This window comes from Lepidochelys kempii, chromosome 14 (genome assembly GCF_965140285.1).
Source record: "Lepidochelys kempii isolate rLepKem1 chromosome 14, rLepKem1.hap1, whole genome shotgun sequence".
Classification (NCBI taxonomy): Eukaryota; Metazoa; Chordata; order Testudines; family Cheloniidae; genus Lepidochelys; species Lepidochelys kempii.
Window position 1 is genome coordinate 11713170 of NC_136393.1, and position 72089 is coordinate 11785258.

Consider the following 72089-nt stretch of genomic DNA (forward strand, 5'->3'; position numbering starts at 1 on the left):
GACTAAATGTTCTGCAAAGTTTTCTGCAAAGTATTCTTCCAGATCTCTCCCCCTCTGCTTCAGCAGGCTCAAAACGTATTCCTAGCTCTCTCGCTCTCTGCCACCTTTTTTCTTTCCTTCACCTGCAATGCCCTAGACCTTTTTTTTTTTAAATTGTAAGCCCTCTTTCCTATTGTTCAGCACTAGCAAGACTGCAAAATCCTTACCAACTTTAGAGCATCAGCAGTAGTTTATGCCCACTGTTATTTATACTTTCTTGCTGGCTCATTAGCTGCCGGCTATTTTTCCTGCTTGCTTCTATTTATCATAATTTAAAGAGAAAATCCCCTTACTATCTCTGTCATTTTTCCCAAACACCTGCTTGATATCTCAACATCTACTTTGAACTAAGCAGTTCTTTCAAAAGCAGGCTCACTTGAGGAAATCCCCATTCCCCCACAGCCCAATCAGATTTGCTAGCAATTGCAGGAGGGAAATGTGCTCTCATTAATTAGGCAAATTTAGCACATCCCTTTTATCATACTTACTAATAGTTTCTTAGGCTAAAACCCCAGAAACCTTTTATACAACTGTACTGTTATTTAAAAAAAAAACAAACAAACAGCTGCATCAGTCATTATCAACAAATGAGTATTTTTTGGATGGACTAAAATTTACCATCTATTTTTTAAAGAAATTAAAGCATAATTAAAAGGCCTGAGTTTCTTGGGCCACATCTAGAATCATTGATACACACAGCTCCGTATATACAGGTTTCTTCCCTTTAGCACATCTTTAAAATATATCACAATCTCTGTTAGAATTGTGAAGAAATTTGCTTGTTTCTTTCATTCTTTCTCCTCAATACCTTATCTTACTGATTTTTATGGTACAGAAGGGAGTCAAATATATTCTGAATATGGGGATCACATTTTTCCTTCAGTGAAAACCTCAGTGAAATTAGGTAAAGACATAGGTCTGTATCCTGCAAACATTTAAACAAGTATGCATGGTTAGTAACTTATGACCCAATGCTGCATTACATAGTTACATAGGTTACTCCTGAGGGCATTCTGCACCAAAAAAATAAAAATTCTTCATCAAAGAATTAAAAATTCTGTGCACAATATTTTAAAATTCTGCAAGCTTTATTTGTCAATAAATAAATGCAGAGGCTCCAGCATGGCAGTGGGGAGCACAGGCCACTGGTTGTACGAAGGTGGGAGATCACCCTGCAATCTCCCTACCCCCGGAACACGACTCAGTGGTGAGGCTGCACCCAACCCTGACACATCACAAGGCTTGAGCCTACCCCAGAAACACCCTGGGGCCAGGTGCACCAGGTCTGGGGCAGGCAGGCTCAATCAGGCAGGATCCAAGTGTGGACGGGCTCAGTATGAGGGTATCCATGTGTGGGGTGAGAGGATTCTGTGTGGGACAATCTGGATGCAGGCAACCCAGCGAGGGGGTATCTAAATGCACAGAGACTCGTTTGGGGGTTCCAGGTGCAGGGGCAATGGGAGCTGTTGGAAAAAGAAGAAATGCAACACAATGGCTCTCCAAATAAGAACATCTAGGCACATAGCTGAAAGATAACAGGGAAAACTATTAGCTTCAAGCGTCCTGCCTCCAGCAAAGATGTAAATCTTGTTTTGCAGGCTGGGAGCCTGGAAATCAAAGGACACTAAACAGTTAAAAAACCCTCCCAGAAGAAGAAGTGATGGTGCAAATCAATTGTCAGGGCTGCCCAGGGGGATAAGATGACCAGAGAGAGAGGTGGGTTCTGCAGAGGGAGTCTGAAGAAATTGGGCCTGCCAGGGTAACATTGGGAGTATGGTGAATTCTAACTAGAGATGCCTGAGTACAGACTGATTTATGGTTTTCAGATCAGTTTTCTCTATGATGCTTTTGTTCAAAATAAATATTTTGCTTTAAGAAGGCTGTTTGGTTACTAGATCGCACTGACATACCTCCTGGAAGGAAACAAGCTGCAGGTACTGAAGATAAGTCAGCCCTGCTAGTCATTGCTGATCAGATGGGATTCCAGCCTAGAACCTGGCCTGAGAGAGTGGGAGAATTGTGTGATTCTACCCCGAGAGAACTGAGGGGGAATGCACCCAAGGAAACTGGGGGGATGGGACACAAGAGGTGGAAGTAGCCTGGTAACTGGGACAACTTGGATCAAAACCCCTCAGACATGCTCAGCAATAGGGAGCTGTGGATGCTCAAAACCTCTCAAAATCTGGTTGCTTTTGTCTTAATGCTTAAAATCTAGGCACCAGGAGGTAAAAACTAAAATTTTGACATATTGGGCCTGATTCTTCTCTCACATCTGTGGATGTCAGTTATAATTTGACATCAATGAATTTACACCAGTGTCGAAATTGCATGAGAGGACAATCAGATGCACTGTAACTTCATTTTACCCATCTATAAATGATGAACATGAAAAAGAAGAGGCAGAACCATATAAAATTAGATGACAGCAGATGGGAAAATATCAAAATATTGGCTTTCATAAAAACAGATTGGTAACATAAACTATAATCCTTTCCCCCCAAACTGTGATGATAATCCGCGAACCATATTGGCTTTTCAGTGTGTTTAATCCCACTGTGTAAATGACAGGGCTATCAAAATTATTTCTGTTAATCAAACAAATCTTTTGTAGAAAAAGGCCCCTTATAAAGAGCCCATTATACAATCTCAATTAAAACCACCCAAATAGTGCATGCATGCAAATGGAAGTTAAATAATGAAAGTGGATTTTGTGTAATACTCATCTTTAGTGTTTCTTTAACAATAGCCGGTCAGAATCTCAGCCACTTTCTCGCCCTCTTATGATACTCCAGTGGTGCAAAGGGCCATAAAGCTGATGTAACTGGCAAGCTGGCGAAGCAGCTGCCATGAGTGTTAAGTTCATAGCATATACACAAAGAAGTAAGATAAAAACATCAAAATCTTGCTGGAAGTTTGCAACATAACACTACTTTTATTCTTAGAATCAAAAATGATAAGACACAGTAACCAAAAGCAGACAGAAACAAAGAAGGCTGCTCCCTCAGGCAGAGAAGCACAAATCACCCCCACCTTGTTCTAGGCAGGCTCTTCCCAGATGGTCTTTGATCACACATTACCTTACAGACCCCCCTACTCTGCAAGCACGATCAGGAAGGAAAACAACACCCTTAAAGTAATAGCTTGTGTTAGGGGGCTTATTCCTTCACCCACTTACTTCCCTGGTCCTTCTCACATGAGCAGAGAGCAACAATACCTGAAGTCCATAGGTGCAAACAATTCGATGTTTATTGGGGTGAACTTCCAGCAAGCATGATTCCAGTTTCCTTCCTTAGTGTCCCCCTTCCCAGCTCTGACACCACAGAGCCTTACACCTGTGTCCCTGTTCCCATTCCTGCCCTTAGCCAAACATGATTCCAATTTCCTCACCCCCATTCCCTGTTCCCATTTCCCACACCCACCCACTTCCTGATTGACTGCAGACTATATAGTAAAACTTGAGTTCTGCTTAGCTATACCTTAACCAATCATTTTCCTGAAATTTAACTAACCAATCCTCATATATTGTAACATGATTATGTCACCAATTATATCCCACCACCTTAATTAGTTTATACCCAGCAAAATTAATTTTACGGCCGACAGAAACAATCACAGAACCAGACAGAGATTATACAGACAAACAATGGGGAAATGGGGACTACCGTGATAGAACAAACACAGAAATGAGGATTTCACATCCCAGCTATTGACAAGTGAATTCTTGCCAGACAGGATGCTATCAAATTAAGTTTCCTTTTACATTTTCTAGGCACTTCACTTTCTCTGGAGGCGATAGGCATTATCAGGACAGGATTATATTCCTAACAGCCCAATAGCACCTTCTTTCAATGTGACTAGTTTGGAATGTGAGGAGGTGACTGGTCGCTTCCCAGCTTATGGCTGCCTCTGCTGCTTAGCCAAAGGCCTTAGCCTAAGCACAGGGCCTCAGACTGTCACAGTCAGAGGAGGACCTTACACTGTCAGACAGTGATTTTGATTCTTTCTTTTATACCTCTATAACTAGCCAAGTGATAAGAATACACCTAAATTCTGAGAGTACAGGCCTTTACAGACAGGCCTGAATATCTCTATCCTAACAGCTTGCAATTCCAAACAGTCCTCAATACATCATAGGAGTATTACTGGAAGTATTGCACTCTGGCAACCTTCAGCTGGCTTAACAGTTCCTAAGAGGATGTTCCAAGATGGCACAAGTTAGAGCAGTGCTGAGGCTCCTCCTACTTCTACTGGGAATTAGTTCTTGTTGGTGGCATAAAGATGGCATACGATCAGAACAGGTGCTAGGCATAAGCAGATTAGGCAATTGCTTAGGGCCTCGAGCAGCTCAAGGGGGCCCTCTATTAATTATTAGTATGGGGGGAGGGCAAAATATTCCTGCTTAGGTCCCTCAGTGGGCTAGCATCAACACTGCACAATGACCTTAGTGCCCCGCACCTCCCACTTCCACTACACACACCTGGCACCAAAGGCAGGTTGGCCACACCCAATGATGAGGGCAACTTTGTGGCCTTTTAACTGTGCTGCCAGGGAAATCTTTTAAAAAAAAACAATCCCACTGTAAAAAGCAATCAAGGTTTGAAGTAAATACATGCCAAGAGGAAAAATATGAAAAGCATTTTTGTTCAAATTTCACCTGCACCAGAATGAAAAAAGGCTGATTGACATATCCATAAGGCCCATTCCTGCGAGGTGCTGATTTAGACTGAATCTGTGGTGAAGGGATATAAATGGAGGATTAAGTCCCTTTGAGCTTAAATAATATTGCAAACTCTCAAACAAGGCTCCACTTTGTTGAATCTCTGGGCCCAGTTCTGCTCACTAATAGCTAGGCAAAATTCTGTAGTCATTGGCTTAAATGGAGTTACTCCAGATCTGGATAAGCGTAAATACTTTTTGCTTTAGCCTTCTGCGTTTCTCCCACTGCAAAAGTCTAAGGAAAGGCAAATCACTGATAGTACCAGTGTACTTGATCCTTTTCCCAAAATCTCTGCGACAAAAACAGCTATTAAAAGGATAAGAATGGTCAGCTACAGAAAATAAACCTGCAACATGCGTTACACATAGCATTAGGAATGCCAGTGGCTGACCAGACTCTTCTCTCAGATCCTCCTGGCAACATGCAGCTGATATTTTAGACGTGCGGAGAGAGCAGATCTCTGAAAGACAGCATGACGTCAATGGGAGACTTGCACTGTCAGGAGAGCCGAATATTAACATTCACTACACGCCCACGAGGAGGAATTTGAACCGAGTTCCTTATATGTTATGGTGCAGACTGAGGTGCTGGAGGAGGAGATGGTGGGTAAGTAAGCGTAATATATGGTGCTAGGTCTTTGAAGGGGACTAACAGGCAAAACCAAAACTTTAGAGAGAGAGAGAGAGAGAGATACAGGGAGTCTGCAGGGTATGTTCCAGATTAAAGAAAACTTCAATGTATAGGTGGCAGGCACCTGTAGGCAAGCACCTGAATTTTGGAGGTTTAGTGAACATGTTCATGTCCGCAGCAAAAGCTAGGGACGAGTCTGAATAAAATCAAAGAGCACAGTTCAGTTATTTATTGATGAGCAACATCTCTGCTATGGTTTTTTATGGTATATAAACCTCTGTAAAGATGTTTGCAATGTTCAAGTAGGATTATTTTAAGATGAAATCCGTCTGCTGTTCTAAAATCTGAATTAAATGGGAATTTGGAAATCTTCATTTGAGGTGGGTGGATGGGAGATTTCCACTTCATCAGTTTAACATTCACCCAAGGATCTCTTGTGAATAAATCAAAGTGGAGTTCATCAAAAATAAGATGTCATTCCAACCACTCTTCTTGGACTGAACAGGCCAATCCTCCTCCAGGTGGGAATCAATTTAGTTCCACTGAACTCAAAAGAGCTGTGCCTATGTACACCAGCTGAGGATCCAGACCATGATTCCACTTGAGTTCACATGGATCTTCCTGCCTAATTGTCTGAGAAGCAGGCTAGTAGAATCACTCTTACAGAACTTGCTTTTATTTTATGCTTTTAAACTGTGGCTCTAGATGCAACATAATTACTTGCTAGATATTTGCTTGGGGAAGTAACACCCTAGAGCCTAAAGCACAGTGAGAACTTATCTGGCGAAACACAGCTAGTTTCCACTGATACTCTTTTTATTGTACTTCACTCAGTATATTATTTTTTTCCCCCAGCATCTCCCTCTAGGGACTTTGGAGTGACTGTCAGCTAGAAAATTTATCAATTAACCAAGGGAACTCTTCCCTTCTCTGAAACTCTCCTCAATAGCGAAGGTAGAACTAATTGACTTGCTTGGTATTGGTCCTTATACTCTAGCTATAGTAGTAAGAAAGTGCCGCAATGGTAATTAGACTGTGCATTCCTCACGAAGTCCATGCTGAATTTTACAGGGCTTGTATAAGGCTTTCATGGCTATTAAATTAATAGCCATGAAAGCCTTACAGGAATCCATGAAGTTGTAGGAATCTTAAGTCCAATAGTGGAAATGGAAAAAAGTTCACTACCAAAACTCACCAACTGAGGCCAGAATGTACCAACATCCCCACTCCTACCCTCTCCCGCAGGGCCACATGTTGTTGAGCTTGGCTAGCCACTTCCCACTGTGGGGACATTGAGGGGGGTCACTGAGTGGCCCTGTGCTCCCGTGTCCCACACAGCCTGTCTGGAATTGTCTGTCTTCTTCCCTTCAGGATTTTTTTTTTTTTTTTTAACCACAGAGAACTACCTATTATTGGGGCTCCTTTTCCTGTTCTCCTCAACACAAACAGGGAGACCTGAAGAGGAAGCAGCTCACAAAGATCTGGAGCAGGCCCAAGAAGGACAGCAGGCCTCAGTATCCTGTTCTCAGTGAGGCACTGTGTGCTGCCCACCAAAGTGAGAAGATGGGGAGGGAGGAAGCCTACCTGTAGAGAGGGAGAAAGCAAGAGAGAGGGGCTACAAGCAGAGACCTGTTAACATTGGTCAGTTGAGTGTAAGGGGCAAGACACTTCATATCAGCACATCCCATTGCAGCGTACCAGCACCAGCATTCTGGACAGATTTGCTCCAGGAACTGCAATAATATGAAGATCATATTCTGAGCAGAGACATGACAGCAGCAACCACAGATTTCAGTGTAATTGTGAGTGCATAACCATTTGAAAAATTTGACTCTATGTTTATCCTGAGCCGTAGCACTACACCAACAACTGCAAAAACAAAAACCCCACCCCCTCTGAGTTAAGGGTAACATTCACGCCTTACCTCTTCTCGCTCCACAGATGTGCTCTGCCTGACCCATATCCTCAGGGGCGCAGTGCCTAGGAGCATATATACGCTCTTGAAAGGTAGCCTCATCTCCCAGACCACCAATAGCTGATCTTCTAGCATTCAGATTATGGCTGTCGATTAATCGCAGTTAACTCACGTGATTAACTCAAAAAATTAATTGCAATTAATCACAGTTTTAATCGCACTGTCAAATAGAATACCAATTGAAATTTATTACATATTCTGGAGGTTTTTCTACATTTTCATATATGTTGTATTCTGTGTTGTAATTGAAATCAAAGTGTATATTTTTATTACAAATATTTGCACTGTAAAAACGATAAAAAGAAATAGTATTTTTCAGTTCACCTTATACAAGTACTGTAGTGCAATCTCTTTGTCATGAAAGTGCAACTTACAAATTTAGGGCTTTTTTGTTACATAACTGCACTCAAAAACAAGTTTGTCTACATTTACAGAAGATAATACTGCCCTCTTCCTACTTACAATGTCACCAGAAAGTGAGAACAGGCATTTGCATGGCACTTTTGTAGCTGGCATTGCAAGGTATTTATGTGCCAGATATGCTAAACATTCGTATGCCCCTTCATGCTTCGGCCACCATTCCAGAGGACATGCTTCCATGCCGATGACCCTCGTTAAAAAAATAAGGCATTAATTAAACGTGACTAAACTCCTTGGGGGAGAATTGTATGTCCCCTGCTCTGCTTTACTCGTATTCTGCCATATATTTCATGTTATAGCAGTCTCGGATGATGACCCACCACATGTTGTTCATTTTAACACCACTTTCACTTCAGATTTGACAAAACGCAAAGAAGGTACCAATGTGAGATGTCTAAAGATAGCTACAGCACTTGACCCAAGGTTTAAGAATCTGAAATGCCTTCGAAAATCTGAGAGGGATGAGGTGTGGAGCATGCTTTCAGAAGTCTTAAAAGAGCAACACTATGATGCAGAAACTACAGGACCCAAACCACCAATAAAGAAAATCAACCTTCTGCTGGTGGCATCTGACTCAGATCATGAAAATGAACATGCGTCGGTCCTCACTGCTTTGGACTGTTATCGAGCAGAACCCATCATCAGCATGGACTCATGTCCTCTGGAATGGCGGTTGAAGCATGAAGGGACATATGAATCTTTAGCGCATCTGGTACGTAAATTTCTTGTGATGCTGGCTACAGCAGTGCCATGAGAACACCTGTTGTCACTTTCAGATAAACAAGAAGCGGGCAGCATTATCTCTGGCAAATGTAAACAAACTTGTTTATCTGAGCGATTGGCTGAAGTCGTTGTAGGATTGAGTGGACTTGCAGGCTCTAAAATTTTACATTGTTTTATTTTTGAATGCAGTTAATTTTTTGTAAATAATTCTACATTTGTTAGTTCAACTTTCATGATAAGAGATTGCACTACAGTACTTGTATTAGGTGAATTGAAAAATACGATTTCTTTTGTTTTTTTACAGTGCAAATACTTGTAATCAAAAATATAAAGTGAGCACTGTACACTTTGTATTCTGTGTTGTAATTGAAATCACTATATTTGGAAATGTAGAAAACATCCAAAATATTTAAATACATGGTATTCTATTATTAACAGTGCTATTAATCGTGCAAGTAATTGTGATTAATTTTTTTAATCGTTTGACAGCCCTAGCTCAGATAAATCATGGTTTATCTCACTATGGTATTGGACTCTGTGCTGTATGGTTCCTGTGTCTAAAATGTACCTTGCAGCAAGACCCAGTTAAAGATGCCTGTATTCCCAGAATTTTTTTTTTAAACCCTACATTTCTGTTCAGGTTATTAAATGTATTAGTTTCAACAGCTACTAGTAAACATGCCAAAAATGTTCACCTCTGGAGGTTAAGTATGTAAAATACTGCAGGTGTACATAAATAATTTATTAAGCATAATCAGTCTAGCAGTACACTCATTAGCAAAACAATATATGCATGTATTGAAGGAAAGCAAAAAAGTAATAAACATTTACAAAAATATGTATTGAAATATATGTGTTGGAAGCAGCTACCCTGTTCAAACTAAGTATCATTTACTTTACTTCAATTTAAAAAAATATTTAACTTCTCCATTATCACGCACATGAGCAGCGATTCTTAACTGAAGTCTATGCATACTCCACTTACGTGGATACTATTGCAGAATCAAGGCTTAAAACACAAGAAAATATTGTTTCCAAAAAGGTAACTAGACTCCAGTTTTCTGAAGCCCCAAATGTTCAATCAGAGGAACATGGGTGGACCCCTGTGCTCATGCAGAGCCCCTTATTGATGTCAGTGGGGCTCCACATACACACGTGGATATTTCTTCACAGATTAGATTGCGGGACTATGGTTATACTTATTATAACAGTGCTAAAATTTGCAGAGACTCTCTACTATTCACAGTATACTGTGAATATAATAAATAAGATATATAATCACTAGACAGTATTAGTAAGAAAATAGTAAAAAGAAAAAAGAAAAATCTGGAACTCTGAATAGTCTTCCAAAACAAGGATGCGTAAGACACACCAAATCCTGCTTGTTTGCTCATGCAAATAGTAATTGAACTACTTTGGTTAGTAAAAGAAAAAACAGAATTTAGCCCCAAGCAATGATTCCATATTACTCACAACCATTTATAAGTTTAAGTGAAATTAAGTAGCTTTGGGGCAGATCTTGAGCTGGTGTAAATTGTTCTAGTTCCAATGAAGCTATGAAGATTTATGTTCCCTTTTAGCTTTTTAAAGTTACATTTTCATCAAGTTTCTTGCACCAAGTTTCTTGCATATATTTCCAGTGTTTAAAAACTGCACTAAGATACAGAAGCATAAAAAAACATGAACTTTTAATCTTTTATAGTAACACGAACATATTAGAAAACATCTATTGTGTCAACATAAATAGGATAGTCCCAATGACTTCAGTGAAGTTATGCTGATTTACATCCGCTGAAGGTCTGTCATCAAATATCAAGTGCTGGTATTTTTTGGCATTGATGTTTGCAGCATTTGCACATTCTGCACCAATAGAAACTGTCAAAAAGAGTCATTTGTCATACATCAGGGACATGTCAGGATTCAGGGGCTCTAGGTTCAGTTCCTGACTCTTCCACTTCCTGTACTGGGCAAGTCACTTAATCTTCCTTAATGTTCTCCATTTGTAAAATGGAGATAATAGTTCTCTACCTCACAGGGGTTGTGAGGATTAACGCATAAGACAATGTATTTATCCTTCCAGTTGTTAACACTGGAAATGTGCTGAGATATTACCTAGATTAACATGTATTTCTTGAATTTTATAAGTATGTATATAAAGTTTATATAATTAGCTTTCTTTTTCCTTTTCATTTGGAGCTGCTAACATGACATTTCAAGCCAGGACCAGAATGCTATTTCCACAGATCCATTGTTTTGCTGCTCACTTTTTAAACATTAGAAATCCCGTTGTGCACTTGTTTGGCCTATTATTTTCAGATGAGGTGCTTTAGTGCCTGATTAATTCAGAGACAAGGTTTGTGTCATACTATTTTGGTATTGCCAAGTTCTGTTGGTAAATTGCACTCCAGCATTAAGGTTCTGCAGGGCTAGCTGTGTCATGCCCAGTTTAACATTAGATAGATAAATGTTATTAAATGGGGCCTAAATGTAATAGAATTATAGTGGGGAAATGTAGTAGTAAAGTAAATTATCTCTAATGATCACATAATGTGGAAATAAGTTTTCTCCATTTTATATTTGCTTCACATCATCTTTAAGCACATACTTGACCTCTGGAATTTTAAAGAGAGCTCAAAGTGACTGTGTACACTGAACTGTTTAATTAATAAAACAGCAATAAAATATATTTTTTTCAGAATAGATATAAACTTTGAAAGAGTTACCATGCGTTTAGTGACAGTAATCAACAAATTCTTAATACTATTTAATTTTATTGGTAGCTTTACTCTCTGCATGGAAATAGCTTTGTGATTTCAACAGGAGTTAATTGACAATAGCAGGTAAAATCCCAGATACGAATAAGCCAAGTAAATAGCTTAATTGAAATAACTGTTTGTAGTGTTTTCTCATATCAAAGTTTTATAACGAAAAGGCTGTTTTTTTCCCTTAACTGATACTTTCAAAATATAAATGAAGTGTGTCCTATAAATACAGTGGCAAACAATGCAATAGTACACAGCTTGTTTGCTACTGCACTGACTAATACTCAAATTTTGCACTAATAAATGTAAAGCATGATCGTTGACACCTGATTTTTCCCCAGTTTGCAATACATGTTTATAATAAAAACTAACATATAATTTGCTCTTACAGAGAAAAATTCTATAGTCATATTATAGAATGTCCATTTGGGTACTTCAGGTATTACATAATCATCAGCCTTTCTATCTGAGGATATCTGCTTCAGTTTACAACAGCAGGTGACAGATGTTCCATCTCTTGGGTCAAAACGATTACCAGATTAAAGCTAAGCATATGCTTAAATACCTTTCTGTTTTAGAGCTTTATGGGCTGGCTGAAAAATTTTCATCACAACTCTTTTTCAACCAAAAATTGGTCTTTCAACAAAACAAGGCTTTTTTTTTTTTTTTTTTTACTAAAAATAATCTGGTTTCCCACAGACATTTTTCACTGAAATCCTGAAGGCCCCAAAGTGAGACGTTTTCAGTTTTCAGCCAAAAACCAAAATGGTTTGGGTTTTTATTTTTCACCAAAACCAAAACAAAAAAATCCACCCACCACCACCACCAAAACCTCAAAAATTTTCCATGTAAGTGTTCTACAAAAATAAAATGTTAATTTTCAATCAAAATTTTTGGTAGAAAATAACTAATTTTCTGACCCCTCTAGACAATGTCTGAAAAACAGTTTGATAATGAAAAGCATGAGAAATATGTAGAATTATTTCCTTCCACTGAGAGTGCAACACCAGCAGTGTGCTAGCATTGTCCATACATACAGGAAAAACACAGTCCATTATTATAGGTTGCCCAGTCCCACAACTGCATTAGCAGAATCAGTGATTCTCTGAATGCATTTATAGTGTTCCCTCGATTGGAAATTGTTTCTTTAGTAACAATGTTATGTCAAATATTTTCCTTTATTTTGCAGTGTTATTATAGCCATATTGTTCCAGGATATGAGAGACAAGATGGAGGAGGTAATCTCTTTTATTGGACCAACTTCTGTTGCTGGAAGAGACAAGTTTTTAGCTTCACCAAGCTCTTCTTCACGTCTGGAAAAGGTACCAGAGAATCACAGCTAAATACCAAGGTGGGACAGATGGTTAAGCGTAAGGGGTTAACACGTGTTGCAAGAAACCACTTAAAATGAAGTAGGCAATTAATACCGCCATAGTCATAGGACAAAGGAGGGTTAGAAGGTTGCAAATTGTTGTGATGAGCTATAAAATCAATGTGTCTGTTGAGACCATAATTTGTTGCGTCTAGTAGAGTTATGAATTTAAGTTCCCAGGCTTGTCTTTTGAAGGTGTTATGTAGGTTTCCTTTGAGGGTGAAGACAGAAGTGAAATATGAAGAGATCACTGTGTGAAATGTGTTCACCCACAGATGATGTGGTCTTTTATCAGTTTTCTATGTGAGTTCATTTGAGAACATAGCAATTGTCTGGTTTCACCCACATAGTAATAGTTGCACTGGATGCTGGTATACCTATGTTGTGATAAGAATGTGTAGGACCCATAGATCTTGACAGATGTTGTGGGGGGTATTGATCACCATAGCAGTGGCAATGTATCTGCCGGTTTTGCATCTGTAGTTCTGGAAGGGTCTGGGGCCACTTTGAGTTGGTTGGTCCTCATCTGCAGGGAGCTTGCTTCTGATGAGCTTGGCAAGGTTGAGGGGTTGTCTGAAAGCCAGAAGAGGGGGCTCCTGGAAGATTTTTTTTGGGATGTAGCCCTCATTGAGTATGGGTTGTAATTATTTAATAATAGCCTGTAGGGTTCCACTGTAGGATGGTAGCTGACAACTAGGGGTGTGTGGTCGACAGGGGTTCTTTTGCATTGAAGCAAGTTCTCTTGAGGTATTTGGGTGGCCCACTTCATGATGTAATCTGTTTCTCTGGTGAGTGTTCTTGTTTGGTGAAGGCAGTTTAAGTGCATTAAGATGTATATCCCAGACTTTCCCTTCAACGTGTTCTGTGGTATCTGAGTGCCTGACTGTACATAACAGATTTCTTGGTGTGTCTAGGGTGGTGACTGGAGCTGTGGAGGTAGGTAGGTGTGGTGATCTGGGGGTTTACTGTATATAATTGTCTGTAAGGTTCCATTGTTGAAGCTGATCATGGCATAGAAGTGTCCTAGAGAGAGTTTGATGGATGGGTGGTGGTTGTTGAAGTTGTGGGGAAGTTCTGCTAGACACTAAAAATCATGGTCTCAGAGACACTGATTTTACAGTTCATCACAATTTGTAACATACAGTAACCCTCCCTTGTCCTATGACTGCAAAAGTGTAATTTTCCTACTTCCTTTTAAATAGTTTCTTGCAACATGTGTTAACCCTTTCTGCTTAAAATAGCTGCCCCATCTTGTATTTAGCTGTGACACTCTGGTTACCTTTTCCAGACCTGAGAGAAGAGCTCTATGAAGCACGAAAACTTGGTCTCGTCCACCAACAGAAGTTGTTCCAGTAAAAGATATTATCTCACCCACCTTCTGTCTCATTTTTTCCCCATAGTTCTGAAACAGTCAACATCACCTTATGGCAGAAAAAGTGGGAGAAGAGGAAAACAGCCACAAAACATTGTAAATAAAGATCTTAACTCTAAATTAGACCTTATTCTGGTACATACTGCACATATTGTGTATCATAAAAATTCATTTATTCATGTCTGAATATCAGGAATATCATAGCAGAGTTTTCAGAAGACATAACTTCTGGTAGGTCAGCTGCTGACTTTCCAGTGATCTGCTACACACCATTTATCTATCTCCTCACTGGTCATCCCCTACTACAATGACCCTCCAAAATAACTTTCTCAAGGTTAATTTCATCACTACATCTAATGTGACCAAAACACATAAATCTGCATCGGTTGATTTCCAGCATGAGGATTTATCATCATACATTATGGCAAATGGAAGAAACAGAGTTATGAAATATAATACAGTGTTGCAAATAGTAATTTGAAAATAAATGTAGAAACACACGACATTAAAGACAGTACATGATAAGTATCTTTAAACACATGTACAATGCATATAAGTACATAGTTCCATATCACTCTAGGGAAGTGGTTCCCAAACTGTAACAACCTGTGAACCTCTTTCACTAAAATGTCAAGTCTCACGAACCCCCTCCTAAAAATGAATATTTCCACCTGAGTATAAATTATAAAAGCAGTAATCTTGGAAATATAAAATTGGTTTTTAATGACATGTGTATTAAACACTATTTATTATTGATTATTAATCATTACAGTATTTTTATTACATTCTGAAAACGGCAACACTCTTCCAAGATCTCACTTTCACAGCTTGTATCACTTTGAATAAGCCTGTTATAAGACAAGGCTCCTAGGTTTCATCAAGGAGTATCAGATGTGAAACAGCATGAAGGTATTTAAGAAGCCAACTCAAAGAGTTCCTCCTACACAAGCATTCAGGTCTTGAGCAGCCAGGCAAACAACGCACAATACAAGTCTTAAACTTGTTCTTCATAATAATTTTAAAAACAATACTAGCTGCCTATTTAATTTTAAAAACGTCAAAAAATATCCACCTCCCTTTCCATTTCTTATAAGGAGTCTTGAAGTTTAAATCTCCTCAGTGTGATAGATATGCTGGCTTTGATCTGCTTAGCTCTTGGAAGTCCAGGGGCTCTGGGCTGCTGGCCCCGTGCTGGCCAGGGTTCCTAGGGACAGCTCTGTCTGCCATTATGGAATTTTTTCCCCGACAACCCCCTGTAATATTTCACGAACCCCAGAACTGCTCTAGGGGCTAATAAAAAAAAATGTCCTTCAATTCACCTATTGCTTAAATACACCTTGAAAACAGATGGATTTTGCACCATACCAGAAAGTTAACAAATCTCGTCTCATGGATGGGAGTTGGGGAATGAACTGCAATGTGAATGAGATACAGTGAGCATCAGATGTTCTAATCTTGACTCTGACATTGACTTGGTTCATGGCCTCAAGTGAGTCTCTTATCTTGTGTGTCTCCTTTTCTTTGGGATACTAATGATCACAAGCAGTCAAGACCTGGGATTAGTGTCTCATCACATACCCAGAATCCTCTGTCTCTCTCTTCATTCAAGATGGAAAACTGAGTATAGATCTATGAAATCATTTTCTTTTATTAAAAATTTGCCTTTTTTAGAAGTTTGAAATCAGATTATTTCTTTTTCTTCCAGCTTCTTCTTGTCTTCAGCATAGCAAAATGTCAATTAACTAGCTGGCATTTTTGTTTGAGTTTAGCAATCCCAAAGCGGAGTATGGTTATTAGTTAAGATTAAATCTCCTCAAATATCACAGTATTTGCATAGCTCTGCCAGTTATGTCTCCAATCCCCAGTGTCTCTAGGATTTTCTAACTCCCGTTTGAAGGTGGAAATCAGCCTAAACCTCAGCCTGTTCTTTGTACACATCCTCCTGATCCCCAAAAGTAGCACTTCATTTTAAGTTTTAATCCCTGATTATTATCCTTGTATGAATAATGATTCACTACTTATTTGCAATTAATATTTTCAGAGAGAAATTAATATAGTAATTAACACATTTCATAGAGGAAGGATGATAGAGCAGTTTGGGCATTAGTGTGGGTCTTAGGGGACCTAGGGGCAGTTTCCTGCTCTGCCACTGACTTCCTGTGTGACCTTAGGAGAGTCACTTAGCCTCTCTATGCTTCAGTTCCCCATCAGTAAAAAAGGAAGAATAATGCTTCTCTGTGTCACAGGCACATTGAGAGGATTAATACATTAAAGACTGAGACACTCAGATACTATGGTAGTGGGGGCCATATACCTTAGAGTAGGTCTATACTACAGTAGTGTGTAGAATACAGACTCTGCACATCCAGCTAGCATGGATATAAATAGCAGTGTGGATGGTGAGCATGGCTTAGGGGCAAGTAGAGCAGAGTGCCCTACACACCTGAACATGAAGGTCTACACTGCTCTCTGCATGCCCAAGCATTGCCTTCCAGATCCACACTGCTATTTATAGCAGTATAACGTCCTGCTGCCAGAGCCTTTCCCTGTCACAGCAAAAGATTCTGGCAGCGGGGAAAGACTCCAGCTGGGGAAAGCTGCCAGAGCCTTTCCCCGCTGCCTCTCGTAGGCCAGAGGCTTTCACTGCCATGTGTAGCTACACATTGGAGTGAGTGTGGATGCAGCCTGCCTTCCACTGTGGTGTCAAGTTACATATATCCTACACACCACTGCAAGTGTAGGCAAGGTCTAAGATAATGCATTAGCCTCCATCTTTACCACACTTTAATCTTGTGTCTTTCCGGGACAGTTTGTAGCTAGGCCTTCCACCATCTGAATCTATCTTGCTCCGTACAGATAGGTACCTATAATGCCCACAGCTGATCATGATCATCATATTTGTCTGGCAAACATGGATCTTAGCTGAACATCTTGATTCTCTAGTATTCTAAAGCAGCGTAGGAGGATTTTATTGCCTTTATATTAGAAATTAAATTTAAATGTTTAAACATTTCTCTTTTCAGTTGTCAGTGTAATTTCACTTGTAACTGAGGCGAATTAGCCCTAGACCTATTTGTTTACTGGACTGTAATGATCATTTTTGAAGGATCTGAGATATAAATGCAAAGTATTATTTATTGATTCCCTCTTCCTCAACATCTGCCCAAGGGACTGCACCTTAACACGCTGAGAGGGCTTGTATGTCCCAATGACCCTGAGAGCTATTCTAGGGGGAAGTTTGCCCTCCTGGTAGAGCCAGATCAAAAGCAGTCCACTGGTCTTCCAGGTTGGGGTTGAGCAATTGGCCAACAACCTATCATCCTCAAAGAAGAGTTAAATTATAGAAACACAAAGACTAAGCCTTCTGCCAAACAGCACTAAAGACAGGGTTGGCAGAGCCTTGTTTGTGTCCAAACCAACCTCTGATAGAATGGGAAGGATTCAGCTTCTCCTTTAACTCATGAGTCTGCACCCGATGTACACCAGTTCCCCTCACCTCCTTGCTAAGATAAAGTGTTACAAAACTCCTGTTTAAAAAATCTCCTCAGGAAACATGGCCTACCTCTTCACACTGAGAGATGCAATGACATATCTGCCACCTCCTCAGGCAATGATGATACTTCATTTCAGGACCCCATTCCAACCAGTCTCTCTGGTTTTTAAAATCCTTAATGGGTTTGCTCTAATCTACACTTTGAACCTAGGCTCCTGCCAGGCTACTCAGTCCCTCCTGTAGACAATCACTAACCCTGCGTCTGTCCCATGGACAAGCTGGTGCAAGAGCCTTTTCCCCCTGTACCTTCCTGCAAGCTAGACCAGCATTTGCTTATCTGTATGCCCCACCAAGCCTCCTCATTGCAAAGCCCTGATGAAAGTACGTTTTCCCTTACCTCTCCATAGTGGCTTTTCTCTCTGCTAGGATTTCTCTCTAACTCTCTTAATTCGGTAAAGCATGAGGAGATTCAATTTGTGTGAACGGCACTGCACTAATAAGGCTCAGTTGTATAAAAATAGCAGAAAGGCACAAATTATATTCTTGGATGAATGGTTAGATTTTCCCAATGAAGTAAACAGAAGCAGTGTATGTTTATCCAAAGACAGAATGTGACTTACTGTCGTGTTTTTATATCTAAGGGCCGGGACAGTCAGTAACATTTTTAAAAGGACATTGTAGAACTACTACAGTTTCTCCCCACCTCCAATCAGATCTGCTTTTGCTCAACTCCGCATATAGAAACTACAATTAGCTTTTCCTGTTTACCAATTAGCCTGGAGGATTTGCCGAATACATCTTGATGCTTAATCAGCAAGTACTGGCAGAAAATACAAATTATGTGCCATAAATTAATTTGCAATACTTGGAATCTAAACAAACAATGAACGCTCCACAATTTCTTCACATTATAAACATCAAATGCACAAAGTAATTCCAGTGAAAAACAATTGCAGCATCATTTCCTGACACTGGCATGTGATTAAAAGATCTCCATTTAAAACAACCTAGCACATTTTCTTCATGTTTCTCAAAACATGTCATCTTGAACAAATTGACAGCTGACTTTCTGATTCCAAAACTTACTGGTCCTAGAATACCTATCCTGGTACAATATTTTCATAGGCTATTCCATCCTTTGCTGCCTTTGTAAAGGGTTAGGCCCTTACTCATATTAAAAAGTACATTATACACTGAACAGTCCTACAGAAGTCAGTGAGGTTACTTGTGGAGAAACATATATTCAGTACAAATAAAGATATCAAAATCTGGTCCAAAAATAGATCCACAGACATGGATGAAACTTTTCAGACAGACAAACAGTTTTCCCACCCCAAAAGGGGTCTGCTTCTTGAACCCAGTTTCATTTTGTGGGAGTCTCAATTGGATGAAAATATTTTTATTTTCCTGAAAGGACATTTTGAAATGATTTTTTTTAAAATTTTGAATAGACCTTTGGAACAAGATTTTTTTGTATCAACTGAAAATATAAATTTTCACTTTAAAGACCAAACAAAATGAGGTTTAAAATGAAGTGTCAATTTAAAAATGAAAGTGTCTGTCTCAGAATTTGTGGAATTTCCCCCCCCCCCCCCCATCACAAAATTGGAAGTGAAGGTTTTTCAGTCAAAATTTCTCAGAAGAAAAACATTGTTTTTTCAACCAGCTTTGCTTATCCTGTTGGGAACTTTTCCTTTTGATTGTTCTAAATTCACAAAACCATTCATTTTGATGTTCCTCAAGAATCACCAATATGGAATTCCATAGAGGCCCCAATACTGTTTCATCTCCTCTTCGCTTTGTGCATGGAACACCTTGGAAAAGTGAGCTGCAACAGGGGAGGGGGGGAACACGACACACAGGTTTTTTGGTGCTATGAAAACTTACATGTCAAAAAAAAAAAAGGGCGTTCACATGCACAACTGCAGGTGCAAATTGAGGAACTTGCTCATATTGAGTAATACCTTACTAAACACAAATTCTAGTGAAATGAATGGGAGCACATGTGTTTTAGGTATTACAACATGTATGTGAGTATGATATAGACCCTATTTAGACTAGGAAAATATGGCATGCTTAGCAAATGCATTAACAAATTAAACACACCAAATAGCACTTAGTATAAACAGAGACAGTTGTGTTTATAAAAACATTAGCTAGTCATGCTCAATATGTTTTTCAGTATCACTGTTGACACTAGCTACTAACTGGTGTTTAAAAACCACGTTAATATATGTTTAGGCAACATGGCTACTAAACTCACCTCTTTTCCCTAGCCTAAACAGGACCAGACTTTGGCTCATAGAACCCAGTCCAAAAGCTCTCTGAAGTGTTGGATCTACAGAATACTATAGGTCGATAACTCCAGAGGGTCAATGATTCCATTAGTCTTTTCCTGGCAATTTTAAAGCAAAGCAAAAAACACCCTGCAAAATCCTTGGTGAACATGAGATCTTTAGTAGATTTAATCTACAGCAGCTTTGATTTTAAACTTGTAGAAACATGACAATAATTCTCTCACATTAAAAAAAAAGAGGGAAAAAAGAGAGAAATAAGACCTTTTTATGTACTGCTGAAATTTAAGATCACAGCACAGAATTATTGTGTGCATTTCAGATTGTGTATTCTCATCTCACTTAGTAAAAAGGAAAGACAATATAGGGATATACTATACTGTACCTGATTTATGAGTAATCTGGTTTATTGCACTATATTTAAGGGATAATAGTGTTTTGTCGTACCCAGCAATAAACGGCTGCAGAGTTTGATTAAATGTTGAAGCTGAGGCTTTTAATCAATCCTGATAGCCTTTTATTGCAAGTACTATATACAACAAAGCAATAATGATTATGGCTATTATTCAGCAAACTATACTTTGAAAAAGAAGGGAGAAGATGTCTCCCACTACTCTAGGGAAGAACGAACTGAGTTATGTAGCCTCTCTTGGATTTTCAGGAGAAATGCACTACAGTATGGGCCTGATCCAAAGCTTATTGAAGTCAATGGCAATCTTTCCGTGGGCTTTGGATCAGGGCCAAATCAGCCCAGATGGGGATTACTCCAGAGTAGTGGACAGGAAATGTAGTGAGTCTGGAGTTCCCACCAGATAGCTCTATGTAGAAGGAGGCTGTCCATTGTTCCTCCTTCTAAAGAAGTGGCAGGAATTCAGCACCTAACCCCCTGGATCTTCCATGGTCCATATGGATCATAGATCTCCTGGAGAGCCAGGCCATCTGTTCAGATGCTTCTGCACTACCTTCCCACTACCATAGGTCAGCCTGGCTACAGCAAGAGAGTTGTGCTCCCATGGGGCCTGATTCTGCACTGACTTGCACTCTCTGTAGTGACTTACAACTGGGCAAAGAGTGACTATAAAGGTAATGTAAAATTCTGCCTCTGGTTTGCTACCATTTTACACCCCTTTGGCACCAGCATAAAAGTGGCAGAGAATCAAGTATCTGCCACCTCATTCCTATTCTAAGAAGTGGTTTGGGTGAGGAGTATGAGGGTGCGGGGGAAGGAATGTTCACTGAGTAGCTGAAAAACTGCATAAATTAATACTGATGGGGGTCAGAACTAACTTACCAAATCCTCACCCAGTTGTGGGAGTGTGCATTGTTTTAATAAGAGTGCTTGTGGCACCTTAGAGACTAACAAATTTATAAGAGCAAAAGCTTTCGTGGGCTATAGCCCACTTCATCAGATGCATAGAATGGAACATATGGTAAGAAGATAAATTAATTAAGATGAGCTATTATCAGCAGGAGAAAAAAAACTTTTGTAGTGATAATCAAGATGGCCCATTTAGACAGTTGTCAAGAAGGTGTGAGGATACGTAACATAGGGAAATAGATTCAATATGTGTAATGACCCAGCCACTCCCAGTCTCTATTCAAACCCAAGTTAATGGTATCTAGTTTGCATTTTAATTCAAGCTCAGCAGTTTCTCGTTGGAGTCTGTTTTTGAAGCTTTTCTGTTGCAAAATTACCACCCTTAAGTCTTTTACTGAGTGGCCAGAGGGGTTGAGGTGTTCTCCTCCAGGTTTTTGAATGTTATGATTCCTGATGTCAGATTTGTGTCTATTTATTCTTTTGCACAGAGACTGTCCGGTTTGGGCAATGTACATGGCAGAGGGGCATTGCTGGCACATATCACATTGGTAGCTGTGCAGGTCAACGAGCCCCTGATGGCGTGGCTAAATGTGATTAGATCCTATGATGGTATCACTTGAATAAATATGTGGACACAGTTGGCATCGGGCTTTGTTGCAAGGATAGGTTCCTGGGTTAGTTTTTTTGTTGTGTGGTGGCTGGAGAGTATTTGCTTCAGGTTTGGGGGCTGTCTGTGAGCGAGGATTGGTCGGTCTCCCAAGATCTGAGAGCGTGAGGGATCATTTTTCAGGATAGGTTGTAGATCTTTGATGATGTGCTGGAGAGGCTTTGGCTGGGGGCTGAAGGTGACAGCTAGTGGCATTCTGTTGTTTTCTTTGTTGGGCCTGTCCTGTAGTAGGTGACTTCTGGGTACTCTTCTGGCTCTGTCAATCTGTTTCTTCACTTCATCAGGTGGGTATTGTAGTTGTAAGAACGCTTGACAGAGATCTTGTAGGTGTTTGTCTCTGTCTGAGGGGTTGGAGAAAATGTGGTTGTATCGTAGAGCTTGGCTGTAGACAATGGATCGTGTGGTGTGTCTGGATGGAAGCTGGAGGCATGTAGGTAAGTATAGCGGTCAGTAGGTTTTCCGGTATAGGGTGGTGTTGATGTGACCATCACTTATTAACACAGTAGTGTCCAGGAAATGGACCGCTTGTGTGGATTGGTCTAGGCTGAGGTTGATGGTGGGATGGAAATTGTTGAAATCATGGTGGAATTCCTCAAGGGCTTCTTTTCCATGGGTCCAGATGATGATGTCATCAATGTAGCGCAAGTAGAGTAGGGGCATTAGGGGACGAGAGCTAAGGAAACGTTGTTCTAAGTCAGCCATAAAAATGCTGGCATACTGTGGGGCCAAGCAGGTACCTATGGCAGTGCCGCTGACTTGAAGGTATAGATTGTCCCTAAATGTGAAACAGTTGTGGGTGAGGACAAAAAGTCACAAAGGTCAGACACCAGATTTTAATTAATTAGCCTCTTACAGTTTGTATGGCAACTTCCACCTTCTCTGTACATGTATGTATATAATATATTTTCTTACTATATATTCCATTCTATGCATCCGATGAAGTGGGCTGTAGGCCACGAAAGCTTATGTTCTAATAAATTGGCTAGTCTCTAAGATGCCACAAGTACTCCTTTTCTTTTTGCGGATACAGACTATCACGGCTGCTACTCTGAAACCTGTCATAGTTTTAATGGTTTCTTGGCTATAGCAGCAGCTTTTCAGTCACCCTTTTGGCTATTTCTAAGGGACAAGTGATAGACACTAACCTTTACAGCATCCTAGGCTCTTAAAGCAAAGCAAAGCACACACACACACACAAAAATATGGCTTACAAAAATATATACATCTTATTTTTAAAATTTGAAAAATGCCCCATCCATTTCCCCAGAATAGTACACAATTTCACAACCCACAGTCCAAAGGGTTTAGTACTGTGTATCAGCCCATAGTTAATGCTTTTAAATTTAGTATGATAGAATACAATGCAGAGTGCTTAGAAACAACTTGGGGGAAGAAGGCAGCAATACACTTCCTGTCCAAAAGGTTATGTCAATGTCTACATCATAGGAAAGGATTAAATATATTACATTAAAAAGATACACAAGTTTCCAAATTGTAGGTTGTAAAGAGATGATTTTCCTCCCAGCGCCACCCTCTCTCAGAAGGTCAAAGTTTCTGTAGAAGTTCAGGAAATGGTACTGAACTCTTCTAAAGTGGATCAGTTTCCATCATGGATATTTTGGAAATCTGGGGCCTGATTCTCCTCTTCCAATGTAAGTCAAGAGAACTCCAGTGAAATCAATGGAGGCAACAGTAATACAAAACTAGTAGAGATGAGAAAAGAATCAAGCCCCTGATTTTTAAGATGCACCTGGGAGGAAAATTAAATGCAATTTCACAGGTTTCCGCTGAAAAGGAAATTTTGAACTGAGTGATTTTTTTTTTTTTTATAAACAAAGCTGGTCACTTCACTTAACGTTTCTGCTCTGTAGCCATTCCTGTCATACTAGCTAAAGCTTCAATTAATTAGAAAAAAAATCTAATTTAACCACATAGTTGTTCCCATAAGCATGATGGTAGTACTCATTTTCAGTGTTTTGCCCTTCCTGTATGTGCAGAATGTATTCAACCCCATTAACCATCTATTGCATTGTACATGGTATTGCTACGGTCCACCATATGCCAGAGGTGCTGGCTCTGTGTCACGGACCGTGATTAACACCGCAGGTGCAGGTAATTGTCTGTTCCAATTCTGCTGACGTTGATGCACCAACCTACACAACATGCTTGGGCAAGCTTGTGTAGTCCTTAGGAGGAGAGAACTAGGGATGATGATTATTTAAGTCTCAAAACACCAAACTGCCAGGAGCGAGTCTTGCTCTCCGTATGAGTGCAGTATTATGTCTCTAGTGGTTTCGATCAGAAGGCCTGGTCTGGGAAGCAGGTAGCCAAGTATTTTTGGGACTAGGGTGTCATCTGTTTTCTAACTAATTAAGTTGAAGAAGAAGTTGTCGCTGGATAACAGAAAGAAAAGGAGTACTAGTGGCACCTTAGAGACTAACCAATTTATTAGAGCATAAGCTTTCGTGAGCTACAGCTCACTTCATCAGATGCATACTGTGGAAAATACAGTGAGGAGATTTATATACACACAACATGAAAAAATGGGTGTTATCATACACACTGTAAGGAGAGGTTTCAGAGTAACAGCCGTGTTAGTCTGTATTCGCAAAAAGAAAAGGAGTACTTGTGGCACCTTAGAGACTAACCAATTTATTAGAGTATAAGCTTTCGTGAGCTACAGCTCACTTCCTCAGAAGTGTAAGGAGAGTGATCACTTAAGATGAGCTATTACCAGCAGGAGAGCAGGGGGGGGAAAGAAAACCTCTTGTGGTGATAATCAAGGTGGGCCATTTCCAGCAGTTAACAGGAACGTCCGAGGAGCAGTGGGGGGTGGGGGAAATAGTTTTACTTTGTGTAATGACACATCCATTCCAGTCTCTATTCAAGCCTAAGTTAATTGTATCCAGTTTGCAAATTAATTCCAATTCAGAGACTCATTATAAGGATTTTTGCCCTAGCTAAAAAAATTATTCACACTCATTACTGGATTAACTAAGCTATCAAAGGCTGCAGCTCCAACAAGCCAAAGTTATACGAATATTTCCCTGAAACTGTGGCACGTCTTCATCTCAGTATATTTGTGTTAATAAGTAATACTGGTGACCAGTGATAATGCAGCATGTTCCCTTCTTTTCTCCCCACCTAACCCCACCTCCAGATATCTAGTCTGAAGCAGATTGTTGTCATATACAGACTTCAAAAGAAAGGCAGTAGTAGCATTTCATTCAGAAAATACCCATCATAACAATCATCAGTCTCATTTAACCGCTGCATCTCAACTGTGAAACAAACCCATTGGCTTGTGTTTTCCCCTTATGAATGTGTTTTGCATGTTTAACTTCATGAAGCCAAGATACTGTTTATACTACAGGAATGAAACAGAATGAAGTCACATATGAGCAAGGTTTTTACAAGGTGCATTTGCAAGAGCTGTTAATTTAAAGCCATTCAAAGTACGTTTAAGTTTTACAGCCACTGTTATTACCAGTTTCATAGCACATTTATATTGCTTTGGAATTTCCCATTCATACCAGCAGCCATTCGAGTTTTGTTCTGTTGCGACTTTTGCAGCTATTTATTCTGGCTCAGTAGAGCCACTATCTACTGCTCTGTTTGAAGGACTGGATGTTTATCATCTTTGTACAGTTTAGACCTCACCATACGTTTCCCCTCACCATACGTTTCCCTTAAATTATCCAGGGACAGCCTGCCAGGACAAGTCTATTTGCCAGGCTTTGTCTGATCACTGATTCACTGTACTTCTACCTTGCTAACTGCGTGCAAAACAAATGAATTATTTTCTCCTTCAAGTACCAACCTGCCTTTGAGCCACTGACTGAACTTCCCACCCATTTTGTGTTATGATGCCAAGGATGGCTCTCGTGCTCCTTTGCATGACTTTAAGCAGTCTGCCAGTGACCATTTATCTGTACAGTAACAAGCCTCATATCTCTAATAGAATGTTACTATCCCTGAGTACAATAATCCCATTGTTTCAATGCTCTCCACTTTGATGAAGAATATAAAAAAGGGGAAGAGATTACTTGTTTCTGTAAATGATAAAATGAATTAATTTGCTCTCTATTTAGAGAAGCCAGTGGTGTAGATTTTGATCTAAAATATACTACGTTTTGTTGCAATAATTGGGCCTATGCATTACTCTAATTGGGAGCTGAACTGTAAAATATGAGCTTAAGTTCATAAGATGTCACAATAACTTATATCAACAAATGCTGATGGAAAAAAGTGCAAAAGCAAGACAGAAAACCGGAATTAGTCCACACAAAAAGGCCTACTGATACTACCCAAGGATTGTGTTGAGACCATACCTGCTAAACAAGGAAGTTTGGGACCAGAAGTTAATGGACAAAAGGGCGAACTGACTGGGGGAATTCCTTTTCCCTTCTCCAGGAATTCCCCCAGTTATTTTGCCCATCCCCAGCCCCAAATATCTTTTTTAGGGCCCCCAAAAGTGTGGTGAAGGGTGAAATAGCCTATCCCCTACTCTGCTTCAAGGACTTGATCCTTCTCTCAGGAAGTCCGAAGGTCACTGCATCATTGCCAGACCTCGGCAGGGTCACCAGCCCATTACTGCCAGAGGAGCAGAGACTCCAGCCATGGACACTCCAGATCTTTCTTTGTCTCCCCTTCCCTTGTGTGCTCCTTTCTGCTCTCACTCTTTCAGCTTTGCATCCGATCTGACCCGGAGGTCAGCTGTACCACACAGCACCAGCACAAGGAGAGGAAGCAGCCCATCTAGGTCTATTTAGCTGGAGACACCAGTAAAGGAGAGAGCCAAATGACATCCCAGAACCCACACCAGAAAGTGAACTGGAGCCCACTGCACTTGGCTCATTATTAATCATTCCTCACAACCTCTCTGCAGTTTAATCTGTTAACCTATTTTTGTTATTCCCTCAGGCCTACTTTACAATATTTCATTAGTATTGACTTCCATTGCTGTGTTCTAATTGTTCTTATTTTCACTGAATGCATCTTCAGTTAATTGGCAGTCTACAATAGGGTCTCCAAGTAAATTCTGAGGGTATGGTCTTGAGGTTTGCATCTCCTCTTGTCATTCATAGCAATGTGTCACATGCAATTCCTTCTTGGAGGCTTGACATTGCTTCTGTTGAGTAAAGTGTCAAACCTCCTCTTGATTTCAATGTACAGAGAATCAGGTCACTGCTCAAAGAGACGGTTGGCTAAATTCAACTCTAGCGCAAGTAGGCATAACTCCAGCAAGGTGAAGGGTTACATCAATTGAATCAGGCCCTGTCTTATTAAGGTGAAGTTCACCCCTGTGGAGAGGGGCGGACAAGATCACTGCATCTCTTTTGACAGCTTAAGTGGGACTTATGGGGTTGCCTAGACCTTTTGCTGAGCTTTGGCCCAAGAAAGAAGATGGTGCGCAGAGACTTTTAGTTACTTATTTTCCATTTCCAAGGTGGGTCCAACTGTAAGGAATGGTTCTTATTTTCATACGATCCATAAAAGTGCCAAGCAGCCTGCCCTACCCATTTTGGCGGACTTTCTTCAAAACATGCCTTTCCCTACATAAATTGACTTTGACTGAAATGGCTATCAACAGGGAGAAAATAGTGGAGATTCAAGAGCTGAAAGAAGGTAAATCCCATAAGGCGACACAGGCTTGTCTGAGGAGCTTGACAAAGATGCATCAATGTCCTATAGACTTGCTTATACTGAATGCCTATAAAGAAATGCTCAGGAACAATCAGCATCTGCTTACAACGAACAATGCCATTGTTTCTAGCATATCCAAACCAAACGAAAGCCCTTAAAATGTAGTACGTGCAGAACAGTATTGTTACTGAAGGAGATTACAAGATGGTCACTACAGTTTTAGCTAAGGTGATCAAGTGGTATGCACGTGGCCAGATGTTCAAAAGAGCTGTACTCCCATTTAGGTACCTAATGGAAGTAGCCTGATTTTCAGAAGTACTCAGCAACCATTGGCTACCATTGCTCTCTGTGACTATTGGTAGATGCTAAGCACTTCTGACAATTGCATTATATTAGCCATCATAGGAATTCAGAGTGATATAGAACAGCTGAGAGCATGAGTAGATGCAAAAACGTGGCCAAACAGCTTGCTTATATGGATGAAAAATTACATCACATTGAAATTGGTAGATGAACAAGTAAAATGTTTAGAAAAGGAAGATGTTGATCTGGAAAACAAAGCAAGCAGCAGCCTCGTGAAAAATATTGGATAGGGCTCCAGGAGGGGGAAAAAAAATAGCGAATGAAAATGTAACTGAGCTGCTTCAGAGAGCACTTCAACTTATCTTGAGCGAGGAAATGAAGAGTCCTTTTAAAAAGCAAAATCAGTGTATTAAGTTAGGCATATGTTAAAACAAGAATAAATGGGAAAAGACCAATTATAATGGAGCTTCATAATTATTTCAATAAGAATAGAATATTACAAAAGTACAGACGTGAAACACTTCTTAATGAAGAGGAAGAGGTCCATATTTTTAAGTGATCAGTCACCATAGAAACTGAAGGAAGAAAAGGCATGATCTGTAACTACAATCTTGAAATGGAAAAAAAATATGAGAGTGGAAGATCTGTCTAAAAATGTGTGTGGTCCACAGAAAAAATGGTTTTTACAACTGCAGATTGGTCTGAACCAAAAGTCGTATCTAAAACACCCACAGGACTGTGACACACTCTTTGGAACAGGAGGAAATTTGAATCCATATCAAAATGTTGCAGCTCATGATGATTTCTTTTGAACAGATCCTTACATTCTTGGACTTTGCCAACTCAGTCCCCACTAGAGCTGGAATCCATTTGTGGAATTAAAAGTTAGGTCACTGGAAAAATGATATTTCTTTGGGAAAAAAAAAAAAAGGATTTAGCGGAACCCCCCCCCACCACCACCACTTCTGCAATTTTTTTCACATCTACATTTAGATTGTTAAAATTCTAATGAATTTTCAATGTATAGCCATTTCAATGATAAAAATATTTAAATTATTCATGAAAATTTCTAAATGAAGAATAAGTCCCCTTTATGTTTATAATTTCTCATTAATTTTTCCAAATACAAATGTACCAAAATACCAGATTCATCATAATATACTAAGCAAATAAAGACTCTTAGGATAAAGGCAGGAGAGGGGGAAGTGATATATCTATCTCAGGGTCTACATTCATCATAGACCTCTAAAGAAAGTCAGTTCGAATTGCTTTGAATAATTCAGGCATTCCTTTTCTGTGGAATGCCAGTCATTCACTATCTGCGAGGCTAGCCACATCAAGCCAGACATCAACAGCATCAACTGTCCCATTTTTGCAGGATTAATTCTTTAGCTACCGCAGCTGCACATTGGAACCATGCTGCCTTGTTACCATGTAATTCCCAAGAATGAAGCGTAATGAGGGAAGGCTCCAATTTAGCTTCCAAAATCAACTTGCTCCTTTGAGCCATCTCATACCAGAAATTCTTGATACAGGGGCACTCCTCAAACATAGGAACTAATGTAGCACCAAGGAAGTTACATTTCTAACAATGGTCAGCATTTCTGAGGTCCATTCCCATTAGCCTATATGGGGACCAGTATATTCAAAAAAGTTTCTTTTGGTGAATAAGCTGTAGTCTCAGGTCTACAGTTGCTTTTTTAAAAACATTAGATACAATGGTATTCCACTGAGTCAGAGATAGTTGTGTATCCAAATCTATATATTCTAAGCAGCTCTCAAATTATCAATCTTTGGCAGAGTCTTTTTGTGCCAGAAAATCGTAAATAAATACCACTGGCCGAGTAAATCCAGAAAGTTTCCTCCAAACTAATAAAAGTTCTGGAGCTCTCAATGCAGATGGTCCAAATACATTTCTAAGTAAATGCTTTAATTGAGATATTTCCATGCTCTGGAGCAGCCAGACTGAAGATCTACAAATGGTTGAAATTTATCATCGTCAATTAGCTGCGACAGTGTCCTAATTCCTGTCTCCATCCAATTCCTCCACATCAAGGTTTTGCCACCAATTTTAAAATAAGATTGTGCCATAGAACCACCTCTGCATGGAAGAATGGATTGGAGAAGAACTTCCTAACCAAGTTTGACCAAGCTTTCTTCACCGCCATTATTGTGGCAACGTGTTCCCATTTTGAACCCTGTGAAATGGAATCAACTGCAAAATTTCTCCACTTTAAAAAAAAAAAAAGTCTACCAACTCAACCTGTGCTGCTGAGGAAGTAGCAGAACAACAGATGCTGTTCCTCCAACCCCCCAAAAACCATTGGCCAACCATGAAATATTATTCCCTCTTACTCCCCTGTATGTACTCATAGGGCACCAATGGCCTTGTCAGTACATTTAAAAAAAAATGCTTCAGAGTGTCTCTTAATGAGACTGGAATTCTCACAGATTCAAGGTAGAACTTTACCAATATTTTAGAGAACAATTTATAAGACCAGCAACCCCAGCAAAAGCCATGGGTGAAATCCAGGTCCTATTCAAGTAAACAGCAAAACTCCCACTTTAGCAGGGCCAGTATCTCACCTAGTGTCCAGAGAAAATACCAGGATACAAACAAAACAAAAAAGAATAATAAGGGCCAGATTTGCAAAAGGATTTAAATGTCTAAACATGCAAAAGGGAGTTTACATGAGCGGTTGAGCAGTTTAGATGCTTAACTCCCATTTGCATCCTTATGCATCTAAATACTTTTGAAAAGATGACCATTACGCATCTATCTGGAAGGAAAAAAATACTCAAGGAAAAGTAATTCCATGTATTAGCCTTTTCTCAAATAAAATTCTTAACTGACTGCTTGGTGAAAATGATGAATGACTACTTGGGATTGAAAAGGAGTAATTGTGGCACCTTAGAGACTAACAAATTTATTTGAGCATAAGCTTTTGTGAGCTACAGCTCACTTCATCAAATGCATGCAGTGGAAAATACAATGAGGAGATTTTATATACACAGAGAACATGAAACAGTGGGTGTTGTCATACACACTTAAGGAGAGTGATCAGGTAAGGTGAGCTATTACCAGCAGGAGAGAAAAAAACCCTTTTGTAGTGATAATCAAGATGGGCCATTTCCAGCAGTTGACAAGAACATGTGAAGAACAGTGGTGGGGGGAGGGGGAAAATAAACATGGGAAAATAGTTTTACTTTGTGTAATGACACATCCATTCCCAGTCTTTATTAAAGCCTAATTTAACGGTGTCCAGTTTGCAAATTAACTCCAATTCAGCAGTCTCTCATTGAAGTCTGTTTTTGAAGTTTTTTTGTTGTAATATTGCAACTTTTAGGTCTGTAATTGAGTGACCAGAGAGATTGAAGTGTTCTCCGACTGATTTTTGAATGTTATAATTCTTGATCTCTGATTTGTGTCCATAACACTGTCCCCCATAACTATTTCACATTTGGAGACAATGTATACCTCCAAATCAGCGGCACTGCTATGGGTACCCACATGGCCCCACAGTATGCCAACATTTTTATGGCTGACTTAGAATATCGCTTCCTTAGCTCTCATTACTAATGCCCCTACTCTACTTGCGCTACATTGATGACATCTTCATCATCTGGACCCATGGAAAAGCAGCCCTTGAGGAATTCCACCACGATTTCAACAATTTCCATCCCACCAACAACCTCATCCTGGACCAGTCCACAAAAGAGATCCACTTCCTGGACACTACAGTGCTAATAAGCGATGGTCACATCAACACCACTCTATACCAGAAACCTACTGACTGCTATACTTACCTACATGCCTCCAGCTTCCATCCAGGACACACCACACGATCCATTGTTGACAGCCAAGCTCTAAGATACAACTGCATTTGCTCCAATCCCTCAGACAGAGACAAACACCTACAAGATCTCTGTCAAGCGTTCTTACAACTACAATACCCAGCTGATGAAGTGAAGAAACAGATTGACAGAGCCAGAAGAGTACCCAGAAGTTACCTGCTACAGGACAGGCCCAACAAAGAAAATAACAGAACAGCACTAGCTGTCATCTTCAGCCCCCAACTAAAACCTCTCCAACGCATCATCAAGGATCTACAACCTATCCTGAAGGACGCCCCATCACTCTCACAGATCTTGGGAGACAGGCCAGTCCTTGCTTACAGACAGCCCCCCAACCTGAAGCAAATACTCACCAGCAACCACACACCACACAACAGAACCACTAACCCAGGAACCTATCCTTGCAACAAAGCCCATTGCCAACTGTGTCTACATATCTATTCAGGGGATACCATCATAGGGCCTAATCACAACAGCCACACTATCAGAGGCTCGTTCACCTGCACATCTATCAATGTGATATATGCCATCATGTGCCAGCAATGCCCCTCTGCCATGTACATTGGCCAAACTGGACAGTCTCTATGTAAAAGAATAAATGGACAGAAGTCAGACATAGAGAATTAAAAAATTCAAAAACCAGAGAACACTTCAATCTCTCTAGTCACTCAATTACAGACCTGAAAGTCGCAATATTACAACAAAAAAAACTTCAAAAACAGACTCCAAGGAGAGACTGCTGAATTGGAGTTAATTTGCAAACTGGACACCATTAAATTAGGCTTTAATAAAGACTGGGAATGGATCTGTCATTACACAAAGTGAAACTATTCCTCCCCCCCCCCCCCCCCGCCGCCCCACTGTTCCTCACACATTCTTGTCAACTGCTGCAAATGGCCCATCTTGATTATCACTAGAAAAGGGTTTTTTTTCCTCTCCTGCTGGTAATAGCTCACCTTACCTGATTGCTCTTGTTACAGTGTGTATGGTAACACCCATTGTTTCATGTTCTCTGTGTATATAAAATCTCCTCACTGTATTTTCCACTGCATGTATCCAATGAAGTGAGTTGCAGCTCACAAAAGCTTATGCTCAAATAAATTTGTTAGTCTCTAAGGTGCCACAAGTACTCCTTTTCTTTTTACGGATACAGACTAACACGGCTGCTACTCTGAAATTTGGGACTGAGTATATTTGAGATATTTGCAGGATCAGAGAGGCAAGGCAAATTCTGACCAGTGCAACCTAATGCAACTCCATTTGACCATGTAAGAGAGAACTTATCCTATAAAATTTTGGGGGTGGTGACAATGTGATTTAATCTTAGAATTCTGATATTATTCCATTCTATTGTATTCTTTCACGATTCTTATACTGCAATCATGGTAGTACAGACACATCAACTCTCACGAATTAATCGTGAGTAGCAATTTCTGAGTAAAATGAAGCCTCACTCATGATCTCATGAGAGAACTCTCAAATGTCAGGATTTTTATTTTCTTTCAGCTGCTGCACAAATGTGTTTCCAGTCAAACAGGAGTTACCCCACCCTAAACAAAGGAATGTGGTTTCTCCACTGAGCAGTGAATTCCCAAATACTTTGAAAGACCATGAGAATTCATTTACATATCAGAAAAACAAAGTTAATCAAACTAACAAGAAGCAGCAGGGAAGAGAAACTTCATGGGAGATAGAATGGGGGGGGGGGGGGGTAAGAGGGCCAAACCTCATACAAACAACTGAATCAACTAAAAAAACAAAACAAACCAATCCTGAGATTTTTGAGAGTTCTAAAAAGTGAGACTTAATTTTACTTTGAAATTCTGTCACGTGCCCCAGGCACAGCTGGGACTCCAGCAGTCAGCCCCAGGCAACAGCTCCCTTGCCAGCATGGGAAGTTGGGGGGGGGGGGCAACCATAGGCATGGGCAAACTGGGCAAAGGCTGGGGCACCTTTATAAACCGGTCTCCTTTGAAGCAGGGGTGCCCCTCACCCCACTGCTCTGCAGCCCTGGAGCTGCACCTGGCCAGTTCTGATGTGCAAAGTTGGGGGGGGGGGGAGCTGATAGCAGGGTGCCCTCTTTCCCCCCCACTTCCGCAGAGCCTGGTGGGAACATAACAGAGTTCAGGAGTGGAATGGAGCTTCTGGTGGCTGCTGCTGTGTCTGAACAAGCAGCCTTCAGACTGGTCAGTGCTGATCTACCTAAAGGGGCAGCGCATCTGCCTCTCTCTCTCTCTCGCACAGTCTCTTCCTCTCACCCCCCCCAATACATACGTGTATTATTGTTACTTCCTGTAATACACATATATTCTCTGTAATTTTATTCTTTCAAAATGCTGTTTAGTTTTTTTGACTTATCTATGAATTTCATAATTTTAATTTCTCTCTGATGCTTACATTTAAATCTAGTTAATTCTAAAATGCCTAACCTGTCCTGGCTGGAGTAATTATTATTACTTTTATTATCATAAAGGGCTTTGTCGTTCATTATTTAAAGTGATACAACCAAACAGTAGTATCCTTCTTGAATGTAACCTTAGCTTGTACTAACCGTAGCAGTTCCAGTTTAAAAAATCCAAAACACATAACTTTAGACACTGGGAAGATGAAGTTTGCTTATTTTCAAATTGTATTTTTAGTTATATCTGTAAAAACTTAAAATTTGCCTGAAAATAAATGCAGTTCCAACTATGATGCCAATAGCAATGATGGAGTCAAATATTAGTGAGTCGCATACATGATTGTGATCGGTAAGCATAAATGCCAAAATAATTAGAAAAATAAATTCCATTTCTTCATAAAATAGAAAAGAAACCTTAATCACATATGTTAAAATTTAAGTATGTTTTTAGTGGAATGAAAAACAAAATTGACTAAAATAGAGTAGATAATGGCAGTCACACAGAGTGTGTCTGTTAGAGAAAGTTAGCAGATTTTATTTATCTCTACTAAAGATTGATACTTTGTACACTAATGTGTGTTTCTGATATATGTGTTAAAGTTCAAGGCTTGGGATCAGGAATGTCTTCCTGTATTATCTCCTGATTGTTCTAAATTTACACATAGACTTTAAATGTTTAATTGGAGTTCCTTATATATAATGAACTCCAATTAAACACACACACACACACACACACACACACACACACACACATATATTTCTCTTTCTATAACAATTAGATACAGTGCTCCTGTCAACTAATTCCTAAGTTATTATTTGCAAAAAACCCTATAGTTTTCAGATGCCTAGGTAGTCCCTGGAAACACAGTTAAAGTTTCCTCCCACCCCCCAAAATCTGAAATGGTGCCCCAGTGTGCCAGGAGTGGCCAGAGGGCTGCAGAAGGGCCATGGGCTCTGGCAAGATGCAGCCCCCATATGACAGCATGAAACCTGCCTTGAGCCACATGCCAAGCACCTGGCACCACAAGCCACAGCAGCACAGAAGAAAGGGTGGCAATACACCATACACCATGCCACCCTTACTTCTCCTCTGCTGCTGGCATTGCCTTCAGAGCTGGGCAATCGGCCAGCACCTGCTGGTATCAGGCCACCCTGCCAGTGCTTAATTTGTGCCAGGGCTGATCTCTGGCATCTCTTTCAATGTGAATTAAACGCTGGGGGAGGCAGTGGGGTCCAGAGGTGAAGGGGGAACCCCAGGGAGCCCCTGGGGGTGGGATGACGGGGGAAGCGCCAAAATACAAGTTCGCCCAGCGTGCTATTTTCCCTAAGGCTGGCCCCAAGGGGAGCCGACTTCAGCCCCTTTCCTCCCCCCCCCCACCCTTCAGCGCCTGGGAAGAGTGAAGAACCATAAGGAGCAGAGGTGAGGCTGGGGTGGAAGTGAGAAGAGTGGGGGCTAATGGGGGTGCGGCTGTATTGATGGTGGGTTCTGAGCAGATGCAGGACTGCTGGGCAACAATAATTGTCACAGGCACATCCTGGGGATGGGCAGGGTGAGTTCAAAAAAATCAAGAGGCTGACCTAAAAAACCCCCACAACATAATCTTTTTTTTTTGTGTCATGATTTTGGGGAGGTCCGACTCATGATTTTTGATCTCTTAAATTTGGCAATACTGATAGTATTTTTGCACCCTCCAATAGTGCATAAAACAACATGACTAACATCTGTCACATGTTTGTTCTCTCATTCTGTTCCCGGGGGAGAAGTATGTGCAGTGGAGTGTTTTGTTTTAGACTTTAATATTTATAGACACTGCTATATCCTGAGAAGAGGCAGGTTGAATAAATGTGCCTTGCACTCAGAGCAGAAGGTGGAGAGGTTTGTGATGGTCCTTAATTTCTGTGGGAGTTCATTCCATGGTCTTTGGCTAGTCCTCAAGAAAGCTGTCTCCTACATGTTTGAATTCTGGAACATTTGTGACAGTGCAGTGGTTTGGGATGTGCCATGCTAGAAACAGACCCACAGTGATGTATTTTTGTGTGTGGAGATCTAATTTATTTCTCCTTTATACTGCTAGTGTATGTTTGTAAAAAGTGTTATATAAATAGAGCTGGGCTGAATTTTTTTGGCAAATAGTAAATTTAACAAAAATGCAGTTTCAAAGCAATTGAAACGATTCATGAACTTGGGTCAAACTCAAAACGGTTTTGTTGTAAAATGTCAATTCTTTGGACTTTAACAATAGTTTTTCAGTTTTTTTACTTCGGGGGGAAAAAAACTGGAAAAAAAAATCAATTTTAGTTTGAAATGGATTCCTTTCTTTTCCCCCACCCCCTCCTCGCTCCTGACCCCCACCCCATTTTTCAGTTTGGCCATCAAACCAAAATGTCAATTATTTGTTCAGTTCTCTGTATAAGCCATTTGCAGTGGAAGTGGACTCTATAAAAGACAATTTCCTCAACAATTTCTCATAATTCCTTAGGACATGGTGTTGTACAAAAATATTTCAGATTTCATTTTAGAATCCATCAATTCCAGAAAAATATTACCCAATCTTTCAAAATCATGCTTGTCAAAAAATAACATTTAATTTCTGCCTTTTTTAAAACCACTACAACGAGAGATCCTGGACTAAAAAATTATAAAAAAAATTAATGAGTAGCATGCTATTAATGCAGTCTGTTACATCACCCAGAATATCTCGGAAGCCCTTAAGACTTATTTGTAGGGAATATTAGCAACACGCATTTCAGCAAAAGAAGCATAACAGCTCAGAGACAAACAAAATAATTGTTCTGATCAAAAAGAAAGTTGAAAGAATTCTACAGGGAAACCAAAAAACCTGACACACTGAAACAAATGCTGGGAAAGTGACAGGTGTTTTGAAACCAAGCAACACAAAATGTCAATAGGAAACTACATAACTCTAGGGCAATAATCTACAAGAATAAGAAATATAATTTATTCATTTGGCAATTAAAAATAGGATAGAGAAAAGCAAAACATTTACTTTGCAAATAAAAATACAACCGAGACCACATGTCTAATAAAATTAAACCTTTTAAAAAATACCAAAATCTCTATAGTCCTGAAATGGACAGGAAGGAGCAGAGAGCACCAAATGGTCCCTGCTAAATAAAACTAATTGCTATTATTAAGTACAGAGAAAGTTTATTAGTCAAGGGGATATCTAACAGGAAAGTTTATTAGCCAAGGGGATCACAACTATAAGCAAAACTAGCAACTACAAAAAGCACCATTCCACAAGTTCCCGTAGGTGTTGGACAAAGTGGCTATTCATCTTAGACTCTATCCTGACAATCTTCACTCAATTTCATACTGTGTGGTGTCAGTAATTATTAATTAGTCAAACCAGATTCCCACTGAGACTGCAAAAGTAGTGTCTACAGCCTGAAATCCATCAAGTATATCTGAAACTTTTTAAAATTGCTTTTGTAAAGCATCTCTGGACCTACTTCCCTTCAACATCCAGTGAAAACTGACTCAACCCACTGCCAATTACTCCACCCATTCCCCCTCACCTCTAGGTTTCTACACAGTTTTAGAATGTTATTGTTTTTGAATAGCAAAACAAGAACCAAGTTTGCCATCACTTCACTTTCAACATTTTAGAGTATTTAAAGATTTTATTTGCAGATTTAAATTAGAGCCTTGTGTTTATGGGATCAGCTAATCTTTCAGAGAGATTCTGTGGTTACATAAGTCTTCAGAACAAGTTCAAAAACAATAAAACCCAGGCGTGGGGAAATTAACACCTGAAAACCCCCTGCTGAGTTTTAACCCTGCCCCTGTCATTGCATATCAGCGCGATTAATATTGTCTACTACAGAAATGGGAAACAATGAAATATTTAAACTTGACTATGGGTAGATAACAGCTTTCCAAAAAGCCGGTTATTAAAGAAGTCTCTCCTATGTGGTTCTCTGCAAGTAAAAACATTCTGCTAATAATTTCAGTCATTTCCAAAGGACACATTCTGTGATCATTTTATTAAAACAGCTCGGGGACCACGCAGTGGCTCACATGTTGCCTTCCACTGTGCTACAGAGAGATGAGCAACAGAGAGAAAAGGGAATGAAATGCTTCAAACTCAACAGAAAAGGGGAGTTGAACTGTTGCAGTATTAGTCTTCCCAATCCACAGCCTTGTGGAAGCCCACTGGAGCAAACATAGCATGAAAACTGTCGGGCCCCTGAAGGTATGGGGCGTAGGGTGGGGAGAGATGGGAGGGGTTGATCAGTGGCTGCTGCATGGTCAGAGATAGTGAACATACATATCTCCTTATAATATCACCAAATAAGTCATGCAATCTTCCCTGTCTGTAGAAGCAATAGTATCCTAAAGCATGTTACGCTAGACAAGCATAGGCTACTTCATATATGTATTCATGTACTAAAATTTTGACATACAAAATAAAAAATACTAAAAAGATAGACAAGGCAGACTTCTCACATAGGATCTGTCAATTTATATTTAATGGTAAGGGAAAATTGAGAGAGACTTTTAAAAGAGGTATGGAGGGTGTATTCTAATTTCTACAGTTGAGAACAATGGACATGCAAATCAAAGTCAAGAACCATGCTTTCTTGAGGCATGCCTGGAGAGATGGAGATCAAAGTGGCCTGTGAAATGCTGGACTTCAAGACAGAAAGGGGGCAGGGGGAAAACCCAGAAAAGATTAGAGTTCTTGTATGGGAGACACAAATTTTGCTTTACCTCCAGATGATACTCCTTGATAAAACACTCCTTGTGGAAGTGTCAAAGTAGCCTCACCCTGACATGATTTGAATAGCAGATCAGGTGAGGAAGGAGGAGAGAACTCTCTGGACATAGCAAGGGAGACTGTCCGTCTGACTAGGAAGAGGTCAGAGAAGGAATTGCTTTTTAGAGACTGAATAATTTCTCCTTTGTTCTTTCTAAAACTAGGGAAGATAAGCCTACAAACAAAATCCCATGGATTACTGATAAATTAATGACAGGTTTCAGAGTAACAGCCGTGTTAGTCTGTATTCGCAAAAAGAAAAGGAGGACTTGTGGCACCTTAGAGACTAACCAATTTATTAGAGCATAAGCTTTCGTGAGCTACAGCTCACTTCTTCAGATGCATATCGTGGAAACTGCAGCAGGCTTTATATATACACAGAGAATATGAAACAATACCTATTCCCACCCCACTGTCCTGCTGGTAATAGCTTATCTAAAGTGATTTCCAGCACAAATCCAGGTGGATTTGGTGGGGGGGTGGAGGGTGAGAAAACCTGGATTTGTGCTGGAAATCACTTTAGATAAGCTATTACCAGCAGGACAGTGGGGTGGGAATAGGTATTGTTTCATATTCTCTGTGTATATATAAAGCCTGCTGCAGTTTCCACGATATGCATCTGAAGAAGTGAGCTGTAGCTCACGAAAGCTTATGCTCTAATAAATTGGTTAGTCTCTAAGGTGCCACAAGTCCTCCTTTTCTTTTTGATAAATTAATGGTTCTATCTGAGACAGATATTTGTTTTGGTTAACACACTATTGAATATTCCATATGAGTAAAAGCTTCCTACATGCCAAAAAGCCCCATGTCTCTCTGGAATCACTTGTAAAAGCCTCACCCTAACTTGTAGAAAGCAGATGGATAACAAAGTCACAGACTGTGTTCTCTGCACGCAGTGTTTATTTACTTGTTTGTTTGCTTTAATAAATGAAGGTTGCTTTTCCAGGCACTGACGTTGTTTTACGCTTCTGCAGTTTTTCCACCCACATCTCAAAGATTCCAGATTATCAGAACAATTATGATTTTAGTATTTGTTTCATCATGAATTCTTCTTAAATATTAACATCCAGCCAAGTATCTGCATACTGTTCACTGAATTTGCCTATGAGGCACAAGCTAAATAACTAAACCATCCACATCAATACCCCAAAAGTATCACATCTTTAAAACAAAGTAATGTATGTAGGAACAGTTAATCCTTAGTGTTAAGCCATGCCAATTTTTTCCCCCTTCCGTAATTTAAAATATAATTTCCCCCGTGGGTTTAAAAGCCTTGAGATATGCTGTATGGAACAGCATCAGCTCTGCCTGGAAAGGACACATTTCACAGGTCTTTAAAATAAATTGCCAGTGAATGTAATGAAGCCCTATTGGATACCTTCATCATGGCTCTAACTATTTATTATCAAGAGTAAGTCAGATTCAGATGCTAATTCAGGAAGCAAAGTCACAGACTAAACCAGAACAATGATATTCATAAAGCACAAGGAAATAACACATTTTGAAGGAAGCTAAAAGGAGGATATGATAGGGTTCTCTGAGGGCCAGGTGGCCTAGGGTTGGCACCTGACCTCCACTCTCTGTCTCTTTCTCAGAAGGATGGTAGTAATGCCTGACCCCAAGCCAGGCATGTTTCCTCCTACACACACACACACATTTGGACCTTTGTCCCAAAGTGGGGGGTGGTAAAGGGACCCGGCCCTCCCTCACCATTGGGTCCCAGAGCTGGTCCCTGTGAGAAGTAACATTAGCAGATTCCTCCCTGTTGAGAGATTGCCATCCTGGGCTACTTCCTATCTACATGCTCCTTCAGTCTGGGGCATGGCCCCTATAGCCCAAACAGTCATTAGCATTACAACAAGTCCAAAGGAGCAGACCCTGCAGGACCCACTGGTTCTCAAAGTGGGTAGTGGTTGGAGAAAGTACTGCCTGGGGCCTTACCCGCTCTGTGGTCCCCTCTCAGACTCCACCTTCCATCTGACTTCCCAGAGGAGGACTCCTGTTCACAACCCCTTGCCTGAACTTCTGAGCTCCTTTTAAAGCTGGAGCATGCTCAGCAGGCCCAGAGGGGTGGGGCTACCTGCATTCAGTATTGCCTTTTAACCCCTTCAAGTCAGCATGAGGTTTGTATACCCCATCCCAAGTGACTATTAGCTTGTGTATTTTTTACGTTGAGAAAGAAAACATTTTTAGAGCTTATTTCATCTGACTTAATCATAAGGCAACAGAAGTTGGCATTAGGATCATTTTCTTTAGGTTGATATTAGAATTAGATATCCTCTTTGGAGCTTTTTTTTACCTAACCCACTTCGTGCTTCTTGTCATTGCCAAAGAATCAGAATTTCAGAACTGCCTCTCCCCTATTCTTGTATGCCAAGGCCCCTCAAATTCAATGTTACACGGGTAACTTTTCTTTATTCACAGTATGTGCAATAAAAGCAAGAATCTGGAAAACATTCAGAGTCTGAGCCAACATCCGTGGAAGTCAGTGGGGACCTTTCATAACTTCCAAGAGCGTTGGATCAAGCCCTGAATTCTGTAAAACACAGTTGCTAGCTCCACAGCGTACCTCAGAGAAAACCCTTTATACATTAGATTTATATTTTCATTCTAGGATTCCTAGTAGCTCTAATGAAAAAAATCCAAACCACCATTTGCAAATCTGTGTCCTTCTTGCCCAGTGAAAGGGAGTTGAGAAGATCACAGATATTTGCTAACAGATTGCCACCATCACCTGTGATGAGGAAGATCTACTACTCACCCTACAGCATTAAATAATCCAGCCAATAGTGAATTAACCATCACTGCCTACTATTGGTCTCACAAACTACTTCCCAAGATCCAGCTTCCCAGTGTCTAAGAAAACTAATGAAGAATCTCACAAAGGTCAGCCTACAACACTGCCGGTCTCCTATTAATATCCTCAATCCCTACCAATCAGGCATCCAGCAAGGACATGGAGTTCTTCTTGGATCAAATCCAGAGGTGTAGTGTCATGATGTCCAACTCGGTCTTCACTTGTATAGTCTTTCCAAAAAGCCATGGAGTCCCACAGACATAATTCTCTCCCCTACGCTGTTAAATACGTACATGGCACCATTGTGGGATAGAGTGCAACAACAGGAGCTCTAGATGATGCCCAGCTCTACGTTTCTCTAAACGTTACATACAAATAGCACTGTGCCCCAGCTGTCTCAGTGCCTGGGAACTGTCACCATGAATGAAGAATAGTTGGTTCAAATAGAATCTGCTGTTAGTGGGGAGAGGGATGTATTTTGAAGAACTCACCTCACCTATAACATCACCCTCCCCTAATGACAATTTCCATTCAAAAGTTATTATCTCCATCTTTGAGATCCTTAGGAGTTCTTCTCTATGATAACAGCAGCTCAGAATGCTCTCTTTTGCCCATAGCAGCCTAGCAGACTTCACTCTCAGACTCACTCCGATTTGAACACAATGATCCAATCATTCATAATCGCTCATCTTGATTATTCCAGGCCATTGCACCAAAGAATGAGGCTTCTGATTAGAGCTGCTCCCAAGACCCACATAGCCCCCTGTATTCATTTCACTGCAGCAGTTCCCTATAAATAATCAAATTCAAGGGTCTGTTCCTGTTTTTCAGAGTCCTGCCTGGGATTGGCCCAGTTTATCTAAAGTGCACATGCACACACCCTCTCTCATCATGCAGGGCAGCTACATTCTACCATGGCAATGGAACGGTCCACCAGAAAGGACAAACTGATTAACAGTTTTCTTGGCAGCTGGCAAGTGGAACGCACTCCCAGAAACCACAAATCTCATTGCCTTCAGAGCAAAAAGTAAAACTCATACATTTGAATTAATTGGTTCACTGTGGACAAGCTAAGTAAGTAAACAAACAAAACAGAAGTTTGGACAGAAGGAAAATATAACAAAGTACCTCAAATAAAATGTCTGAAAAAAATTTAAGGTATTTTAATATACTAGAGATGAAGGTGTAAATACCTAAACAGATCAAACAAGGCAGGCAGTGGTGATGAACTGAGAGTGTGCCTGTACAATTTATTAATTCTGTGTGAGAGTATGTACCCTGTGTGTCTGTGTCAGGTTGCAAACTTCATTTTGAAAGTGCAGCCTTTTGCCCTCTCTATGGTCCATTTGCCTCCATGTTGTCTTGGGATTCCAACAGCTGGCGGCAAAAGAACAATAGAGGGTAGCTGACTCTTAAGTACCCAGTCATTGGAAATCTATTCACTGTAGACAGAAGACTGTTCCCTGCCCAGAAAAACTGGTTTGGGAATGTGGGGGGGGGGGGGGAGGAAGGAGCAGGTGGAGGAGGGGGAAGAGTCACCTTGGCAACAAAGTCACCTGACACAAGACGGATTCCTGTGGGGAAACTGGCAAGGGTGTCTCCTGGCACAAAATGGCTGAACATTTTAAAAGGGCAGATGCTGGTCTGCTTGGGGACCAATTTTCCCCATTAGGGAAGGGAGAGACCATTCACCACGTAACAGCTTGCATGAGGCAGGAGAAACCATGCCCACCTACCTGTCTTCCTGGACCCAGATTACGGTTCCCCAAGAGCTCACAAGACAATCATGAGCTAGAAAATGAGGGACATGGTGGTTTCTGGTGTTCATTGTTTTGCATGATCCATACTCTCCTGTACTTTACAGCGTTAGGGAAAAAAGGGCATGAAAACGGTAGACTGGGCAAAGTGTGAAGCAGTCAACACACACACCTGCTGTGTGCCCGTGAGAGTGTTAAACTGTAAGCCAGAAGCTTCACATCTTTGAGGTGGAGTTCTGCGAGAGGGATGTGTTTACATTCTGGGGAGCCTGAAGGGTCAGCACTGTGCCCAAAAGGGGTAGGCGGCTGGACAGCAGGTTCCAACATTTGGGCAGGAGGGAAGGGGAGGAGGGGTGCCAGATAGAAGGTCTGTGCCCTGGGAGTATGCCTAGGGCCCCCAAGATTTGGAGGAATGGCTGGACTCCATTCAGGCCCCAGGAGCCTGAAACATGCCAGAAAATCCAAAGTGGCAAGGGCTTGGATTCCACACTCGGCAGTTTTAGAGGGTAGCTGGAAGAGGGTGCTCTCTAGGATCTGTGACACCAGTATACCCTGGATTGCTGGACAAAACCAAAACCTTTTATTACTGTATGCATACTAGATAGACAATTTATAAAGACAATCCTATTTCAAACAGCATGCTAAGTCAGACACCAATATTTTATTATCATTTAACAATATGTTGTTTAGCAGTAAAATATCTGCAGAAAGAGGCAGATGGTAATAAGGCTAATCAAAGTTGTCCACCTGGAAAATTGTAGTACTTGTTCAGTGTTAACACAATAGGCCTCATTTACCATAGAGGCACTGCATGAAAATAGGCTAGCATATAAACCATTATCTTTATTATGGTATCATTCCTGTTAGCAGTCTTTCGGTTTAAAGAATAACTGTAAGAAGAGGTCTCCAGCATTCTATCGGAACCCTACAATAGTACTCCTCGAGGATGATTGCTGTTGAATACTGGAGTACTTCCTTGAGCTTCCCTCTCCTCCTGCATTGCTCTGAAATCAAAGAACAGAATAATAAATCAAGTTAACCGACGTATATCAACTTAATTAGAACACAAAATGTGCAATTCAGGCTGTTAACTGGGTTCCTGCTGCTCTGTACCTGCAGGTCACCATTCCATTACCTGATGGATGAAAACCATTCACTAAGGCACAGACCCTCATTAAAGGGAAACCATCCCATGCCTCTGCTTCCCCCCACATCATCATTTCTACACTTGTGGAAGGCACTGGGCACCACACAAGGGGATCCCTTGTTCAGCTGTCACAGTATAGAGGCCTAATTCCCAGCAGTGCTTTTATCTACATTCCCTTGGCCCTACCAGCTATCCATCATGAGCATGGCTTGTGGAGAGCAGCGAAATTAACATCTAATCAACTTCAGGGAACCTACAACAAACACAGTAGACATTCCAACAACCAGCTACCTGTAAACCATTCTAACACAAACCTAATGACATCTGCCCCAATGAGCACCAGGCATACCAAAAAGGATGGAAGAGGCTGACTGGATGCACTGAGTAACATTCAGACAAACAACTTGGACCAAGCCAGTTGTCAAAGGAGATTAAACATCCAGGCACTTCATCAAGCAATTAGTGCTACACCCATATGATTGACAAGGTGACACCAGGGCACCCCAAACATTCCTCAACAGCAACCACTACAAGCCAAATATCCTCGCCTGGGTGCCTGGAAAGGAAAAGGCTCTCCTCCTCAGGTGGCCAGCCCTTGCATACCTCCTTCTACTTCAGGGAGGGCTTTAGAGTGAGCCTGCCGCACTTAACTACTAAAATCCCATCTCCCTGCATCACGATTGTACAGTGCTAGGAGGTACTTGGAGGGGCCAGTAAACCTGGAGAATAGGCACTGTAAGCCAATCAGAGATGGCTGTGGAGAGCCCATCCATCCCCCAGCACATTTAGCCAATCATTATCCCATGAGGACTGGCAAAGAAAGGTATGGGGTAGCCAAGCACTGTAAGTGGGCCAAGGCAAAGATAGTTCCTGCTTAAAGAGGAACCATAATTTTTTACGATAGGTACAATAAAAAGAAAAAGTGAAAACGAACACCACTTTAATTTGTTCCTGCTTATGCTATTCCATCTCACTCAGTGTTTTACATGGCACTATAAGTGATAGCAGACTGTTTGCTTACAACTAATGAGCCATTAAGTAGAATCCTAGAAGATAGCTAACAAGACACACTTCACCAACTGGATCTAATTAATTACTCTAACGATAAAGTCAAGTTTCCTTCTTTAGATAGGAAATGTGTATACGCTGTTCCAAGCTCTGTGCAAACATTTACTCCACAAATGTTTGTGTGTATTGCAAATCAATTTAGAAAAAGAATCAGAGACAGTGTACATTTAAAAGATGCGATGTGTGAAAATAGGTCCTCAAATCTAATCTGAGGTCAAATAAGTTTTGAGCTCTTTTTTATGATCCAGTGTTCTCGAGGTAAATATTAGGCATGGGCTGGAGTTATTATTCCTATTACTACACCTCAAAAATTCTCAAGAAACTTTGAGGAGTGAATAAGCCAGACAGTCTGATATCCAAAGAGCTTTGATAGTCAACATTACCATCAATATTTTGATATTCAGAGAAAGGGGAAAGACGTACCTGCCTGCCACGTTTTCTAGATTTGTTACACTGTTGCTCTATTGAAGACAGATTCTAATTCTGCTTTCACTTTCATTGGTGTAAATGAGGAATAACTACCCTGAAGGCAGCAGTTACACCTGCCTAAAACAAGCATGAGATCAGAAGTAGATCCAGAGACTCCAGAGAGACATGGCAATATTGCAAAAAAAAATTGCAGTAACAGGTAAAATGTAGCATAGCCAGTATTTCAGGAAATACTTGTGATACGAATTTATGCAATGCTTGCAACTTAACCACCAACAATCTGTATTATACATATTATATATATTTATATTGCAGTTAGGCTTGGAGGGCCATTCTCAGATATCAGGGCCCCTTTGTGCACTGTAAAAACAAGTAACGGAAAGACAGTCCCGTGTATCAGAGAGATCACAATCTAAGAGTATGACAAGACGCAACAGCTAGATTCCAGACAAATACCAGACAAATCAAAATGAGATGAGTGCCTTTGTATAAATTGGTAGTCTCTGATCAGAGTAGTCTCAATTATCCACAGTATGAAATAAAAGAAATGAACCAATTTTGTTTAATAATTGTGTATGCAGCCTTTCCATTTGCAAGTAAATTTACTAAGTTTTTTTGCACTTTCCATTGGATTTCTTTTCTCTCACATCCAGTTTGGAACATCTTTTTTTATTGTCATTCTGGGACTGGATCAACTAGAAATAATGACTAGATGCCATAGTAAATCATGATGGGACAGTAATTAACTTGTGGGTACTTAATCAGAGTGCCTGGCAAGAAACATGAAGTCTTACAAATGAACAAGCGTGTGTGGGGGGGGAAATCACATATAAAGTAATGGGATGTACGATCTATTGCTACTAATGACTTCAAATGAGATTTATGTATTTAAATGTATATGGAGCGTAATAAAAGATCAGCCCATCCAAAGCTTTAAGCACCCTTGCCATGAAAAATAAAACGCATTGTCAACTTCCCAAGTCAACTGAAATAAATTAACCCCACACTCAACTCCAAAGTTCCCCACCACTGCTACCCAGCACTACCCTTACCAATTTCCCTATGAGCAGCAGGAGCATAGCATGGAGACCACCAATTATAGTTGCTCATTACAAGCCATATTATGCTTCTTTAAGGCAGTCACTAAGATGGTATGGGTAACAAGGTAAAGCATTTGTTTCTCATAGTATTGTCCAGTAAATAGGAAGTTGTGATTCTGTCTACGAAAACTTGTTTTTTGTGCTAAGAAAAGTGTTCAGTTTTGTACTTCATAAGTTATGACTAGGTGGAAATCTGCAGTTTTCCCACAATCCCACTTAAAGCTTTAAAATGTCCTGACATTCTTTAGGCATGTTTATCTCCTCATCTCTCTCCCTAGAGAACTCCTCTTTACACACACTCATATAGCTTCTGATTTGCTCAGGCGCTGCTCCTGTTTGTATCTCATGAAGGAACCAAAACAGTACCATGTGACTTCTGTGACCCATCAGGCAGTTTGAGTAGCAAATTTCAGTTTCAAATACTGGACTCAGTGATCCCAATGAAGAATTTACAGGCAGTGGAGGTATTTGCATTTACCAATCAGAGGCCACCAAACCAGAGGTTTTGACCTCACTCAACTCCCATTGATTACAATGGAAGCTGAGGGTAGTCAATACCCGCCAGGAAGCTAAAAACACCTTATAGAAATGGGTATCAGGTGCATAGGGTTGTTACAGATAACAGGCCTGATTCTTGATTGTCTTGCACCTTGTGTAGTCATTTACACCACTACAAGAGGAATGCAAAGTACATATAAAGAGCTGCCAAAATCAGAATTTTTCGATCCACTTTACACTCTTTTTTGCAGGTGCGCAAGGCAATGAAGAATCACTCCCACGTGTAAAATAGCATACACTACAAGCCAACAGGGCACAGATAGATAGGAACATCACAGATTTACTCAATCAATCTGGAAGGATCCCTCAGTCAGCAGTGTCAATATAATTTAGCCAACCAACATCAGAGTGCAACTAGTGGAAAAAGTCCTTTAAGTCAGCCTACAATCATTTCTGTCCTTTGTAAGAGCCATTGCTGTGAGCCTGGTCTTCATACAGACGGGAATTCAGAGGAATCATAGGTTCTGTAGATGCCGGGCTGGGAGCTGTAACAATTCTGTGTGGATGTCAATTGAATTTTATAAAAATATGAAACGTTATGCTTTATTAAATTGCAACACACCCATTTCCTTTGCCCCATGCCCTGTATAAAAATATTAAAAAATAGTGTGTATATTTTGGATTTTCATTTTTGGCACATTTTGGCTTTTCAAGAGAAAAATTATTGGCCTGATGCTTTATGGTGCCAAGTACTTTCTAGGTACCCCTAAAAATACCCCACACCAAATAAAAATGACAAGGTATAAAGGAGCTGAGAACATTCAGCAACCATGCAGGAAAAGTTTACCACAGTGCTTTAGTGGATCTGCCCCTATATGCAGAAAAAGCCATGTTGAGTTCCAGTGCCTTAAAACAATTTAAAATATACATGCTGCAGATATATTTTCCCAGCTTGGGAATATTTTGTCTTTTGTTCCTAGTGCAATAGGATTGCAATGCACCTCCTGGTCATGGAAATGACTGATTTATTATTGAATAATTTATTGAATGACTGATATATGAAATGAATTGTTGTATATTTCTATGGTTTCAAATCTGTTGGTTCTGCAAAGCCTTTTGTTCTAATATTTATAAGATATCATGGTAAAACATGTTTTACAGGGAGGCATTAAAAGCATATAAGTCTTTTGTGAATAAACCATCACTTCAGAAATTACTTTTAACTACAACTAAAATGGTAGGTTCCTATTGTGCTTTGGTCCTAGGAATTACTTAAAATAATTACTTATATTATTTAATTTGCTTCTTTTTTTGGTTTTCTTACAATATTGTACATCCTAATTTCAACCGTAAGAGAAAAAAGTCCTGTAGAATTTAAATAAAAATGACAGTCTCTCTGTAGGATTATTTTACCCATTCTATACAATTCTGCAGCAGCAATCTTATTCTGCTTAAACCTTATAGATTTTAGAGTCCCTTCTACAAAATCCCATTGGCTTAATCCCTGTTGAATTCTATACAATTTTTCAAATAAGGGAAGAAGGGGGATGATCATTTTCTTTGTAAGCTTGTACTAAATATTTGTAGGTAATACAAATCTTAACAGCCTAGATTCAAAATGAACAATAAGACAACCTGTGACACAATTAGAGTGTTCAACACCAGACCACACACAGAAATAAAAAGCCAACAGCTCAGTGTAGCCAATCCTTCCTCACGAGTACTCTTTACTCACTAAAGATAGTATTAGACTATTGATTGCCAGTTGATCACCTATTTTTAATTGCAATGTGTGTCATTTAATTTGGGATTACACTGTCATCCTATCACACTGCTCACAGCCAGATCAATTATTTTCCAACGACCAAGTGGTAGGAAAGTGTCACAACCCCCTCCATGGGCTATGGGTTTGGAAGCAGGACTTTCAGCATAGACCTCTACCACTTAAGATACAGGGTCAATTAGTTATGTACATGCAGCTGTCCTCCATGTATCAGTCCAGGGGAGGGTCTGAGGGAGAAATACAAGATACAAACTGAGAATGAAGGTCCCAACAGGCCAGAGAAATAGGATTGTTTGCTGGTTTCATGGGAAAATAGAATTTAAAATATTGGGTCCGGTTCTCTTTTACCATGCACCTTGTATAACCTTTTACAGCAGTGCAGAATAAGTGCAAAATGCTGTTGAATAAGAATGGTAGAATTTTACACCTACATCATGACTGCATGAGGGGGCAAGGCAACAGAGAGCGAGGGCTATGGCATTTTGTTAACTAGTTTCATGAGTTTTCACCAGAAAGCAAGAGACGTGTTTTGCCAGTAAACAGGATCTTCTAATTTGTAACACTGAGAATTTGAGGATCATCATGGGGAAGAAGAAGCTGAAGGTCAAAGGGTACATTTTGCCCAAGGTGATAAAATCCAATCTTTAAGGCCACACTGCTAACAAGATGACCTTCAGGAAGGAGGAGGGGAGCCATGAGGCTGGAGTAAAGTAGCAAAGTTTTGAGAAGTATATTCAAAAAATTAATTAGCTAGCCAGAATTGCCTCTGCTGTTTGACAGGGAATGTTTTAAAAAAATGTTTAAAACAAGATGGTGTTTTAAAAGTTACACACTTCATTTTTGTGGAGGACACGGAAAAGAAGGCACAAAACTAGGAGGAAGTTTTCCAACGTGAAAGAAGGAATAATCCTCCAAAACATACAGAAAAGGGCAAATGGCCAGCATCGATCCTCCTTATAAATAAGACCATGGGACGCAGAAGCTAATAAGGTTAGTGCCATCAGTATTTTGCTTTTCCTTCCAAGGTTTTCAGAGAGCGAGGCAGAACCCTACACTACTCAGAAGAGCTAGGCTCATGCCAAGGTTGTTTGGCTTTCACCTGCAATCAAATAGACAAATTTCAGAGTAACAGCCATGTTAGTCTGTATTCACAAAAAGAAAAGGAGTACTTGTGGCACCTTAGAGATTAACCAATTTATTTGAGCATAGGCTTTCGTGAGCTACAGCTCACTTCATCCGATGAAGTGAACTGTAGCTCACGAAAGCCTATGCTCAAATAAATTGGTTAATCTCTAAGGTGCCACAAGTACTCCTTTTCTTTTTGCAAATAGACAAAGACTCCAAAATAAATCATTAAATTTTCTATCAGAGACTTATTTTGGTCAACATTTGTAAAAGATTGGCTATTCTTCCATACACTTAACTGCTCTGTATATTTGCACACACCAAAATATACACATAAATGAAAATTCTAATGCAATCATAACAGAGAGCGAGAGTGTGTGTGTACGTACACGTACGTAAATACTGTGTAGTGAGGGACAGATGATCCCAAAGCCATTTGACTTCTGTGAAGATCACTAGTGTCTGTAAGTAAAAATCAAATTCTGTTTGTGGACCATAAAGTGGCTAGATCCACCACAATAAAATTTTCCCTTCCAATAATTTGCAAAGTTGAGGCTGCTCAATGCTTCTCAGGAGGTCACCAGCATTCTCAAGAAAAAGTCATGGGATGGGTGGAGAAACATTTTCAAAAAGGTACAAAGAGCAGTTAGGTGCCTCTGCCATGGAAAACCACTGGGACTTCATCTTCCATCTGTCATTCATACCTTTGAAGTGTTCACCCTAAGACTCACCCCTAAACTCAGAAAAAATTGCCCTCCTGGAATGTATAGACTCATAGACTTTAAAGGTCAGAAAGGACCATTATGATCATCTTGTCTGACCTCCTGCACAATGCAGCCCACAGAATCTCATCCACCCGCTCCTGTAATAAACCTCTCATCTATGTCTGAGGTATTGAAATCCTCAAATCCTGGTTTAAAGACTTCAAGGTGCAGAGACTCCTCCAGCAAGTGACCTATGCCCCATGCTGCAGAGGAAGGCAAAAAGCCCCCCGGGCCTCTTCCAATCTGCCCTGGAGGAAAATTCCTTCCCGACCCCAAATATGGCAATCAGCTGAACCCTTAGCATGTGGGCAAGATTCACCAGCCTGATACCCAGGAAAGAATTCTCTGTAATAACTCAGATCCCATCCCATCACAGGCCATTGGGTCTATTTACCATGAATAGTTAATGATCAACTAATTGCCAAAATCATGTTATCCCATCATACCATCTCCTCCATAAATTTATCAAGCTTAATCTTGAAGCCAGATAGCTCTTTTACCCCCAGTGCTTCCCTTGGAAGGCTGTTCCAGAACCTCACTCCTCTGATGGCTAGAAACCTTCATCTAATCTCAAGTTTAACCTTCCTGATGCCAGAAGCATTTTCTCATCATGGAAATGAGAATTTGTATTTTGAGATACTGCTCTTGTAAGTTCAGTGAAAGCACGTTACTATAGTGACACAAAATTCTATAATGACTTTGTTTCATAATAATTCCTCAGTATTGGTACAAGCCACTGACCACTGGATTTCAATTTTCTTTTGAGACTTTGTAGATAAAGAGCTGTAGTTTTGTATCTCCTGCTGAAGCCTATGATATAAAAGGATGCTCTCGTATGCGTATATGTGGGTTCAGGATGGTGGATTATGTTAGAACTGCATGTCTAGAAGAAAGGGGTACTCATCATATGTTAATGTCATGAGATGTCATGCATTATAGTTGCCTGGTAGCATCCACATATATAAGAAAAAAATATAGCAATATACATGTATTAATGATATATGCCGGTGACAATTCCATTTATCTACTTTTAAAATATTAAAGAGAAAATAAGCCATTTTAGCACTGAAGATTTAAATAAATAAAATCATGCTGTTAATTACTAATAAACGAATGGCATATTCCCTTTGCTCCAAGAATTTCAATGTTTTCCAAATATGAATTAATTCTCACGAGTTTTATACTTGTTTTACAAATGGGTGAAATGTGCACAAAAGATAAAATTCACTGCTTGGACGAATCAGGACAATAGACCTGGCTGGAATGGTGTCTACTAGTTCCAGCAGTAAATTTGGCACAGAGATGTTAAGTATCTTGCCGTAAGTCACAGAAAGTTAGGAACACCACCCAGGAGTCATGTCTTCCAGTTGCTTTCTCTGACCACCTGGCTACACTGTCTTCCCAAGAAGAGTCATATGCCACGAAAAAAAGTGACAAAAAAAAGTTGTGTTTTACACATTTTTGATGTGGCATTCCATTGTGATGATGGTGTACAACCTACCATTGCCAGCATGTTGGAATCTTATGCATGTTCAGTTTATGGCTTAAAGTCTGGATTCAGGAAAGCATCCCTATTCAGGAAAGCATGTAAGCAAAAGTATATAGTTAAGCCCAGGCTTAAGTGTTTTCCTAAAAAAGAGGTGGATTTCATCATGTGCTTAAATGCTTTCATAAATCAGAACTTAACAGACAGCAAAACTTAAGAAACAAGAAGCGAAATCAAAAAGACTTCAAGATGGTCATGTGAGACTAATCAAATTTGTAGAAATATTTCTAAGACTCCCTTTTGGACCACAGCAAAAGCATCACATCAGAGACTAATGGTACCCAGGATCCTTTTTAGGCAAAGTCACACTTTTTATTCTAACTGGTTTGCAAGTAATTCTTGAGCAATATTCCCCCAGCTCAAATCATTACTATCTCCTATTATTATTATCTCCTACTATCTCCTATATTACTATCTATCAAGTTGCAGTGGGGGAGGTTTAGATTGGATATTAGGAAAAACTTTTTCACTAAGAGGGTGGTGAAACACTGGAATGCGTTACCTAGGGAGGTGGTAGAATCTCCTTCCTTAGAGGTTTTTAAGGTCAGGCTTGACAAAGCCCTGGCTGGGATGATTTAACTGGGAATTGGTCCTGCTTTGAGCAGGGGGTTGGACTAGATGACCTTCTGGGGTCCCTTCCAACCCTGATATTCTATGATTCTATGATTCCTACACTTCCATACTAATTGCTTTTCAGTAGGAAGAAATATCTGCACACTCCCACCCAAAACTAATTCACATGATGCATAAGGAAAAAGCTAGTATTAAAGTTAAAAAAAAAAATAGTGCCAAAGAGTAATGTTGCGGTTAGGGGAAAGAAGAGGAGGAAAAGTCTCACATGTCCATCCAATTTTTGCCTTTATTATACAATTTCAGACAGAATCACTTTTATCTGAATGTGTGTTATGACAGACACCACCACCACCAAACAAGATGTAATTAGTAGGGGGCCAAGTTACCACATTCCAGGACTCTGCAAAGTTCTTCCACATTCCATGATGGCCATTGTTATCTCCTGGTCTGGGCCTTCAGTCCCATTCCTTCAGTTTCTGGTCCAGTGTTTCTCCAATTTGGGCCTTGCTTACCTGAGTCTTTTGCACATTTCCACATTCCATGTTACTTAACATTTCTCCAGTCGACTTTCAAGACACAAGCTACATTAAAAAGAAAGTGTTGATATTACACATGTGCAAGCTTCAATTTATCCAACTCTTGCATTTTTTGCTGTTTATGCAGTTGGTCATGTTTTGTGTAACCCTGCCCCAGCATCTTCCTGGTGGCATCTTGTCAGCATCTTCCTTGTGGCATCTGTCCTGCTGAAAAGTTACAAGTTGTTACAAGTGTGTGTACTTTCACTTCAAAACTTGCAGCACAACATGTTACCTTTGTTTTGTCAGCAACATCATTTTAAGCAGATCAGGAATTTCTATGTATAAGAAGAATCGGCAAAAACCACACTTCTGTCAGGAAGGCCTTGGCCCAAGTATTACTTCATCTAAATTCATTCGCTATTCACAATGACGACAAGTCTTAACATATAACAAAAGTTCTTAATCTTACCATTTAGCAATCCTTTTTTGTATTTCAGTATCATATTCAGTATGTGTATATCACACCCCTTTAATCTATTTGGTGGGGAGGTTACAGAAAACATGATTCCTTAATATCAACATTTCTAATCTTCTTTTAAAATGGATATTCAAAGGCCTTTTTCATTCAAAGTCCAGTTTTATTTGTTAATTGTTACAAAGAAAATTTCATTAGAAGTTTTCCTGAGAATACATTTTGAGGGGTGTCTCATTTTCAGGGCCTTGATATTGAGTTGCTTTTAAGGGTACCTGCAACAGGTAAGAGCAATCCAAGGACTCCACAAAATACAACTCTCTCTGCAACAACTTACTTAATTTATCAAGTGACATAGTCTAGAAGAAAGCTGAAAAGTGTGTGATAGGTGGAATTACTGACACTAGGACAGTGCGGTGATCTGATGTAAAGAGTAATTGCTAGACATTAGCAAAGGTGGAAATGCATGAAAACAGACTTTTGTTAAAATAAGTATTGAAAAAAATGTGTACTATTTGTCTAAATGGTAAAAAGATCTATAATATCCACCTTCTCAGAAAATGAAGTGAATGTACTGTAGTTATTAACAGTGAACAAAAGCAGTTTTAGTGGGGGTATGACCCAAATGAGACCTGCAAAGTTGGGAACAAATCCTTCAAATAAGTTATTACTGATATAATCTCTCTCTCTGCCCAGAGAGAGCCCAGGTTTGGAGGGAGGGGACGACGTGGGTATTGCAGGCTAGAAAAAATGAGACGTTTTGACATAGAGGTGTGGTAAATTTTGCCATAACACGTCTCCACCTTAGAGCTGGCCTTTGAAAGAAAACCTGTTTGGCTCGCTCCAGCAGTCTGAAAGAGGGTAGACATAAGCAGCACTGTTCAGCGGTAATAAAGTGAGAGATTTTAATATCAATGTGCCAGTACTGCATTCCCATTATCCCAAAACACCCACTGAAGTCCAATACACAATTTACACTTGGCATTCGTCAGCATCTTACTGGTGGCATCTGTCTCGCTGAAAAGTGTCACTTAATGACAATGGCAAGGGTGGAAGTATTTTCCATTGATTTTCATGAGAGTCAGGTTAGGCCCACAAAGAGGCCAAGTCTCCTACTGAAGTCAAGAGCAGGAGACTTATGCAGTGGGAACAAGATCGAGCCTAAACTGGTGTATTCAACATGGCTTTTTTGATTACCGTAAGACCCCACGCTACTGATAAAGGCCCCAATGCACATCTCTACTTTGAAGGCAAAAGCAGTTTATAACAAAGTTTGTTGAAAGCAACTTAATTCGGTAGCTTGTGGGCCACACACATACTTATCCAGTTAGGGCCAAATCCATGGCTGGGCTACATGGCAGTGCAAGGATGCAAGATAACAGAAGACACCCCACTCCCGCATTCTTTTGTTGGCTACCCATATCACAGGTAGCAGTGCAGGAAAGTATGCAGGTGCCACAGAGCAACTTACATTCCTTTTCCATGCAGGTGGACCGAAAGGGGTGGAGCCTTAATGCTGTCTCCCAAGGTGTCAGTGGTATAGTTGTGCAGGGAGCACACACAGGTGTGCTCCATCCTGCTCCCTCCCTGGAGTACAGGGAAGATTGGGAGAAAGAGTTGTGATTCCCCAGTCACATCATCTCCCCTGGACTGATTCAAGGGCACCCCTAATGCTGAGCTTGTGGCAAAGCCACAGCTGAGCCCTTGGGTTGTCCCAGGAAGTCCATGAGCCATATCCTGTGTGTGTGTGTGTGTGTGATTTCAAGTGGCTTCTGATTGGGGTGAGTATTATGGCCAATAGCCAAGGATGTGTTGTTTCAGGCCACATGGAAATACTTGTGAACGTAAACGACGCTCACTTGAACAGTGGCTGCAAGATTGGGCCCCACTGCACTTGCTTGTAGTGTTGGGTTAAAGTTGTGTGCCAAGTGTTAAGATAAAATATGAAACATTACAAGTACCCATATATGCAACGAAATGAGAATCTGCAATCCTTATTCACACATGTAATAATTACTCAAGAGGAAATTGATGCGGAGTGGCCCAATCCCCCAAACCCTTATGACTAGATCTGGTCAAAATTTTCCAATATATCTGTCACTGAATTTTCCCCCCCACAATTATTAATTTTTTTGGGTTTACCAGACACTGTTTTCTTTCTGAAACCTGTGTTTTCATTAAATGTTTTGAGAATTATTTAAATAAAAATAGAAAATAGGTACATTTCAAAGCCTATGAAAGAGAAAAGTGAATTTTAGGACATTGTTTTCTCATTTTTAACCAGCCTGACATACTACTGACAAAAGCACTTGTTAATGAGCTTAGGCCCACAGTACTGCAACGTAATACGCAAGAGGGACAGAGTTAAGATCATGCAGGCAATCTTAGATTTCCTTTTCTTTACTTTTGAGCTGTTATTTGTTCAGACCTAGAGTTCTTTTAATATATTATTTTGTGTGCTCTGTAGTAGGTGTAGTGGGCCAAACCAGTAACAAAGTCCCTACCCCAGAGGGCTTGTAGTCCTAGGACAAGCTGTTACAATATTTTGGAACAGATTAGAGAGAAAGCACATGGCATGGTGTGACCTTTCCACTGAGCATGCATGGTGGAGTAAGTGAGTTTGCAGAATTGTTTTGAAAGGCAAGAGCAGGAAGCCTGACATATTGGGCCCAATCCTGCATGCCATCCATGCATGGGAATGCCACACAGAGAGAGCCTGCAGGATCAAGTTCACGTATGGCAAGGTTTTTGCAGGCATACAGGGAATCATGGAAAAAGCACAGGGCTTGTCCGCAGATGAAAGCTATTCTGGAATCAAGGTCAAGTGTGAGTTTAAAGCAGAAAAACTACTCCATAATAACTCATTAGTACAAAATTACTCATGAGTTAGCATCAGGATAAGGTAAGAGATACATAATTCATGGAATTTGGCACGTTATCCCACTCCACACTGTTGTATCTGCTGGTCAAATCCTGGCTTGACCCATTATGCTTTTATCATTTTTGCAGTTATCGGTACTCCCAGAAGCCAGAGGATCCAATAATGGTGACTCATTTCATACTTAATTTAAATTGCGTAGAGATAATTATCTGAGCAGATTTTCTTGATCTACTGCTGAAGGTTTAACTACAGGGGAAAAAAAGACTTTATAAAAAGGCCCCATAAACATGTAAAGTATCATTATTCCTAATACACACCATTATACTTGATGAGATGTTATTACTGTACTTAATGAGTATTACACTAAACTACTCTACTCACTGAAACTGTACTTACACTAATGGCAGACACTGGGGTCTCATCCACAAATGCTGTATTTAAACTTTGGTAGCATTGACCCAACAATATTAGCTGCTACTGTACACTCTGATTTTGGGGAAGATCTAAATTAGAGTGATTAGAGAATCAAAACACCTAACCATTACAGTTTCTGATTACGTCTGTATTCATAGGCATCACAACATTTCCAGACAGTTTCACCCACCTCTACTCAAGGGAGAGCTGCTATGTGTGGACTGAAGAGGAAAAAGAGGAAAATGTCTTGCTTTGTATGTAAATGATCACAAGTTCAAGCCCCACCTACTTCTCACAGAAGACTGATGGTCCCAGAACTAGGGCTCTAGCCTTTGACTCAGGTGACCTGGGTTCAATTCCCTGCTCTCCCTCAGACCTCCTGTATGATGCTGGGCAAGTCAGTCTCTCTGTGCCTGGTGGCATATCTATAAGAAGGGGACAGCAATAAGAGCAGGATATTATCCAGTGCTTCTTATCAGTAGATCTGAGATCCCTTTACAAAGGAGGCAATGACCACAATTTTACACATTGGGAAACTGAGACAGAAAAATGAAGTGACTTGCAAACCTCACCCAGCAGGCCAATGGCAGAGCAGTTGAATGGAGCCCAGGTGTTCTGTGTTCCAGTGTAGTGCTCTCTCACTAGGCAACACTGCCTCTCCCTATTTCACAAGGATGTTGCAAGAATAAATATGGTTAAATGCTCAAGCCATGGAGAATATTTCCTGCCAATTACAAATTCACAGAAATAGTATATTGGAGTTAAGAATGTGTTTCTAGGCTGATCCCACAGCCTGCCTAGGAATAGACCCCAAAGTACTGCAAGATTGGTTCAAACTTAAACAAAACTCAGTGAAGTCAAAGGGAGTTTTCATTGAGAAAAGGACACAACCAGAATACTGGTTCCAATACATGAACATTGGAAGGATCCAATGAGTTCAAATATTTGAAACTTTAGAAGGTCCGATCTTCAGCAGGCCATAACTCAACACAGCTCCATTGAAACTATATTGATTTACACATGCTGAGAATGAGACAGGATATTTTTAAGATTTAGTGGCAGGCTAGGGATGCATGAAAAAATAAATTGTGTACCAATTTATTTTTTCATACCTCATTTTACTGCATTGTGTCACACAACTACTTATAATGGAAAATTATTCCCCAAAGCCTTTGATTCAAAGAGGAGCGGGTCTTCATAGATACTAAGGTCAGAAGGGACCATTATGATCATCTAGTCCGAGCTCCTGCACAACGCAGGCCACAGCATCCCACCCACCCGCTCCTGCGAAAAACCTCCCCCCTATGTCTTGATCTGTTCCTTCAAAACACTTTGTTTTGTATTAAAGGAGAAGTGCAGTATTAACCTTATGAATATCAAGTCAAGTTTTTGACCATTGAGCCTAATAGAACAATGATTAGTATTGCTTTCATTTAAAAAGCATATTTTAGGAGAAGACGTTGGCTTCAAGACAGATTTTAAAAAATGAACACTATGTTGTTTTCAACCATCTTTTGAAGTTTCTGCATTGAACTAGGGCACTAACCAGTAAAAGATTTTCTGCAAAGATAAAATACTTTCAGCTTAATGTTTGTGGGGCCTTTTACAGAGTGTTTTGATATTGTGAAGAAAGCCTAAAGATGCATATTGACATAACATTTTATTTCTTATTCCCCATAGTCATATGAAAAAGTCCTCCGCAATAGAATGTTTTAAAAAAAGTATGCTTCCTATTAAATGCAATAGTGTACAACTTGAGCCTCTCAAAATAGAAGGGCTGCTTGGTCTAGTGTGTAGGGTACTAAAATTGGAGTCAGGAAATCAGACTTCTATTCCCAGCTTTGCCAGTGACCTGCTGTCTCAAGTGGTCAAACCACTTGACGACTCTGGGCCTCGGTTTTCACTCCCACCCTGTGTCTTGTCTGTTTTGGTAGTAAGCTCTTTGGGATAGGGTGTGTTTCCCCATGATGCATGTCTATGGCACCCAGCATATTGGGGCCCTGATCTTGGTTGAGACCTGCCTATACTACAGTAATATGTAAAAATACTATTACCGATTTATACCCATACTGCACAAGCATAAATGACGAGATAAGGTGCGAGGTTGTAGTAGCTGCATCGGACCCAGGATATGAGAGAGACAAGGTTCATGAGGTATACTATCTTTTATTAGACCAACTTCTGTTGGGAAGAGAGAGAGAGCGCAGCTCTGTGTAGCTCAAAAGCTTGTCTCTTACCAACAGAAGTTGGCCCAAGATAAGATATTATCTGGAGGGACAAGGTGGGAGAGGTAAAGTTTAAGGCAGTGGAAAAAACCAGGCCCTTAATTTCCCTAAACTACTAATTGGCAATGCTTTCCGATTTATGAACACACATAATAGTAGTTTGGGATTTCCTGCTATTAATCCCCTCATTGTCATCAAAGGGTTTCAAGCAGTATTTATTTAGGATATATTTGGGGCAACTACAGGCTAATTCCACCAGAAGAAAAGGAAAATTTCAGATTAATTGGAAGGCAAATTGCAGCACTCGCAAAAGTTTGTGAATATCTGAGTCTCAATACATATTCATCAGTGCATTTAAAAAAAAAACTAAAACAAAAGAATAGTGCTGGCTCATCATGCTTACAGGAAATGGTGAAAATTGGTTGTGATTTGTTGAACTTTAAAGGGGTTATAAAAATGTACTTTGCAGTGTAGTCTTAGACTGTGAACATTCTTTTAGATCTGGATACAGGCTTCAGCTTAAAAAAAATTACTTAGGGAGTGCCAGGCTTTTCTATTTATGCAGTGAAAGAGACCCTGGATCACCTTTTGGAAATTCTCAGAAGCTGGAGAATCACAGGAGATGGTAAGAAAGATCCTGCCATCTCGACTTCCCGCTTCCACCACCAACATACCTAGAGGAAGGACTACTGAGTTGTGAGCCAGGAGTTCTTTTCCAACCTCTTTCATTGGTCAGTCATAAGGCTATGTACTTCACAACCCATACATAGCCAATCCTCACATACCTAAGCATAGGAGGAAAAAACTTCATCTACAAACTGGGGAAATACAGTAACTGAGACCCAGACTGTGTTCTAAGGTTACAGGATAAGTTTGTAACACAGTTCCTCCATTATTCATAATGCCCCACAGAAAAAAAAAGTAGATCACAACTAACATACATCTGTAAAATGGCACTAGTCAGACATTTTTGAATCCCCACATGAAAAAGTGCTATGTATGTACAAAAGCTATTGTGCTCACAAAACGAGTTGAAAGTGCAAGCCAGAGTAGTTCAACTCTAACACTGAGTTGTGAGTGTAAAAATGCAGATGTAAATTGCACTCAACCTTTCCTGAAAAGGTAGTGTTATCACCAATCAAATGATAGGCTAGAAATATGAACAAAGAGGTATCAGTGTCCAATATAACACGGTGTTCCACAAAATGATTTTCCCCTCACAGAAACATTAGAGTATACCAGTACACTGTTATGCCTTTAAATTACAAGAAGGCTAAGCAAGATCTTTCATGTCAAGTTTATTAAGCTTTAGATACAGCAGAGGTTGTTAACTACTTGTTTTCTGTTAAAAGATTTAGATACATACATTGTGCCTTTTAAATATGTGCATTTTGAGATATGCCTCATTCTCTACTTATTTCAGAGTAACAGCCGTGTTAGTCTGTATTCGCAAAAAGAAAAGGAGTCCTTGTGGCACCTTAGAGACTAACCAATTTATTTGAGCATAAGCTTTCGTGAGCTACAGCTCACTTCATATGCATCCGATGAAGTGAGCTGTAGCTCACGAAAGCTTATGCTCAAATAAATTGGTTAGTCTCTAAGGTGCCACAAGGACTTCTTTTCTCTACTTAGTAGACCATTAATAAGCAAATATCTGCCATTGGGAGGTACATTTTATGGTCAAAATCCTCCAAACGATTACTGGTGCAAGGAGCCCCACAGATTTCAGGTTTGCAAAACAGGTCCTTAATACTGCAGATATCCAAACCATTGTCTGAAGTGGGAAATGAGCTCATCATCTTGCAGGATCAGACCCTTAAAAGGAGCTCAGTGATAGCTGTACAAGATGACACTTTTCTTAAGAGACCACAGTAAGTATCCCTGATCCCACTTGGAGCCTCTGACTAATTATTGTTACTATAATGACTGCAATCAGATACCATACAGACAGGTTCACTATAAGAACCCAAGTATAACAGAGGAAAAAAACAATAATACCTTTTTATTTTACTTCTATGCTAAAAATTCTAAGATGAAAATTGAGACACAGCGATAGCTTCCTGTAAAATAAAACATGAGTCTACAAAGACAAAGTGCTTCCCTTTCCCCTCTAGTGTTCTCAGATGCTTGGGTTCTTTAACAAGTCACCGTAATAGATTTAATTAAGTTTCTCTTTACCATTTACACCAGTATTTGCTGCTGAAATGCAAAGAAACTTTTCTGAGAAGGAAAGACTAGTGCTGATAGTAATGTTCAGTGGGATTTACTACAAAGTCCCAGGCATCTTTAATATTAAAACTGTGCATTCAAGGTCTTATTTTACTGAAGGCATGCAAAGAGAGGTTTCAGAGTAGCAGCCGTGTTAGTCTGTATCCGCAAAAAGAAAAGGAGGACTTGTGGCACCTTAGAGACTTATTTGAGCATAAGCTTTCATGAGCTACAGCTCACTTCATCAGATGCATGCAAAGAGAGTGCAAGTAGCGGGATGTACAGTCGGTTCATCTACAATTGTTCTGCCACTTACATTAAAATACTCAGAATATCCTTAGTCTTAAAACACAGGCTGACAATTTGTTAGTTATCTTTGAGCAGGTCAAACTTACATAATACTAATTTGTCCATGGTATGTCATTTCCTATTAAACTGTCACCTGCCATGAGATGGCAGCACATTCATAGCTTGCTACAAGCAAGAGGTGAGCATGCATAGGGAGACAAATCTGTGAAACATATTCTAGGTCCTCTATAACAGTGGTTCTCAACCTGTGGTCCGGGGGTGCAGACTATGTCTAATGGGTTCCATGAAAGACTTAGACTGAAAACTGACTGAACAGAATTCAGTGATCTATACAGACAATAGATTTCCAAAGGGATCCACACTGCCACTCAAATTCCCAAAGGGGTCTGAAAATTTAAAAAAAAGAGGTTGAGAAACAGTGTTCTACAGGTTTCAGAGTAGCAGCCGTGTTAGTCTGTATTCGCAAAAAGAAAAGGAGTACTTGTGGCACCTTAGAGACTAACCAATTTATTTGAGCGTGTTCTACAGCTTTGTCTAGGGAGATGAAGAAACCATGTGTTGCTTCATGCATACAAAATAGAACATGGAAGGGGACAGCCACTTCTACTTGTACTTCATTGGGTTTAGAGACACTCAGCTCTGGAGTGAAAGATTGAAGTGTTAAACAGGACATATTGGCTTCAACTAGTTACATGTCTTAATCAACATTGCCACTTTAGAAAATGGTCCAAATCCCGTGTGATTCAGTTGGAATCTTTCTATTAACTTTAATGGGCGTTGGATCAGGCTCTTCATGAAATACAAGTTTAGAAATATTATGTGGATTACTGTAACACATAGGAGCCTTACTCGTGGACCAGGACCTCCCTGTGTTAAATGCTATACAAAACAGAACATGGTCCCTGCCTCCAAGAGTTTAAGTATAAGAGAAGAGAGAACAAATGGCTATAGTCAGAAAGAGGTAAGTAAAAAGGAACAGACAGTTGGTCGGCATGAGAAGCAGTTGTCTTAGCACACCAGCAGCCTCAGAGTTGCCAAGGATTTGTAGGAATCAGGACAAAGGAGGGAGTTAGGAAAGGTAATGTGGTAGCTTTGCAGATGTCTATTACTGTAATTCTCCATGATGCACAGGAATGGTACATGCAGCACTGGCTGACAGAACCCTGACCCTACCCTGACCTACTCTGCCTTTGACATCTTGTCTTTTCTTAGACGCATCAACACAGAGGTGGCACTGCTGAAGTGATGTATGTTGCATTAACATACTAGTACTGGAAGTACCACAGGATTCTCATCACCAATCCTAATTAACAAGGAACAACAGTGAACCTCTCACAAAAGATCCTTAAAGTGGAGTGTATACATTGTTCTAGTTCTGTAAAACTCATTTAAAGAATCACACCACTTCTCTCTTACGTTCCTCACATTGGATATAACTGGCATGAGACACGTAGACTATCAGAAGCTTCTCTGAATCTCTCCTCCTGGCTTATGAATATCAGAAAGTGTCCTTTAACCATGTCACCCAAAAATATACAATACTATCAGCAGCCAATAAAGATGAAAGCAGTAGTGCTAAATGCATCCGATGCATAAGGAGATACAGAACAAGCTACATATGCTGAAATGTTTGCCCTACCCTAACTAATGAAACCAAGTTTCTACTTTATTGAATTCTTCTATGCGTCACCAGAATGTTTACAGAAAAAAGCCATTGCAGTAATCTTATGACTGATTTAAGCCTCAAATAGAAATTCCCTAGGTTTTGTGAAGATTTTAATCTCCAGTACCCAAGCACTACAGCACACACCAGGAAAGCTGGTGTCTGAGCGTAGGTATTGGCGATTCAGAGCCAAATTCTGTCTAAGGCACTGGCTCCCACTGTGTGGTTTGGCGCCTTCTGCCCTAACGCATCCTCAAAAGGGGTAACTGTGCCTCTGAAGCACAATATTGCCTCTGATCCTCCTACTGTACAAGGAGAGAGGATGCTGCCTTGTCCCACGCTATCGCCTCTCTACCTCCTTTCCCATTTTGGTGAGGTATATTTATATCATGGTTGCAGTATATTGCGGTGCCATCTTTAAAATTAGTCATGTATAATCACCGGAGGGCCTCCCATTGTGAGGGGTCTCTCTCATGATTCAGGCACACTCCGAGTCTGAATGCTCAGGAGTTCATAGAAGCAATCTTGCCACGTAACTAAGAGATTTCTGATCGAAACTTTTCATCCCTGGTCTCACTGTGGTTCCTGAGGCAGAGAGGCTGCAGCATACTCTCAGCTGTCTGACCATGATAGAAAACACAGCAATGGTACACCCAAGCACAGGGGCTGCAAGTGAGAGTAGCATGTATCTGGACTGCTCATGGATGGGGAAGCAGTACTTGATTAGAGAATGTCAAGTTGTGACTACTGGTGAATAATGGATTGTCATAAATATAAAGGGAAGGGTAAACACCTTTAAAATCCCTCCTGGCCAGAGGAAAAACCCTTTCACCTGTAAAGGGTTAAGAAGCTAGGATAATCTCGCTGGCACCTGACCAAAATGACCAATGAGGAGACAAGATATTTTCAAAGCTGGAGGTGGGAGAAACAAAGGCTCTCGCTGTCTGTGTGATGCTTTTGCCGGGAACAGAAAAGGAATGGAGTCTTAGAACTTAGTAAGTAATCTAGCTAGATATGCGTTAGATTCTGTTTTGTTTAAATGGCTGATAAAATAAGCTGTGCTGAATGGAATGTATATTCCTGTTTTTGTGTCTTTTTGTAACTTAAGGTTTTGCCTAGAGGGATTCTCTATGTTTTAAATCTGATTACCCTGTAAGGTATTTACCATCCTGATTTTACAGAGGTGATTCTGTTACTTTTTTTCTTCAATTAAAATTCTTCTTTTAAGAACCTGATTGCTTTTTCATTGTTCTTAAGATCCAAGGGTTTGGGTCTGTGTTCACCTATGCAAATTGGTGAGGATTTTTATCAAGCCTTCCCCAGGAAAGGGGGTGTAGGGTTTGGGAAGGATTTTGGGGGGAAAGACGTTTCCAAGCGGGCTCTTTCCCTGTTATATATCTGTTAGACACTTGGTGGTGGCAGCAATAAAGTCCAAGGGCAAAAGGTAAAATAGTTTGTACCTTGGGGAAGTTTTCACCTAAGCTGGTAAAAATAAGCTTAGGGGGTTTTCATGCAGGTCCCCACATCTGTACCCTAGAGTTCAGAGTGGGGAAGGAACCTTGACATGGGTGCATTTCCCATTTATTTTTTAAGCCATCAGCTGAGCAGTTCGTATATGTTTAGCTTTGAAGAATTGTCATAGATAGCTAAAATTAATACATTACCTCTCTATGCAGGTACAGAGAATGCACACCTGTAAAGTTTTACAGAAATTCAAAATGCAAACTTAAAACAAAAACAATGAGCAGCACTAAAGAAGGATTATAGAATTCCACATTACAATTCTGTAATTTCCCCAAAGCATTATAAACCAGCCTTTTTGGTTTTCAAGCAGCAAGAGTACACATACCACCTTCCACAATGGTAACCTTGGGGAAAAAAGGCTCCTTCTTTTCAAAGTTTAGGCCAGTGTGATATAGCCAACCAGTGACTTGCACTCCCAGTCACCAAATAGCTGTTTGGCACAATTGCATCATTACTAGAAAACACCCTTCCCTAAAATAAATCCTAGATTTTAAAGCCAGGTGGGACCATTAGGTTTGGTCCAATAACCTGCATAATCCAGGGAACTGAATTTTACCATTTTACCTGCAATAAAATGCTTTTGACTAAAGCACATGCTTTATTTTCTCACTTGAAAGTATGAGACTAATTCACTGGAGAACAGGACACACAAGTCTACTGTTGCCCCAGACCACTGCTGACATTGCTCCATTTCTTCCAAAACCAACCAACCAAACACACAACCACCAGCTGTGGAATAACCAGATTGAATGAAAGAAGGAAAGAAAGAAAAAGAAAAAGTGCACCTCAGGAAAAAAAGCAGAGCAACAAAAAAAACCAACTCTCCCCCCCCCGCAAACTATGGCTAATCTACCTATACAGTGATCTCTGGGTAGAATTCCTCAATTTAGCCTGTTGGCTTCCAAACCATCCTATCTTAGAAGTACCCAAATTTTTCTGAACCCATTCGACATGTGTCTATTTATTATCTGTGCATCTCTACTGCAGTGGTTACCATTCACGAGTTAGTGTTTATCAACAGCAGGAAATCACACAGTAGTGAGAGCACTGTAGTTTCCTATGCTTAGTACAGGGAAAGAACTATGCTCAGATAACAATAGACCATGGATTTTTAAGGGCCAGGAGGGATCATTAGATCTAATCTGATCTCATGTATAATGCAGGCCTGTAGGCATGACTCACAAGCTAGCACACCCGCAATGGCTGGGTACAGCATAGCAGGCTCTCCTCCTATAGCACATCCTGCAGGCAAGCACACTGCTCTACAGTAGTCTGCTTCTTACAGCTCAGACCTCTGGCCAAGTCACCTAGAGTCCTGTCCCTTCCAGGGACAGTCAGTCAATAGCTCAACAAACCCCACAGTTTTGTGGGTTCTGTGCCAGGCCCTCAACCCCCATCTCATTCCTGGCCTCTTTCAGTCTTGAAGCCTGAACGTACCCCTCTTGGTCTGGGGAAGAGGTCGCAGAACCTAGGCCCACCCTCTCCTCTAGAGCCCAGCCCAAGGAACCTGTTTAGGCAGTTAAGAACTCTTCCTTCAATCCTATACCACTTCCCTAGGCTACTTCTGCCTTTCCCCATTTGTCAGTACCTCCCAAAGCTCTGCGAATATCACTGTCGATTCATGGCTTCTCTCCAGCTAGCTATTAAGAAGCTTCCTCTCTGGCAGCAGCTCAGCTGTATTCCAAACAGCTTCCTGGTTTCCCTCCTTATGGGAGTCCCCCAGCTCTCCTCCTTGAAGCTCTATTTTAACTTTAGCCAGCTACAGGGACTTCGCTAGCTTCTCCTTCAGCTGGCCTCTTTTCCCGAAAGCTCGGCGGACTCTGCAGGCTAGCCTTCTCATGCTGAGTGACAGTCTGCAATCTGCTCTTTCCCTGTCAGCTCCCAGCTGAGTCACTTCTGCAGATATAGCAGGGTGAGACTGATTGTGCCCACACACTCTCATTAACCCCTTCAGGCCTCATCTGGCATTGATACACCCCATCTCATGGCCATATAATTACCACTGCGTTGAGCCTAGTAACTTCTGTTTGACTAAAGTACTTCTTCTTGAATGGTATCCAGAGACAGCAAATCCTCTCCTTCAGTTGTTAGTTTGTAACAATGGGGGTGATCAGCTAATGGAACAATGTGTTCCTTATTTCTAATCTGAATTTGTCAGACTTCAGCAATGTGTGGGAACCATAAGTCGATGTTAGCTTTTTAAATGGCAGCCACTATATATATATTATGTACAGAACTCCCACTACAATTTCCTTAGCTACACACACATCACTTATAAACATACTACAATAAAAAGACAATGCATCTGAAATAGATGATTGAATTTTGACTTCCACTTGCCAATTTTAGATAACCTTTTCATAAATGCTCATCTGGGAAAATACAATTTATGTTGTTAATTACTACAAAATTTTGTTGTTAATTCAAGCACCACATTTAAATAATCTCTAACTTTTAACTTCACTTACAGTTCATGAGATTTTCATTAATAGGTTCCATAGCAACAGAGCTTTCCATGTTATATTTTCCCCCACTCCTCCACCCCCTCAAGGTCAGCTTGAGCTCAGCTTTAATGATACTGAGCAACTTCAGGATGGAATAAAAACAACTCTTAGCTCATTATGGGGAGAAAGTGATAAAAGGCCAAATTTACACACTGTCTTGAGTAACCAGTAATGTTACTATAGCTTGTGGAATGAAGGTTGTAGTAGGTCAAGGTTTTTAAATGCACAAGGGCCAATCCGCCTTGTCCTTATTCAACCAATTTATGAGACTACTCACGTTACTAGGGATTTGGAAGTTTGGGTTTATGTGCATGATACAATCTAAAATATTCTGAAAAGTAACAGTTCTGATTTAATCGAATGGGGTCACATTAGCTAAATATAAGGTTAAAGCTGATTTGGTTTAAATTAGATTGACCAAACAGAGGGGGTAATTCTCACCAGTACTCCATAGCGTTTGATACAAGTGCTGACTACTTTTAATTTGAGAGGCTGCTTCTTAGTGTTTTGAAGTTGTTAACATTAGAAAGGAAGAAGTGCAAAATTGCTGAAGGAATGTATGACCAAATCCTTTACACAGTATTAAAACAGCAAATATTAAAATCCCAGAAACAGAAATGAAGTAACTCCACTAATCAACATTTACAAAGCTTAAATGAACATGAGTGCAACTGATGCTGGAGATGGTAGCACTTTACCTCAATAAAGAGGAGATCCTGCAAGCATACTATAGAACAAAAGATTAAGCACGTTCCAAAACAGTCCAGATCCAAGTGAGAAAAGAAAAGAATTAGTACAAAAATAGAACCAAATGCTGTTTCCTAATACTCTTTCCCACGCTTTGTCTAGCTGATACCAAAGACTGAAGTCAGAGAGTTGTTAATGTTACCACTGGTACAACTACAGTTGCCAGTTGCATGATTCTTGTTAGTGAATGAGACCCACTAATAAGGGTAAAACCCACAAATGTTCCAATGTTCCATCACTGCACTTAGAAAAGTCACAGGAACACTGCAATGCCCAAAGCAGAGTTGGGCACCTCAGACCCCTATACAATGAATGGGAAGACATAGATGCCTTAAAATGCAATCCATGAAAGCTAGCGTGCCAGCTCCCCGCCTAAACTAGCCAATAGGAGAGGCCATGTTCTAAGCCCTACCCCTTTCACAGAGCTAGGCACCTAAGGCCAGGCCACAAGGAGGTGCCTAGCTTTGCTACCAATCCACAAATGGGAACACATCTCCTGGTTTAGGCACCTATGTATTTTTGTGCAAGAACCAATTAGGTGCCTGCCTCACTCCACACAAAATGGGGCTGGTGATGCCATTGCCCACCTTGTAACTTGTAGCCCCTCACTCACCTGAGATGTGGGAGACTCAGATTCAATACCCACCTTCCTCGGAGAGGAGAGATCCCTGTTCACATCCTACCTCCAAACACTGCCCAGAGACATTCTCATGTGGGGCTCCCTCTGTCTTTACTCAAAGTTGTTCCACTCAGGATACAGAACGAAAGAGTCATTGGGCCAGAGAATGACAGTGCAGCCCAGTGGCTTAGGCACCCATCTGTGTGAGCAGGAGACTGTGGGTCAAGTCCCCCTACTCCAATCCAATCCCCCCTACTCCAATACTCGTTTATCCACTGTGGAACCGCTTCAAGAGGAGATAGCGAGGTACATCAGAATATCCTACAGTGCAGGGGTTGAAACACTGTCCTGAGAGGTCAGATTTGAACAGGGGCCATCCTCCCTCCCCCTCTTCCGGTGAAGGGGGAAATTGAACATGGGTCTCCCACATGCCAGGTGAGTGCCCTGAACCCTGGGCTAAAAGTCTTAAGATGGGCTGGGGCATCCTGCCCCAACCCCACAGTGCAGCAGCAGTGCTCATGCCAAGAGGCAAAAACTTAGGCACTGAGCTACAGGGTTAGGTGGGTGTTCTGTGGATGGAAGTGGAGATACTTAGGCACCTAAGTCCAGGTGTAGATGCCTTCATGCATTCCACCCATAGCATCTTGTTTCACATGTGGTCTGATGGGGCAAGCGTTTCAAGCTTAGTTCACTTTCATGCCCATGAGCATCCTAAGCGTTTGATAACACGTCCTTTCATGGGGCTGTCCAAGTGTGGTAGGTTGGCACACTTGGGCAGCGCCATGAAAGGATGTGTTATCAAACATTTAGGATGCTCACGGGCATGAAAGTGAAGTAAGCTTTTGGTAAGTTTCCAGGCAGAGATGAAATGTAGAAGTGAAAGCAGCAGTAAGAGGACGAATTTCACAGACAACAGGTTCTGCTTCTTTGGTTCTATGCAGTGTGACAAAGGTCCTCCGCTGCCTGGGTGGGTCCTGCACTTTTTGGCAGATATGCTCACCTCAGAGATTCCCGGCAGCCCTCAGTTTGGCTGCTTCTGCTAGAGGCTCAAACCTGCCATTCACTCAGCTAACCTCATCACTGGCCAGCATGGGGGAAATGGAGAACAATCTCCACAGTCTCTGTTGTTCCACCTAGTGGGTCGGGGACAGGCCAGGTCCCTTTCCAATTTAGACCTTCCCTTCTGGTGTTGCTCACAGACCAGGTCAACTTCTCCTGTGTGCGATCAGGAGTTGGGGGGAACCCAGGCCCACCCTCTACACTGTGTTCCAGACCAGGGCCCTGTGGATAGCAGCTGTCTACAACGTTCCCTGTATCATGTGTGTTACAGCTACAACTCCCTGGGATACTTCCCCATGGCCTCCCCTTCTTTATCCTCACTGCAGGATTTTCCTCCTGAAGCCTGATCATGCTTGTATTCCTCAGTCCTCCAGCAGTACACCTTCTCACTCCCTGCTCCTTGCACCCCTCCACTAACTGATGGGAGGTCCTTTTTAAACCAGGTGTCCTGATTAGTCTGCCTGCCATAACTGATTCCAGTATGTTCTTAATTGGCTCCAGGTGTCTTAATTAGCTTGCCTGTTTTAATTGGTTCTAGCAGGTTCCTGATTGCTCTCCTGCAGCCCGTGTTCTGGTCACAGAAAACTATTCATCCAGTGGCCAGTATATATTTGCCTTCTACCAGACTCCTGTACCTCACTGCTCTGGGTCTGTCACAGTAGACAGAGAAAAGATCATCTCCCATCCTCTCTAAGGGCCCAATTTTGAGAGTTTCTGCATACCCTTGATTCTCACTGACTTAAGTAAAAGGAGGGTGCTTACTGCTTTGCAAACGTACTTCTACAGAGGCCTTGAGTATGTAGATTCCCCGTATAATGCATTAACCTAACAGTTTTGGATAGCAAAGTGACTTTTATTAATCTGATGACTATAAGAATGACAAGTAGATGTGTCATCATTTATTGAACTGAATTTTCATTGGGGAAAAAGCAATCAGCTAAATTATCCATAAATCTATAGGAATAAAAATATGTGGAAATAGCAAGTTTTAAAGAACCCCCCCACATTCCAACCAAAAAGATTTTCTTCTGGGAAATCCCAGGAAATAAATACATTGGAAATAATGTTTACTTAAAGGTTATCCTTTTAGGATCTCATTTAAAAACAAACAAAACTCCACAAAAGCATTTCCTTAAGTCAATGTTTAATATCCTACCAATTGTTAGACCTGAAGATAAAACAGATTAGGTCACAGGTTGAACGTTAAGTAAACACTGTGCACCAGGTTTGATATGGAATTGAGGCTATTCAACGGCAACTTTGAAACAATTTGTCAACAAGCTCTAAAGAGGCTCCACTTACCTATAATTGCTGTTAAGGTTATGGGGAGGCTTCTGCTTGTAAGAAAGCTGTAAGGGTGAAATTCACCCTTGTTCAGCACTTATATTCCACATAAATCTATATCCGAGGTCCGATACTACTTGGGGAGAAAAATAAAAAATTCTAAAAGGCACAAAATTAGTTACACCAACAAGGAACATAAAAGGCAATAAGAGGTTCTATAAATACATTAGGAGCAAGAGAAGGATGAAGGAAAGTGTAAGTCCACTACTTAGCAAGGAAGGCGCACTAATAACAGAACACCAAGGCA